Raw genomic sequence first — 72089 nt, 5'->3', positions numbered from 1 at the left:
CTAGCTGTATTTACAGAAGAGTCTTTTGTAACCTTGGCTTTTATTTCGGTAAACAATCCTAAAGGTATAAGAAATGGTGCCATAGAGGGCATAAATCTGAGAGGATATCTGAAAGTTTACAGGCCACTGTCTTCTCCAGCATTTATGATTATTTATTTAATTCTCCCCTGAGCCGAGCACCCCTTTAAATACTGCAGGCTTGACTGCTAGTCCAGCCCATTTTTCTTATTTCTGTTATTTCACCTCTTCCACTGGTAATGGTTGTTCTTGCAGCATGCTATGTAAGCTTCTCGCACCAGTATAAAAACATTTCAGTAATTTCTCTCCAGCCACACTCAAATTCTTCAATGAACTATATCCATCCCTTTGGCTGGTGCTTTTACCTGCAAGACTTCTGCTATGGTCCTTGATATTCTCCATTTTCCTTATCATCCTTCTTTCTCTTCTTCTTTTTCATCTCCTTGTCCGTGCTTTTATACCCAAGGGGTTTTTTATTAAAACTAGGTTTGGAAAATACAATACTGTTTCACATTGATTTAAAGTTCCTATCAGTCATGGTAGCATCCATTCTGAAGAGACAGTGCCTCAGGGCGCGACAGTCTGTCTGCCAAATAGGGGCACTTCCCTAGCAAGCAATCGTGCAGTTGACTTCCTTCCTCATTGTGTGGTCCTTTCCTCTAGAAGATGTATTTCGAGCATCTTTCCTTTTCATCCCATATCTTTTCCCACGGGATCTTGTACTGTCATTTGACCTGGTGGGAAAGCTAGCGTTAGATCAGGATTATCTTCTTATTTTATCAGTGCTCCTGCATCCCATTTGTGCTCCTGCTGGTCAGTGACTCTTACCTGGCACTTTCCAGGTGCCAGTCCAACCCTTTCTTCTGCTGAAGGAGACTGGTGCCTGCTGGTGCGGGGGTAGCGTTTCTGTTCCATCCTTGCAAAGCTTGTCACACCCAGAGACCAATGCTCTTCTCTTCACAGCATTAAACCCCTTGGCCATCGTTGTTGTCGTGCATTTCCCAGGTACAACAAAGGGTTACTCCATGTCCTGTCCTGTTCTCTTTTCCCGGGAGGCAGGAGCTCAGGAGCGCAGGCACCAAGCAGTCACACAGAGCAGGGCACAGCGGGCAGCTCCCACAGCGCAGTGCTATCTGTCTGTGGGCGTGAGCCGGGTACTTGTCAGACACTTCCTGAAAAGGTAAAATGAGCACAGCAAAATCTACACAGGAAGTTTGTGTGTTTCACCCCTAGAACAATCCTCAGATGTGCAGCACAGCAACTGGGCTGACATGGGTTTTATTTTTAAGAATTCCTTACAAGTCTCTGTTTAAAACACTATTCACTCTTCTGACAGCAGTGACTATGGTATCTGAGTAGAAGCATCTAACCTTTTATAATTCTATCTAGTTAGTTCAGTCAGCCAAATATAGTGATTTAATGACCAGCTTTAGTAATTTTTTATTTTTTAATAGCTCACATAGAGATTTTATTTTTATTATTTGCATGTTTATTGTTTCAGTATTCTTTTGAGAAGAAACTTACCCAGTAAGTAGAAAAAAAACCATTCTTAGGCAATATGCCCAAAACCCAAACAAAAAATAACTTTTTTGTAATGCTGAAAATACAAAACCCAAACCAACCAACCAAATAAACAAAAAGCAAACAAACAACAACAAAAAACCCCCCACCAGACAGGAATTTTATAAAGCCTTTATTTTAGTATTATCTACTTCCTGCCTGTTTCTGACATAATTTCATTCTGTCCTGTGTTATAACAAACTATTAATAACCAGGATGAGGTTAATTTTGCACAGGCTTACTTTGAAGATCTGTCCAGGCTGCAATGCCAAAAGGCAAATTGCTGCTTGAGCTTTTAGTTGCATCTATTAATTCCTCTTTCTTTTGTGTTAAGTCTTGTATATAGCATTATGTTAAAAATTTTTTTTTAGTAATAGACACCTATGCAGACAATACATTTTGTTAAGCATTGCTGTCCTCAGCATACAGCACTGACAGGAGACGGCAGAGAAGGTAAGTTGCCCTCTAACACCATATATCCTTATTCTGAGTGCATTATCCTAAATGCTGGAAAAGTCCGAACTGAGACCTCTTTGTCATCTGGCTGTCTTTCAAAGTTTTCTCCTACAACACCTATCTCACTTCTATTTATGGACAGAAGGGCATGTATGGAGCTGGCTCATCACTTCTCAAACTTTTCTTGTATCTGTGGAAATAGCAGTCTTCTGACCACAGACTTTGTGTACTTGCAACAGAAGTAATCCTAGCAATACATTTAATACATATTTACAAAGAAAAGTGAAATCCAGAGAGATCCCTTCAATCTAGGGTACCAGTTGTTCACAAATTCAGAAAAACACCTGCAGCAGAGAACAATTCAAACATGAGCCCAAACAGTAGAGCCATAAAATATCCTAGTGATTAGAGACAGATCAACCTAAGCTTCACACAATGGAGTTATTTCTACTTTTTTTTCCATTAGTAGTATGTTATCAATAAACCCACAAATAAAAGTGTATCAGATTGTCATCAGCCTTTTCTTAACTCACTTTGAAAATATTCATCATTGAAATCTGTTTCTCACTCAAGCCCAGCTCTGGAAGTGATTCAAAAAGATTAAACTGAGTTCTCCCAGGACAGGCTTTATCGTAGCAGACTGGCAGTGACACTCCCTGTTCTTCCTGTCTCTTGCTCTTAAATGTTTTCATAAATGAATTTACTGCTCTAAGTTCTCATTAGCATTGCCAATTTGGGGAAACACATTGCTTCTATTAAGGTGCAGGCTATACACATGTTCCTTTTGGGGGCTGGTGTAACAGCTTTTATAAGGATTGTGTCAGCAAAAGGAAAAGAGTTTTAACATTCCTCTTTTCTTAGCCAAGAGATTTCCTAAGATGTCTTCAGTGTGCTATTTGCAAAAAATGGCTCTAATGCAGCTGTTGCATCAGCCAAGCATTGTCTTCTTACAAGGGGTACACTTTGTCTAGATATTCTGTGCTTTGATCTTGGACCAGTCTAATCCCACATCATACAAATCCCAGCCAGTCTTCCAAGTGTCAAAAGTCTACAGGTACTCTCTGTGTTTGCCTTCTTGCATGCAATAATTTGTTCAGCACTGAACTGCTGCATAAAACTGCTGTGTATTGTCTGCATAAATTATTCCTTTGCCTGTGCAGAATACAACGTTATGGTTGAAAAACTATCACTTTCAAATTACTAATATTATGTTTCTTTCATCCACTTCCTGTCTTCTACTTAGAAAAATAATTTTTGAACAATTTTACTCTAGAGTGGGTTTTATTATTCTCAACATCTGTGTTTTCTGGCATTGTGTTATGTAAACTTCCCAGCATTACTACATAACATCATCCTCTGACAGAATCTTAATTATTTTCTCTCACTTATAAAGTAAGCTGATAATTAAAAGCTGCACTTCTCCCTTACTGAGCTTTTTCTGTTTTGTTTTTTTTTTAATTCATATGCAGCACTGAGGCATTAATTATGTTTCTTAAATAGAAGGAAGTTATAGCGCAAAACACTGATTTGCAACTTAAAGTTTTCTGATATTACTGGACAAGTGGGTCATTAAATACAAAAAAGAAAGAAAATTTCATGTCTTCAAAGGAACATTTTAAACAAGGACTTTAAAAAATTAACTGAGGGCTATTGGGAAAACATAGGGATTTTCAAAGTAGTTTTTTAATGGTGTGTCAGATACTTTTAACAATAATTGGACTCAATTAGATGGCAAGATAAATTATTATTATTTTACTCCTTTTAGTGTTCAACACGTAGACAATAGTTTACATCAGAGAATCTTTGCTTTACTCACAGCAGAGAGCTCATCATTCTGGATAAACATCCAATCCTTGTAAACAAGAAAATTCAGGCTTGGGACAGGGGCCCAAAACACCTTGCCTCTAGTCCCAGTATTGGCACTGGCCATTTTTCCACACACTCTCCAACATCAGAGGGGTGCGTAAGCCAGAGCACTTTGACACAGAAGTGACAGGCAGCTGGTATAGCCTGATGGGAAGATGGCACCACGATCCACACAGGAGACTAAGGAAGGTAGGAGTAAGCCTATATGTCCTGTGAATGGCAAATAAACAGACTGGAGAGCAAGCCAGCAGCATTAAGTGCTACCAGTTTGTAAAATGCAGAAGATGTACTGTTCTTGCTCGTGGAGTCGGGTACCTCTTAAATCCCCTCCTACTGCATTGGCATTTCCTAGTGAAGCAAACTGGTAACGAACATGATGAACTAGCACTGGAAAATACTAAATGAGTGAGATCCTTTGGTAAAATCTCATCACTGTGATTTAATTCCCTGGGTATGCCCAATGCTAGCATCATCTTTCGACCTAAAAACTGTTTTTTTCAGGACCTGCATTCCAGGAAGCTCTGAGTGGTTTCAGTTTGCCTTACTGACGAAATCAGGAATCCCATAGGGGAGTCTATGAAAAGAATGAGCTTCTATACTGAAAATGAAATTCAATTATAAATTATTATATTACATTACATTATATTGTACAATTTAGCAGTCATGAAAAATTGTGTACACTCTTAAAGGCCTAATCCCTCATTGCTCTGTACATATTTCACTTATGAAATTTCACCAGAACTCTCAAAACGTAAAATGCTACCTGACTTGTTTGCACTGTATTAAGGTAAAGACTGATCTCTTGGAAACCAAGTGATTTGTATGCCGTGTACACACATTTGAGATCTGACACTCAACTTCTTCCCTTGCAGTCATACCTGGCAGCTGAAATATCTTGCTGCCAGCCATGGGGAGTAAAAGCATTCCTTTTCCACTTTACACTGTTTTGTAATTACCACTGACTTTTTTTTTGGCTGTCCTTCCTTTTCCGTTTTCCTTTCCTGGAAATCAAAAAGGTATTTAGTTACCAAACCCTCTTCCTGCTTTCATGTAATCTAAGAGCTGCCCCTCTACGGATTTAAACCATACTTGTAGTTCCTGACTTAAGCAGACAGTAGCAGAGTTGAATCTGAAATCTGAAAAGCACAGTCCCTTCCCAGGTTTTTCTCCCTGTTTGAGTAATATCAAGAACTTTTCATTTTTTCTCTCTGTTGAGCGCTCTGAACGCCTGAAGAGCAAATTTCTCCATCCCCAATGCTGAAGTGAAGCTCTTATAAAGAGATACTGTAATATCAGCCCATGAAGATGATGAGAAGGCTGGCATCCTCAGTGCTTTTAACATCCCTGCTCTGACACGAGGTGATGTACTAGCCTGCAAGCCTTTGGCTGCTGGGGGAAAATGTGCAGACATCCTGAGAGATAAGATATGCCCATCTGAGCTTCAAAGAAATGGAAACTAAATGTGATTGAAACATGTCAAAGTCCTCAGCTTCTGTCCCTTTTCAGAAGACCTTGTCCTATACATGTGCACTGACATTTCAGCCAGCTCAGAACACGAGGATGGGACCAGAGGGAGCAGGCCCCAGCGCTCCTTCCCCCGCTCTCCCACATGGCACTGCCAGCCTGGAGCCCTGGCAGCATCGGCATCAACAGGGGCACGAGGCAGTGCTGGGCCTACAGGGAGATAAGGGCTGATGGATGGTGTGGATGGCCTGGGGGACGAGATAACCCTGGGACCTACCCAGCAAGTATGCAGTGGGAGGAGACGTTCCCTGCTACTGCCACAGCCCTATCTCCTGCTGCTGTTTGGGAAGAGGTGAGGGCCTGACCCTGTGTTTCTTGGCTTTTTACAAGAACATTTCCACCCTCCTGAAGAGAAAAATCCTACCTGGGAAAAAGGTTGGAAAGTGAGTTCATACCTTCAAAGGCCTTCCTGGCCTTCCTGACCCACACCTGTACACCTTCATCACGCTTCTGATTCCTTTGGTTCCTGCTTCCTCGAGCATAAGGTCCCCAATAACCACGAGTGTTTGGTAGGTTCAGTGACACTTCTGACACAATTTTACTTTTACTTGGTAATATGAAAATCTTCCATCCCTGGTCTGCTGTTCTAACATCTTCAAGAGAAGACATAGGCTCTCAGTGTTTTATATCTAAGTCATTGCTGCAACTGGTAAAATTTAGTATAACCCAGCAGAAGAAGAGATGCTCTGTACTTCTTTTGGAAAAACAGTGCAAAATGAGATTTTCGAAGTTGTATTTTCACCCTTTTTCCTCACACAATCCTGTTATATTAATAAAACCCCAAACAAAAGTGGTGAGTAATCCTTTGGATCTTACTAGTATGGCACTGATAATGCTGCTTCACAAAGATATCTGCAAAGATGGGTGTATTACTTTTTTTTTCAAATGAAGTCAAAAAAGAAGGCATTTTTAAAAATATGAGGGCATGGAATGTGGGAAATAAGAGTAGACCAAATTTATTGTCCTTTGAAGAGATTTTTAACATTATCAGCTAAAGACTGCTGATGATGTCTTTTTGGGAGCGAAGTCTCTTCAGCAAATGAGTGTTTAATAATCCTCATGCTCTCATTTTTGTAATAATTTCAGTCTGATATTAAATATGACTTGTTCAGATGTCTCTCTGATACAAGGTATGTGTGTCAGTGTTTGGACAGAGAAAAATTGGATTCATATCTCTGTTATGCTTCCAAATTGCTAGGTCAGATTTGGGTCTCTGGCTGTAAATTCTTCAATTCTATTCTAAGTCAAAGGAATGTGACAGATTTAATACCTAGAATAAGTTATTAACTGCAATGATGCATAAACCAGTGGCACTTTCCAAAAAAGTAGTCTTTACTGCTTCTGTTTTCTAAAGAAAAATTAAAATATAATCCTATTTCCTTGTTTCTTACAGTTCTTGCAAAAATTTTTCTTGATTAATCCATCAAGAACTTGAAACTGATGTGCCCATAAATACAATCTTCTGAGTTTTTTTATTGCAGTAATATTTCTGTCGGGATTAGTTACTCTTTCAAAATTTTAAAAGCGAGAGGAATTCATACATGCACAAAGCATTGAAGAATCACTAGCTATAAACAGAAAGTGCCTGTATCTACCACAAACTGTTTATAGAAGGCTAATATAGAATTACGGGCTGTGTGGAAAGAAATCAAGAAAGATTGGGCGGGTAGGGAACTTTGCCAGCCTGTGCATATGCTCAGCTGAAAAACAGATAGAGTGACCTGTTGACTTTGTAAGACTGAAAACACTTGGATTTGCTTCTCCTACAGGCTAGTGAGTTATGGTGGGCTCCATGCTTTCCACATCAGCCTGGTTTACCCCTGCTGTTGTAGGGACCCTCGTATGGGTCGTCAAGGTGGAAGCTGCAGTTCCTACACACAGTTTTGCACTTGAGGGATATATTTTTCTAATTTTGCTAACTAACTACACTGTTCACAAGGAGAGGCTGTTACATTTCCCTCTTTAGGTGTTGGATGATAATTTTTGGTGATTACCACGTGCTTGGAGAAGGCAACCTACTATGCTTGTCAAGAAATAAGTTTTGTTTCTAAGGTATTAGAGAACTTGTCCCTGAACAGCAGTCTAAAGAATCACTGGACTACTGTGAATGTCTGTTCTTGGAGAAAGGTCTGTGGGAAAAAAATATTAATTTTTATTACAAAAGCTAAACCAATAAGAAAAAAACCAAACAAACAAGGTAGAAGTCCAGCACACAAACCATATTTGGGAATTTTGATACATGAAATGAAGCCATATCTCTCCACAGTTGGTGTTTGGTTAATGCAAGCTAAAAAACAACTTCCATACCTCACATTTCACATCCTGATATCCTCAAAAATTGGCTAGAGCATTGTGCATATTATTATCGCCTGGTATGTTACTCTCTTCTCAGCTATTTGCATGACTAACTTCAGAAATGAGCACATTTTTAATTTTTTTAACAAATAATATGTTTTTTCAACCATTACATTACCTTCCTTTGTTGTTAAAAGGGTGGAACTGTGCTCCTAAGTTACTGAAACAGAAATCATGTAGCATGTGAATTTGAACTGAGGGCTCCTATGTCCCTGACGAGCAGCGTAGTTTCAGAATTTTATCTCTCATTTTGACTCCAAAAATCATCCTAAATCTGAAAAAAAAAAAAAAAAAAATCATGTTTTTGTAAAAAGGTTGCATCTCAGTATTTGCTTTCAGAAAAAACTTTGACAGAAATGTTGCCATTTAGCCCTAACTAGATACAGATTTTAGTACATAGCATTGAGCAATTCTACAAGAAATGAACTTTAATGAGTGTTATATCCTTCCTGCTACAACTGTGGTGTTTTGGGAAAACTACCTACTAGGCTAGAGCCAAGAGAATTTAAAAAGTTGTCATGAAAGCCTGTAAGAATTAGCCTGCCTTGCCTCCAAAGGACAATTTTGCTTTTTAAGCAGAAGAATAATCACAGGATGGGGTTACAATGTATTATCCTCCTAGGAGTACTCTCATGATAGGCTTCACTGTGTCCATTCAGAAGCCATGTTTAACAAGTATTAAATATTTACCCTGAGGTAAATATTCAATACTTATTAAGTAAGATTAGTACTGTAAGATCTAGCAGGTCTTAGCTGCTACCCCACTAAGCAGTAGTGATGAAGGCAAATAATTGGAAGATGCTATTTTATATTTTTATGGTCATCTTAATATACTTATATAATTTTAAACTTGCTTTTCAGGTTTTTTTTCAATATTATGCAAAGTAATTTAATACATATATATGTGACTTCATCATGGCTAAGTGCTTGGGCCAAAGTGATAAATTGTAGGAAATCTTGAAGCTGAGACTGCTGTGCTACCTTTAATTCACCATGTTGTGTCTAGTTGAAGCTGGGATCCTGAATCAGTGGGGAACATTCTGTACCTATAAATCACTACCAGTCATGTGCACACTTATGTCCTCACTCTTATTTTGTTATGAGAATCACTTTCTGTTGTTTTAGGTACCCTTGGCATTTCTGATGGTTTATGAATAGTTACTCTTATACCAAATTACATGTTCTCTGTGACAGAGTGATTAGACACGTTTTGTTTTTCACACACAATGCCAGGTTGTTGCACAGGGCACCACTGGTGTCAATAGCACCCTACCTCCAGCAGCCAGGATGAAAGTACGAAATACACAGGGTGGTGGAAACAATTGCAAAGGTGTTTATTAGCGTTGCTTTAATGTTTTTCATAACCAGGAATTGTAGCTGCTGTAAGGAGGTAATAGGTGGACTGCAGTTGTAAGGTGTGATAGAGGTCTATCAGGGAGTTGACTTAGATGTAAAAGTCCACGAAATCCAAGAATGACAGTCACCATCTGTTGTAACCACTGGACTCTGCCTAGCAGGCTGCAGCTCCCGAGAGCACAGCGGGGGTTACCTAGGGCTGTGTGACTGGTCGCATCCCGGAGTCCATTTCGGACAGCCCCGCCATCTGGCTCCAGCAGCCAGCGGTGTTACAACGCAGTGGTGATGAAGGAGGCAGAGAAGGGTCTCCCATGATGGTGGTAAGATGGCTTTACTCACACCTTGTCCCAGCGCTCTCCGAAGCAGAGAGAGAGACCTCCTGGTCTGGGTGTGGGGTGGTTTTGTCAGGGGCCCAGGGGCGGTCCCTGGGTGGGGTTGGGGTACAAGAGCCAATAGGGAGAGTCCGAGGGAGTGGCCAAGGCTAGGGCCGGGAACAGGGGGAGCTTGGCATCGCAGAATCATCCTGCTCATGGCAGCAGGGTTGGAACTAAATGATCTTCCAGGTGCCTTCCATCCCAGGAAATTCTGTGATTCTGTGATATAAAAGGGAGTGCACAGTTCAGAAAATTGCTGCTAGGATCCTTCAACTGCTATTTCACACTGTGTACAAAGCTACTGGGATGAACTTGATCATTTGAAAGTTGTGGTTAGTTTTTTAAAGAGTAGGGGAAAATCCAATTATTCGTGAAGTAGGGCCAACTGGATTGAAATTAATTCTGTAAACACTGAGGTTCCAAATTCTGGTTTTTAGAGAAAATGTAGCATAACACAAGTAATATCTTTGAAAAAATGTTAAAATATGCTTTCATTTCTTACTTTTTTTGATGTATTGAAGGTAGTTTTCATGATGTCATCCAGATAGTTTAAATAAACAGTTTGCATATAAGGTTAACAAGCTGCAGTGGTAGCAGTGTCTGCGTGGGATTATATTAGAATTAATTTGATCAATTACTTTTAGTTCCAGAGGTCTCCAGATGAGCCAGAAGCCAGCATATGCTGTTTGGCAGATGAAGAATCAGTGCAGTCAACACATGCCGGGAAGGTAATGAACATTCTTTCAAACTTCATTTTTCATCCTGAGCAGAGAAGACAAGTAAGCCAAGACACTGCTGCTCAGAGCAGCCAAAATGATAACCATAAATAATCATAATAGAAAGCCCATGGCTTAAATGAAATGGGGAAGGATAAAATAAGTATTTTGCCATTAAAATGATGGTTCTAAACCTACAATTTTCATTATGATTTGCCCTGGAGTACATGAAGTTTCCTCAACCTTGAGATGCAGCTTTTGAGTTAAAAGATTGCTGAGCATTTTGTTTTGATAAACTGCTCACAAGAAGAGGCTGGTATAAACAACATTTAGTCAAATCAGGAGAAATCTTTATAATAATGTATTTCATTTCCACTGCTAAACTGAAACCCAGGAGGATCGATTCTACTGGCCAGCTTTCATGGAAGAGAGTGGGAGGCACACCCGTGAAAGGATGCCATGGGCTTAGTGCTGTCTGGAGCTCATACTCCTATCCCCACAAAACTTCTGATGACTTATTAGACACTTTTAACCAGGCTCAATGTATAAAATAGGATCACAGATCTGAAGCGCTCAACAAGAGCAAGCTGCCGGCAGTCTATGTCCCTAATCTATTTCTTGCTGCTGAGAGAAATTTATTATTGGCTTGAAATTTATTAGTATCCACGCATAATTAAAATGACACCTTAGTGGAAATTGAAAAATTTGACAAGAAGTGCAAAAAAAGTAATCGTGTTGCATTATAAATATAGTCATGCTTTGCATTATACATGTACACTCTATTTTCTATCAGCTATATTTTCTTTCACTAATAAATTATCTGTATGAGCAAGCTTGATGTACTTAAAACAAATTATCCGTAGGCCCATGTATACCAAACATTTTGATTTTTTATTAACAAATATAATAATGTTGCTCTTCTAAAAGAAGACTTTTATATTTAAATGTCTATGTGTGGATTTAGAATGTTATGTTTTATTAATACAGTAACCTGCTATAAATTTTCATTTAACTTTAGGTGCACAGTTTCATGTTAAGTTGAAATTGTCAGGTGGTTTGTATGTGTTAAAAATACAAAGGTTAGGATTTGTGTTTCATATTATGGAAGATTAAGACAGAAGCTAATATAGTTTAAAAAATCTCTCTTCATCTGATGCATCTGTTGGAAAGAAGTGTTTAGTTTGACTATTTCCATACAACTTTTTAAAATTACAACCATTAAAAGTAAGATGATGCCGAAATGAAGCAGATTAGCTCTGGTAAAAATATTTTAATTAGAATTGCCTATACTTTCAGCTTCTTCTTTCAAAAAATCTGTCACAGTAGTGTTTGCAACTCAGTAATTTTTCTTTAACAGTGTTTTGGTAACTTTTCCTCTTATTGAAATAGCAGAGATAGTTAAAGTCACTGCATGCCACCCTGTTTTAATTTTTAAATTTTAGATTCACAGTGTTACAGTATTTTCAATTTGCATGCATAAAAGCAGATTTCAACCAACCAAGCTCTGATGGCCAGACGTCTGGTTTCTCTCACTTCTCAGAACAGTCTGTTATCCATATGCAGTGACAGCCAAGTGATTTGCTTCATGTTCATACCTTGGCATTTCTCAGTCATGCAGCCATTGCATTTTGTTACCTCTGAACAGAGATTCTGGGCAGAAATCCTGTAGTTCACTTAGCACATGGATTACTGTCGTGTAAGTTTAATCTGCACTGTAAAAGTAAAGATGGGGCCTATTAGAGACTGTATTACTCCTGTCTTCTTCCTTCACATCTCCTACTGTTTTTTCAATAGCTCAAATAAATGCTCTTTCAGGCTTTTCCATTTGCAGCTCCTGAAACAAGCAAGCTGTACATAGTACAGACACAGCTGGCAGCGGGTGGCCATCAGGTTTACAGCAAACCAGGTCATTAAGACTTGCAGTTTACAGGGAAAGCAGGAAATTGGCATGTGCAATCACCACCCACGGTTCATTAAATGCCTCTCAGTTGTCATAGGTGATGTTGCCTGACAAGGGGGAGCAACCCACTGCAGTCAATTTTGATAACACTATTTCCCTATCAAAAATTTGGCTATCACAACTATAATGAAATGTTGACAGTAGGCGATTTTAAATGTTTTCAGCATTCAGGTACCGGATCATACTGCTCAGAAGAGACAATTGCTTTCACCATGGCTTTTACTAGATAGGAAACTCTACCTTCACCCAGCATCTGCAGCACTATTGGCTGTCAGGACATGTTCCTTTAGGCTATCTTGCTTGCTCTGTTTTATCTGGATACGTAACAATGAACATATGAAGAAATGTTTATTGACTTTAGTGAGATTTAGAGTTTATATGTCTGGGAACACTCAAGAAAACTAATACAAATCAACTAAAGGTGTGAATTTAAAGTTGTGATTACTTTAACTGCATTATGTGCACATTCTCATTCAAAATTAAAGTGGCCCTAATTCAATTTAACTACATTTACTTCCAAAGTAAATTAATACATTCTAAATGAGAGCTGGCTACACAGAAATTTAAAGTGGTTTAGCCAATCTATTTTAAAAGTTAATTCAGATTGATTTTTCTGCATGTTCTAGACAAAACCATCAGGTCTTAAATGGAATGTGAAATCCTATTTCATTTAGGTGTGTAGCCGAAAATGTTACTTGCTGGTTCCTCTAAGGATTGTTCTGCATGTCTGCAGCCTATACATTATACCTAGAGATATTTTTTAAGGATCAAAATACTAGTTTTGTCATGAGTTTCTACATTACTATTCCTTTGCAACAGAGGATTCCTACAGGTATGTCACTCAACCTCTCTGGACCTTAGATCAGCAGTATCTGTTTTTAAAATAAATGCTTTTATGTCAGGCTTTGAAAGCTATTGCAAGTCTTCAGAAGGAAGAGAAATTAACATATTATTATTATATCTTGAACCAGCACAAAACAGAACTCAGGGCCATAAAGAATATATAAGTAAAAGAAGGCATACAGGGCTGGCTTAGAGAAGTTACTGTGAACTTAATGCAGTATACATACATACATACAGATCCAAGCTCCCCACAGATTAAAAAATAATGGCTATGGGCTATAATGTGTAACAGCAGAGATCCACGTTAACTGCTGGACTGCTGTTAATGTCACACACTTATTTACGGGCTCTTATAGCAGCAGAATAAAATGCAGCAAGGAAGATGATTGCAGAAGATTCTTGCTAACAACCACTCCTATCAATACAGAAGTAGTCGATGGTATTTTCTTAGAGCATGATATCATGTAGTATGTTTTGCCTACTTATCAAATTCAGAGCAAGAGAAGAACAATTATTTTTACAAAGCTGAAGCATGCTGTATTCTTTCAGAGAGAACCATTAGAATATCATTGGTTCACCATTAGCTCAAACAACCTCATTTGCTGATTGATTGATAGATGGACAGAAGAGCAATATTTATGGTATGTATAAGCTGCAAAGATAAGTTAGAGGAAGACTTATGAAGTGCCTCAATGAGTTAGTATAACAAATTTTACTGGTGGTCAATAAAGATTTGTGCTCCTAACCTTCTTGGTGGTTTTGATGAGAAAGGAAAGATATGCCTGCCTATTAAAGTGCAGCTGTACCATTTCCTAGTATACTGCTTTTAATTTAACTAAGGGTCCCTGGAGAGCTTCTTTTCTGATAGCACACACTAAGACTGCCATGATGCAATGACTGTTATTGTTATCAGCGTCTGTTCTATAAGGTTGGTGTGGAAAAACTACCACGTATTACAGCCATACCTTCATTTGATTGTGTAATTGTTCCTGAAGAGAACAGTGTCTTTGAAAAACAGATTACTATTTAAATTAGGTTAAAAAACATTTTGGGCTGTGAAAGTCAGGGGTAGGAAGAACTTTAGGATTTTCAAAATTTGAGTTGTGAAAGATTGGATAAGAATTCTTGACTTAATGGGCAACTGGAATAATTTTAATGCCTAAGTTCAGTCTACATGCATTAATTTATTCATGCTTAATATGTCACAATTTTAACATCTGTCCTTGAAATCTTATCTTTTTCTTTTGGATCAGTTGGTATTTCAAAGAACTAAATGTGCTAAGTCTTTCAAAATCAAATACAGAATGCCCAGCAAAGTGCCACATGTTTAGATCTAAAGCAAGCTAAATCTTATCTTTCAACACAAGCTTGTCTTGAGGCAGCACACAAATTTAAGCTCTCAGCGTATTCAAACTGCATTTTGAATCCAAAGCCAGTTCTTGTTGTTCAGAACTGCTTTTCATGCTTACTTGTGGCTATTTATGGATAGGATATTCAATATCTAAGGAACTTCCTACAACCCTTTTCAAAGTCTCATGAGAATGAGAAACTCTCTTTGGAAAAATGTAAAGGTGACAAAGCTGTTTTTCACATTCACGTCATATTTTGTGTGCTACCCCAAAGCACTTCATGTTATATGTGCCTTCTCCAGAATTTGTTCTTATGTTGATAAGGTGAGGATAATTTGATACACAATAAAACACACTGAACAAATAAATAGCTTTAATCAACTATGGAGTGAATTGATTCAATTTTCTGTTTGGTAAAGTCTATATAACATTTCTACCTGAATGTAAAAAGATTGCTCTGGGACTGCTGAATTGAAATAGTAATAAGAGGGGTATATTCACTGTAAATTTTAAACAGCAGTACCAACTCCATGACATAGAAAGTTTATTTAAAGTAATGTTGGTTACTTGATCTGCTGAGGGTACAGCTGGTCAGTGTGGTATTGAACATACACTGTATGTGTGCAAGCTGTAGTTAAGCTGGAATAAAGCTGTCCAGAAGGGCTAAGATTAGAGCTGTTTGTTAAACGAGCCTACAGCTCTGACTATGAGAGTGCAAACAGGTTGGGGCTGGCTAACCTCCAGCAGGCTGCAATCCCTTGCACAGGCACCTGGCAGTTCAGCAGTGGCAAAAAGGGCTCCCTGAGCTCTCCCTGAACAGTGCCTTCCTATCTTAATATAAGGACCCTGCTACAGTGCAAGGGTCTTAGTTTAAACCGCTGCCACATACAGTGATTTATCAGATAAGCATACCTCATGGGACTGGGAATGAGTTTATTTTGCAGCTGCACAGCTAGTGTTGTCCCTGAGGGACAGGAATGAACCTCTACTGCAGTGTCGGCGCAAAGTAATATTATCTGATGTCATGTGTGAAGTCCAGCTACAGAGCAAGTCATTAAAAACAGCTAAATTAAGAATGAAGAACTCATTCTGATTACGTGCAGGGAAAAAGCTGTAATGCTACTAAACTTTGAACATGTAGATTTTGCTGTTTATCCTACTATAACAAAGGGAATGAAGTTATTTTAATTCCACCTATCTCTGTCATCCATAAATAAAATTTAGGCCTAATTGCTATTATTCTATGACAAGAATTAATCACTGACATAGAGATTCCTTACATCAGTAGTGTGAGAGGAATCACTTGCTCCATTTGTGGCATATTTAACACTGAATTTCCTGCTTGAGTGAGTTTTGTAATTTTTTAATCATAAATGGATTTACTGAGAACTCCTTGAAACAAGCAGTTCTTTTAATGTCACTTAGTCATCTGGGAGGCATGCATGTACATTGCACCACCAAGGAGTGTGTCCTTGTTTTGGCTTGGATTAAGTTAATTTTCTTCCTAGTAGCTGGTACAGTGCTGTGTTTTGGATTTAGCATGAGAATAGTGTTAATAATGTCATTGGTAAGTAGGGCTTACCCTAAGTTAAGGACTTCTCAGTGTTCCCTGCTTTGGCACTGAGCTGGTGCATAAGAAGCTGCGAGAAAGCATAACCAGGACAGCTGATCTGAACTGGCCAAAAGGATATTCCATACCACAGAATGTTCTATCCAGTATATAAACTGGGGAGAATTGGCCAGGAGCTGCTGTATTTAAGCTCAGCAGTCTTAAGCTCTACCAGGGGAAGTTTAGGCTAGACTTTGGAATAAAATTCTCTACATAAAGTATAGTTAAGCACTGTAATGGGCTGCCCAGGGAAGTGGTGGAGTCACTGTCCCTAGAGGTGTTTAAAAGAAGACTGGATGTGGCACTCAGTGCCATGGTTTTGTTGATAAGGGAGTGTTAGGTCATAGGTTGGACTTGATGATCTCCAAGGTCTTTTCCAACCTAGTTGATTCTGCAATTCTATGGCTCAGGGCCAGTCAGAAAGTGGTGAGCATTTTATTGTACATCACTTCTTTCTCTTGAGTTTTATTCCTCTTTCTCTTTCCTTTTCTTTCCTACTATTACTACTACTATCATTAATATTAGTATTATATAGTATTTTAGTTCAGTAAACTGTTTTTATCTTAACATGCAATCAAAGTGCAAGTATAGCATGGTACGTTCTTCTTCTCCAGTAGAAATCACAACACCTGTTCAAGTTTTCATGCAGGGTTTCAAGCTTTTCTTTAAAGTTGGTGGCAGATTAGTTTTGATTATCCTTTCAAGAATTTTCAGAATGGAATGAGTCATTCCCACAGTGTGGTACAGAAGTCCTTCTGATAGCAGCTTCTGTAACAACCAGGTCTCTTCTCTATGGGTCACAGCAAATCTTCCATATAGGTACTTTTAGTACTTTGAGTGCCCAGTCATAGGTAACAACTCACAGCTCTTTTGGTCCTTGATGGGTACAGAACAGAGGGACATCCACTGCCTTAAGACATTTACAGTTCAGGACAGGAAACAATAGGCAATATAAACAAATGGAAGAGGCTGACAAAATAGTACAGTAGACCTGGTATACGTGAAACATTTAAACAGTAATAGAAACATTAAAAATCTGTATTTCTAAAGGACTTAGTGACTTCAAAAAAACTCTGGATGGTGTCAAGGCCCCAGTGGTGCAGTATACAGAATTCCTGGCCAAAAAAAAGGGTAAAGGGTTAGCTCTGAGAAAGACCGGACTTCATTAAACCTGCTTCTTTGTTTGAGGTATTGTAGCACCACTCTCCATCTTCCATTCTGTTAAAAATCCTGAATTATTCTTTACCTCCCTTCAGTCATTCACACACAGACAAAAGTTCTTACACATTGAGAACCAAAACTTCCCTGTATTAATTTTTAATATGATTCAAAACTCATTCAATGTATCTATACAAACAAGCACCACTAGAAAAACAGAATTAAATGATAGTCCCTAGCAGCTGTGTTTCACATATACACAGAATTGTTCAATATGACAACCCTATTGATCAAAACAGAATCTTATCTGAGCATTGAAAGTGACTACTGGAATTTCAAAGACATTCCTAATCCAGATGTACATTTTCTGACTTCTTAGGCTTCAGTATTAAAGATGGTAAGAAAGAACAATCCCCTGTTTTTTGTTTTTCTTTAGCAGCAGACATGAAATTTTATTTTATTCTTCTTAAAAAGCATGGTTTTGTTCAACTTTTAAAGAAAAATTGACTACTCCTAAGAAAACATATTCCAGCCTAAAAGGTAAGAATTTTATATTGTTACAGGTAAAAATACACCTCAAATTAAAGGCTGCTAAGTAATTCATTTGACCTAGAAGAATTCCCGCTTCAAGATGTTTGCAGGCAAGGGAATAGAAATTTGCATCTGCTAAATACAGAACAGGCTTGGAAGGTTACCCATGTTATTTCAAGGACTAGATAGTTCTAAATCCTTGACTATGTCTGAAGAACACCTTTGTGTTTCAAAGGAGCTGGTAGCCTCATTTTGGCATTTTGGATCAGGTATTTAACTGTCTTCTTTTCTGGTATTTTCTGAGGCTGACTTAGCTTTTAGCAGCTCTAAGGGATGAAGATGGTAGTCAAAGATTGTGGGCACTAACAATGGCCATCCTTGTGTACCATCAGCCAAACAGAGGCCGACACCAGAGTTACTCCACTGGCTCTCTGCTGCCAGATGCTGCTTATACTGAGGCACTCTGCCTGTGCCTTTAGGATGCTGTCTGCGCTGGGCTGGAGCAATAAAGACATCTGCTGTAAAGGAGACATGTCTTCTCAGGCTTAGTCTTGCTCACTTGACTGTAAGACCTTTTAGATGGAGCCAAAACAAATGGTGTTTATATATGACCTAACGCAGTGGGCTCCCAGTGGATGACATGGGCTCATATTTGTGTTACCAAATATCAAGAAGCTATTGCGCTATGTCATTATTATTCAGTGCACGACAGAAAATGCAAATGGTGTTTTTGAAAAGCCTCCAGAAAAAGTTAATCTAGGTCTGTAGTGTTGCAGTGTAATGAATAGTCACTTTCCAGCCAGTCAGAATTCTAATTACAGCTCACTGCAAAGAGACAAATGAATTTATCTGCAGTCTCAGTTTGCAGTGCAGGCACACGCATGCACAATGAAGTGCATGATGAATGATGATAAATCCATGATCCTTCTATATTCCTTTCTCAAAGTCTGAGATTTGATATCTGTTCAAAGCACAAAAGAAAGGATAAACAATCATCAGTCATTTTTAACAAGAGAGGTTTAGTAAACGGAAGCAAACAAAATCTGTCTTCAGTTTACTCTACCCACAAAAGAAACAAATTTCAGTGTTGAGCTTTTGAGGGAAAGCAGTGAGAAAAAACAACCCTTAGGTACAAAAAACCCAAACCAAAACATAACAAAAAATCACCCCCCTATGAAAAAAACCCAAACTAAAACATAACCAAAAAGAAGAGAGCCAAAACAAATAAACAATGCCCTCCACACCTTGACTGAGTGATTTTGGAGAGGGAAAAATGGAAAAATAGGTAAAAGAGACAATCACTTTGCTGCATTCTCCATGAACCAGAGACCTGGACAAAATAACCTGTTAGTTCCTAAACCACCACTCCCTGTGTTTGAGAAGGACGTCCTAAAGATAGCAGAATGACCCCTGTGAGAATGGGTGGAGCGACCTCTCTGCCCAGCGACTTCACTTCACTGTGAGCATTCCTGCAGTGGCTGCCTTCCACCAGGGTTACTCCTCACTCGGTAGCAGTCAGTGCATTCAGACTGAAGTATTTTGACAGGTAGGAGGATACCATGGCACAAAGCCATAGTACCAGTGTTAAGGAGAGAGGGGAGATGTTTTGCCAAAATATACTCCCTCAGAGGTAGCTGCTTGCTGTAATCGCACATCATTTATTGAGCATGAAAGACAGTCTGATACAGGCTGGGTGCAATGACCTTGCAATTCATTTCACTTTTCTTTGTCACAGACAAGACACAGCTGGGTCAGACTGAGGTTCTTACCCGCTATCTGACCAATATGTGCTTTTCCCCCCCCCTCGCCTAGCATTAGTTTTCCTTATACAAACCAATTAGGAGAAATTCCTCTTCAGAAGTTAGCAGGTCAGACAGAGTGCAGGTGTTTACACTGACCCAACTCAACTGCTCTCTGCTGAATCTGTCCAGAGCACTATCCAGCATGTCGGTGGTCTCCAGACACCATAGGCACCTTGCAGACCTTGCCTGTGTTTGCCCAGAGTGGAAGGGGAGACCACCAGGACTTCTCCCAGAGATGTTCCAAATACTGCTTGTCCTTGCATGATGCATCATGGCATTTATCAGCCTGGTCCAGCAGAAAAATAGTGTTGAGGGTTTTTTCGGATAGCATTTCAGGAGCATTTTAGTGCACCAGCCTGAGTTTCTCATTACTGGAATGTACAGGCCTTACTAAATATGTCTGTGAAATTCCATGTACCAGACGGTTTTCCTGAGTTTTAGCAGGTTCATTAGTTTTGTGACAAACAACATTACCACATATAAGATATTTATACAGAATAAGATGGAACACATATAAAAGTATTAACCTTATTAGGCAGCTCCATGTTTTAGATGCTGCCCAGTGACTGAGTTCTTCTCTTATCTGCAGGTCCTTTTGTTTAAGTAATTAGAGTATTTTGTTGACATTAAAAGGCTTGGAGGCTTGAATATCTTAAAAAGTTTTAAATTAAACATTCACCTCCTTCCACTGCACCCAAATTCCCTTTCAGTCTTCTCATAGCATACAAACTGTGCCATACTCCCTGGAAACTTGACTGATTTCATTGAACTCTAGACAACCGGGATAAGTATATTGTTGACACATAAGCAGATAAGATGATGTGGGCAAATTTTGGCAGGTGACCATCTAGTGACATGACAAATGCACTGCTTTCAAGCCATGTGCCATAAACCAGCATGAATGCACTGCCTTTTTTTTAATCCATAGCACACATTGCACAGATGGGACAGTTACGAGATCTATTCTTATAAAAAAATATGCTGTAGGTAGTAAGCATGGATTTCTTTTGTTAATGGGTTTACCTGCAGAAAGTCACTAAGTCTTAGTGCACATAGTTGCTGAGGATTGGAATGTATATTCGTTCAGTAGACTCTGAGTACTCCTGTGGTAAATATACCTTTGTTCTAGCTATACTGTAATTTTTTATTTTTGCTTTATTTCTCCTAATTGATATTCAGACAGTGCCCACTGTTATTTTCACAGGAAAGCAATGCATTATTTCATTTTAGCTAATCAGATCTTCTCCATTTGTTACTCTTTTCTCTTTGTTTTTTATAGAGCAACAATATGTTTTACATGTGCTTGCCTGACCTCTTGCTTTGAGATAAAAAAATTCATAGAGCAAAATGCAGACCAAGAATTTTTCCTCATAAATTAAATGAAAGCAAAATATTCACCGCTGTAGTACTTTTACAAATCAAAGGGTAGGAGAATGATTTAGGATTCTCTCTGATGAAAAAAAGAAAAAAAGGCTATAGAGTACTAAGAGTCCTGGATACAGACACAGAAAGCAAAGGCAAACAAGGTAAGAAAAATGTTGTGTATGCCCCCAGTCTTTGCAACACTTACTCCCAGGCACTTGGGATGCTGTTAAACAATAACACCTTTTAATGGGTTTACAAGAGCAAAAGGAGACAATCTTCAATACTAGTAGAGCCATCCAAGAACTTTTGAGTTCCCCACTGAGCTGGGATGCAGCCAGTTTAAGAAAGGGTTCCCACAGGCGCCACGTGGTGGATGTGGCAGAACTCAGCCTATAGGTTCCTACTGAGTCCCTTCTGTATTTCATAACACTTAAGGTCATGCAAAGAGATATCATGCTCAAGGAGCTGGGAAAACAAATTCAAATTGATATAATATGGCTCGGGAAAATCAGCTCATGAAACCCAAATCTGACATTAGTTTTTGGACTTCCCATTACTCTGGGAATTAGAATGTAACAGTTTTCTTCATAGCCTTTAGGCCATCAATTAAGGAAGTCTTTGAGATTTTTACTATTTGCACAACATAAAACATATAAAGTTTACCTTTTTTCCCATGGTGCCCAATGAGAAAATGATGGCACTGGTTTCCAAACTGAACTTTAATATCAACAAACTAAATACTGATTCACAGGCACTGCTGGTGTAAATGTCCTGAAGTTCAGTCCATGTCAACTCATAGTGCTTCTTAGAGAAAAACTCATTAAAAATTCTATTTCTAGCTGCTTTCTGGTGAGCAAGCTTATTAGTTTCATCAATGAAGCTTTAGACTCCAGTACTTCTCTTCATCTCTGTTTCAGCTCATACATCAATAGACCTTCTGGAATGTATGCTGTGAAGACATATAAGGCTGGTGAGAATCCTCTTCCAGCATCAAAGCTGGCTAACAGCTCTCAAACAAATGAGAGCCCCTGCACATAAATGGAATTCCTGTGAATTTTTTAAACATGGAAATACTTTTTTTTTTTTTTTTTGATTTGTCATCTTCAAGGAGCTATCTGCTTTCTTTCTCGTACTATTGGAGTTTCCTGTTGCTGCAGCTCACTTTTCTTGCCACAGAAGAGAAATGTACCTAGCATAACACCCAATATTTTGTGGGTATTTCTCAGATTCCACACTGAAATGGACAGTTGCCACCCAAACAATTGCTCAGTTAACAGCAAAAACTGCAAATCATCATAGTTCTTCCATTTGTACAAACAAAAGTCACATTATAAGACACTGTACGTGCATTAAGCTCTCTCTTCTTACATATTTTCAGGGCAAAGGGGTCTTTGCTATCAGGCATTCAGAAATTCAACAGGTTCTTCAACTTTTTTAATTCTTTTTCTTGCAAATACAGTATAAGATGACACAAAAAGTTTCAAGTCTAATGAGTTACATTATTAAAAACCCAGTGCTTAACATTCCCTCTTTGTGCACAAACTTTTTTAGTTCTTTTTCATTTTAATCATGATTTATAAACTGGAGTTTCACAATCCAGCTGGTAGCATTTGGTATCCATTCCAGGGCAGTACTTGAATGGAGAGCAGCCCAGCTGTAGCAGAAGATGTTATTGTTTTTTCCAGCTGGTCCCAAACTTGACAATGGCACTGGCTGCAGAATAATGCAGATATAGTGACAGTTACTGAAAGATCAGAAGAAAGGAGGGAAAAAAGAATCACAAAGGGGGTTCAAAATTGATTGCACAAAACTCTGTAAAAATTTATATTCTTGAAATCCAAATCTAGCATAACGAAACAGTTTTGATAAATCATGGGTGGCCCGTATTGCATCATCATGGAGTGTAGAATGTTATGATTCTATTCTCCAGGTATTTTTCATTAATTTTACAAACTGTTCTGTTTTGCAGAGTTATTTCCTGCCTTCAGGTTTACATTGCATATAAGAACCTTCTAAGAAACAGGCTGGATTTTTCCCTAGAATTTTCTAACTCATCAGATTCCCATAAGTAGATGGGTGGGAGGTCAGCCATCACTTTCGGCCTGGATTTCAGTCATGCTACTGGCATCAGATCCATCCTGAAAGAGTAGAGAAGGGAATCTGATGTCCAGAGGAAACCACAAGTATCTTCCAAAGAAGTGATGGAGGGAATGAGATGCTTGGATGCAACACTGGACACTCATTGTGTACTCACTGTAGTCACTGTACTCATTGTGATACACAGCATGTGCAGACCACAACATAAATTCAATCAGAGTAGGGAAAAATGGACTGGGAATGTATCGAGATGATTATCAACAATTACAAGCATAATTTCTGTGCTTACTGCATTTCCATTTTCTTCAGTGAAAAGATGCTCTACTTCTGATGGCTGTTCTATAGCAAGTCATTTCACTGAGTTCTCTTTGCACCATCATCTGTGAAGATAACAGAAAATAAGGGCAAAGGAAAGATGAAGCTAGAAAACAACAATTCTAGGAAAATAATCTGTAAAATAGTATAAAGAGTGAAAGGAAAACAAAATGCACATTTAACAGAGCAAAATGTTGGAAGGCAGGGGGGGAGGATCATCATATTGTCCCAGGTGCTGTTAAGGACTTTTCCCTCTGTCTTTAAATTTTCATATCAGTTTGCTTCAATAAATAGAATGAAAACCAAAAAATTTTAAGTTTTAAAAATTGACCTGTGCATATTGTCAGATAGGAGACAGATGAACATAAGGCAGTGCCATGAACCAGAAGTTTCTTGAGGTCCATTCCAACTCCATCTCCTACAATCCCATGATAAGGCAGAATGTTATCAGAGACAGATACCTAACTGACAAAAGTAACTGATCATGTAGAACAAATGTGAGAGACAAAATCATTTTTAAAAGAATTCTTAAGAAAATACTGTACAGGATTTATATTGTGACAGAATGATCTAAGTGATTTTGGTTTATGTTTCAGGATTACTATTTGCTTCACGTGAACTGGAACACTTGTTTCTGTTGGATGCTTCCCTTTTAAAAAAATCCCCTGCAGCTTCTTTTTCAGATATAAATAAAACTGAAAAAATATGTGAAGTGTGGGTGAAGGAGGAAAAACAACAGATCCAGACTCCCTGGTACCATTCAGCGGCAGAAGATGCCAAACACAACAAGTAAGTTTTACAAGCATTACCAAATAGTCACCTTTCTCATGAAAACTCTGAGGCAAGAAAAGATGACAGTTTAATTCTGTGTCTCTTGATAAGCACTTTTCAACAATCCATAAAATGTGGGTATCTCCAATGTAATGAGAGAAAATCAGTGCTTGCTCTTGCATTTATAGCTACAGTCTAAAACCGAGCATACCCAGCAGAAGTTATGTAGGTCTAGTATTAAGAGATGGTACCTTGCCACCTAGAATGAAGGAAGTCACCCAATCTGTTCCCTATTCTAAGGCCACATATACAGAGACCACTCATGAAAAACATTGTTCAAAATACTGTGCAGTGTCTCTTGAAAGAGTTGGTTCATATATCATCAACACTGCACATATTAGAAAGTTTTCTTATTATCTGCCCAAAACTTTCCCATATGCAAATTAAACTTTACTTCTTGCCACATTATGAGGGAGATGCAAGATTGCTCACCACTGCTTTTCTTTACACCATTCTTTAAAACATCTCATATATTAGATTAATATCACATCCTTCATTTCTTTCTCAGATTTTCCTCAGAGATCATGTTATTTAATTTTTTATCCTTTTTGTTGCTGTTCCTTGAAGTACTTTAAGTTAGTCTACATCTTTCTTGCTATCCTCTGCAGACACACAAGATTCTTGGCCTGGGGCCTAAACATTAAGTAAAAAAAAATCTTTTTCTCATGCCTTATGAAAATGCTGCTGTTAATAACCCCATAATGAAAGTCACCTATTTTGTGGACGATGTTTTGTTTTCTTACTGGTTAGTTCTTGTTTTGCTCTGTGTATTTCATATTTGCTTCCTGATTGATACATTTTTTTAAATTCTGGCAAACAATTTTCAAGTTCTTTAATTTAAGAATTTAATCCTTTTTCATAAGTGCAAAGTTATTAAGCCCGAATCTGTTTCATCAACTAAATCACATTTGAAGGACTGACCAAGACCTGTGCTATCACCTTTATATCATCTTGGCATTTTGGCTGTGAAGCATTGGCTATTCCTTTTTGATACAGCTTCTTGACTCCCTGTTGTGGTAGATGGATGAGACAACAACTTCCCACCAGTTTCAGATAGCTATTCTGGGAAGCAGATGTGTATTTGAAAAATGCGTATTATGGTAATTTCACAGCTATGAAGAGAAATTATGTTTCTAAAGACAAAAACTACTTAGGGTTTTGGTTCAGTACAATGCAATGGCTTGATCCAGTAGATTTGTATTTCTCAATATTGCAAGTCATTTCTAACTCCTTTTTCCATTTGTATATTCCTCATCTTCTTGGATGGACAACGCGAGATGTATTTTTCACCTGTCTAAGAGGTGCACGGATTTTATTACATTTTTCTGTAGTGCATCTTTGTGACTTTTGTAACCCACTTTGTAAGAAGGCCAAAGACAGGCTCCAGTCACGTTACTTTCACAGTAAATTTTGATGCACATAGTTCTCTGCCAGTGTAGCTATTTGATCAATACAGAGAAATGGTAATCCCTGTACAGTTGAGGTTGGAATTTACCACCAGAGGGAGTCTACCTAGCTCCACATGTAGAACAAAATACACTCTGATTTCACAACTTCAGGCCATAGATTTTACAAGAAAGTCTGAGAATACAGAATATAATAACGTGAGTAGCAACCTTGAAGTATGTTCTGAATATAAACTGTTACCAAGTGTAGTTTAAACACCTGTGTTAGAAAAGGAAGTTGACGTATCTTAAATTACTGAACTAATGAAGTAACCTGCAGCTTTGACATAAATGTCTAATAAAAATGAAAGCCAACACATTGTTTTTCTTTGAGAAAGAATAATATAAGATCCTTTGACTGGGACCAATGAATTTTTCCAGAAGTAACATGCTCATCTAAAATAATAGGTTCCATGTCAACATACAGACTTAGCAAAAAGAAATATATTGTGGGAAATAGCTTAGAGGTATTATAAGAGAACAAAAAGGTCACTAGCACAAAATAGAATTTTCTTCCCTTTTTTGTACTCTGGTTAAAACATAGTATGGGAATTTCCTAATGCTGATGGTTTATGTTCAGGATCTCTTAAGAGAAGTGGCTTTGAAACAACATTTGCTCTCTAAACCAGAAAACTCGTAATTCTCATCATTCTGAAGGCATAATTACAAATCCACTAATATTTTCCATTTGATTTTTTTTTAATATTCTAACACTTAGATCTAATAAGCAGCACAATGTCAGCATTTAAGTATTCTATCTATCAGAACATCAGAGATGACTATGATTTCCTGTTTAAAAGGCTGAAGTAAAAATGTATAAGCCTCTAAAAAAATTTAATGAATTTATCCTATGTAACATTCAAAGAGGTTACATTGACAATGACCTTAGCTCTGCATATATAAGTTGTTCAGATCATATCAAAAGATGTGTTACATATTTTTTAATTCTACCCTGAATCCCACACTGTATATGCAAAAACTAAGTGTAAATAATCATATCTTTATATGCCTCCCTGTGTTCTCATTGGGACCTTTCAAGGCACCTCCTGAATGCTCCAGCTGTACCCTCAGTATGCCATAAATACAGGTGTGAGAATTCATGGCGCCTCAAGATACACCACTCCTCCTCAATCCCCATCCACTCATCTCTGCTGGAGGATCTTGGGTATGTGAAGCAAATTTTCAGATAACAAAACATGAAACCAGTGTCACTGCATGTGTATGCAAAACAGAGTTGTATGCACTGCCTTTCTAAGTATGCTGCTGACAAAACTTAGACAAATGTAGGACCAGAGCAACAGCCACAACAAACAAAATTATGGTCTTATCCCAACCACTAAAAACATTTTTCTCTGAAATGAATATAGGGTAATTCTTCCAAATTTCAACAAATGGATCATTTATATTTTAAAACTTGAAGACTAATTAACCTTACAATTATTTAAGTTGGTTTTGCTGAGGCCGTGTCTCGGTTTTGAAAGACAGGTGTCTGCTAAGGAAGGCAGAGGCCCCCCTTGAAGTGGCAGATATAACCCCTTTTCCCTCCAAGTTATTATATTTTGAAATCAAGAGCCTTTAGGCGAAGATGTGGGAAATAGGAATAACAGTTCTTTACTATATATATATATGTATATAACCAGTCAAACAAAACAACAACAACTATGGCAGTAACAGCAATCACAAATCCAGTCCCAGCCTTCTCGGCTGTCAGGCCCTTTCCCCTCGGGTGCAGTTCCGCTCGCAGCCGGCAGGGGCGCTGGCGGCTCCCGGTGAGCAGGGCAGGTGCGATGGTTCCTCCGCGGCTGCAGGGGGCGCTCCGGAGCGAGCTCGGGAAACCCGCGGCTCTGGTGCCCTGGGATCCCGGGAAGGGATGGAACAAAGGCTTCACAAACCGCTGGGCAGTTGATCCCGGGCTCTCAGGGACAGCAGGCTGGAACGGCAGGGACGAACGCAAATCCCGGGTGGCAGACGAGATGTATCCAGATGGGAAAACCCCACGGAGGCCCAGGCAGGCAGGGCGAGCAGGGCTACAGCGTAGCGAAAGCTCGAAGCAGCAGCGGAGCAGGGCAGCCACAGCTCGGTCTCCAGCAGGGCAGGGAAAGCGGCTTTTGGGGTCCCGGCGTTGTTTCCAGCAGGAAGAAAGAACGGCCAAAAAGAAAGAAGCAGCAGCTCCTTTCTCTGCAGCTTCTCTCCCCGGACGCTCAGAGCGAACTGACCCCACACCCAGGTGTAGACAAAGGAGTAGCCAGGTCCGCCCCACTCCCCTTTTGTCTTTCTTAAGTACAGCTATTTGTCCCCTAGCAACATGCATATGGGAGAAAATTCCTTTAACAGAGAAAAAACAGACTAAACTAAAACCCCAACAGGCCGAAACTACACCATATGAATGTCTAAGCTTTTCTGAAAGTTTCAACTACTATGCCTAGATCCCGATTTTAGTACTGGGCCAGATCTATTTAAGTTTTAGAGATCTAAAGGTACTGTAACTGAACAACAGTTCAATCATGAGGTATGACCTAATAAATACTCTCTAAACACAAATCTTGATCCTTAACAATTGTTCCAAGATCATAATGTTTTGTTCACCTCTACTCATGTGTGCTATTCATTACTTTTTTGCCATACAAGAACTATATAATACTCTTAGTCTTGTGTCTGTCACCACGTACAAGTGGGAGTTGTTTTCACCTGAGACAAAATCAGTCAGGCTTTTTGGACTGCAAACCCAGCTGGATCCTGCCTGGGCTGCCAAAATCACTTCTGACTGTGACTCTCAACTGTCTGGTTCAGCCAACAATAACCTCCCATAGGACAGGGCAACAAAAACCAGAGCACAAGTGCATCCTCTGCTAACACAGTAGAAACTGGGCTGAGCCAGGTGACACATTTGCCCAAAGTAGGTACTGCTTCCAGCCCATGCCTTGAACTGCTGGTTGCCACCATGAGATCCCCAGCATGTGGATCTTATTTGTTTGACCATTCATGTGATGGCTTCCAACAGCGATCATGCCCACTGGCACAGCGGGCAGGTCCACTGAGACGAGTGGCCAGAGACAGCTCCCAGGCGAGCAGCTGGGGAAACAGCTTTGTAGCACCACAGACCTCAACACCTCTTGGAAAAAAAGGCTTCAAAACAGTACATATTTTGTAGTAACTCAGTTGGTCTATGAAGAGGAAGATGTATATGTTTCTTGGAAGAAGGTATTCAAAATACTTCAAGGATTTAAAATATATTAAAATAATTAATTTCATGGACTGGTTGTGTTTGCTGTTCTGGATAAATCTCCCTGTCAGCTGTTTCTGATCTATATTCCCAGAATCAGGCAGGAAGTGGGAGGCTGCTCTTCCTTCTTCCATTTTAATCTTAGAATGGCAAAAAAAGGAGGAACTGAGACATCAGTTCACTATCTTTATATTATTGTGCCAGTACACTAGCAACCACAGGAAGAGAACTTAGAGATCTCCTGGACAAACATTTTTTGTTTTAACAAATATTTTCATTTTTCTCAAATATTTACGTTTGTTTCTCTTTTGGCTTTGTATATATATATATATGTATATATACACACATACATATATATCTATATAGTATACACACTGATAGAGGTACATTGATAGACATATTTTGTATGCCAAAAGTATATACAGATATTTAGAGACTGAATATACTTAGTGTGTGCATACATATATATATATATATATACACTAAAATGAGAATATATATTTTCTCTATACACTACAAATATAGACTATACACTATATGCAAGTACTTTGCCTGTATGCAGTGATATGTATTTACCTCCCCACCCTTTCGCACTCTATGTATTGGTTTATAGTGGCTTTTTCCATTTGGATATGCATATTTTGTAAAAGACTTAAGATCAAAGCTGCAAAAGGTAAAATGTAGCTTGTGTCAAAGCAGACATCTACCTCAGTTACCCAAGGAAAGGATCACAGGTACGGGAAGATTTTCTATGAATTTTCTGTATGGTCAATACAAAGAGGTACAAGAGACTGGGGGGGTGATCTAGAGTAAATTGGAATTTCTCTCTGAAGGTGTGTATCTCCTAACTAAATGGGAAACATTAAAATGAGGACGCTTAAATTACAGGAAATTCAGCAAAACCTCTTTACTATCTGTCTTTATCTGAAAGGGAAAATGTACCTAGGATAGAATGAGTTTCCTTATGGTGGTGTTGGGTTTTTTAAGGAGGACTGGTTAGTTGAAATTAAAACAATCCCACTATGTGCTGCTCTGGAATATTCATGCTTAATTTTATTAGTATCACTTTCAGTTTACGCAAATATTATTCCTAAGCAGATGCAGAGATTTCATGAATTATCTTACTGGCGAATCATATTTGTAAACTCTATTATTGAAATGAGATGGTTGACACCCTGTTTTTTGATATATGCAACACTGAATTAATCAATGGAAATAAAATGCATTGTAGGATACAATGTAAAATAGATAAATAGATGATTAGAAAGGCACATGCACTTTTCTGTAGCTAAATTTGTAGGTTATGCAAGTCAAGCATTTTAAAAAGTCCCTTCTAAGATATCAATTTAATTTCAATGATCTGTTACAAAAGTTCCTGTCTCTTTATCAGTGGATTTCTCCTATCTTATGACTGCATTCTCCCCTGAGCTCTTGAAGCTATTTTGTTATGAAGGAATTTGAAAATGTGTTTATTAACTTTAGACACTATGTTTATTGCTTTCTCAACACTCTCGAGAGATTAATCTTTTGGGTTTTTTTTTACTCTCTCTTTAGCATCTGTTATCACTTGAAGTACGAGCTTGAAGGAAATAGATTTTTCAAAGCCCAAATTTACGCCTCCAGAGGATAAAATTAGCCAGAGCATAGTGAAATAAAATTCGTCAAAGGAGAGTTATGTTGCAAAGCCAGAGTTTTGCTTAACATGTCTGAAAATATCTTAAAGAAAAGTAAATATATGTATTAGATACTGTATCAGCTCTAGTGGCAACCCTGCCAGATTCTTCTGTGTTGCTGTTCACTGGATGTTTGCAAGCTTTCCTAATCCTCTTTGGGAAAGCCATAATCAACATTAAATTGATAAACTAATTGTTATAACAGCCAGCGACAGTGCTATTTGGTGGAAATCAATTATGTTAGAAGTTTTCCATTTTTCCTACTTATCTTTTCCCTGGTCTGGCTATAATGCAGACAGATGCCCCAAGTCAGTTTATGGCAAAATTGTAAATGATGCAAATTACAGCTGCATTTGGGCTGTGAAACTCTGAAATAAAGCAAATTCTCCTTCATGCATATCCACTGTGCAGTTTTCAATGAAAAATTGTTTTCACATGCCTTTATCTTATATGTCTACAAAGTGGAAATAAAGGTCTCTGTGGATTGGAGGCTATACTCTGAAAAAAATGACTGGAGATATTTGAAACAAATTTTTCTGGTGCCTAGCTCTCATAATCCATGCAAATGCAAACATTTTGAGAGATATTTGTAAGTTGGAGTGTGTTTTTTGTTTTCTTTCGTTTTAGGGCTCTGGTTCTTTTAAAGCAGCAGCAGACATGTACCAGTGTGTCTGCAGGGGAGCAAAGAAATTTTTTCTCAGGCTAATTTTGGACTGAGTATTATTAATAGTATTTTGTCTCAGTTTAATTCTACAGTCACTTTATAATTTTTATAATGATAAATACTATAATCAGCCAGAAAGCTACATTTAAGATTAAGGCTCATTAACTTAGAGAATTTATAATTTAGGATATGTGAATATGTTTTGCACAATGAGATTTTCTCACCTAATCACAGTTGTTCTCAAGTCAAGCATCTACCTAAGTATAAGCATCCTCTCCTGGCAATGGAAATAGGCACTCATCATTAAATCCCTCCTAATGTAAGAGTTAAAGATGGGTAGGATGCCCGAGAAATCATCTATTTGTTTTTATTATCTCCTGCCACAGTCCAAACGAAACTGAATAGCTTTCATTAGATTGCTGCCTTTTAGCCAGCTGAAATTATGAGGTGTAAGCTGTATCCAAAGTGCATATGAAAAACCTAAGGGAGAACTGAAGTGCAGGATTTTGGAAGGAAGTGTTGGATATGCATGTTCTTAAAATTCCAACAGTGGTTTCAGAGAGCAGATTTCCATTCTCTTAATTTCTGCTTTAAAATCTAGGTGAATTATCTCAAATCAGCCGCACTCAGCAAGCTGAGAGGGACAAGCTATTTAAAAGCACTAAACACCTATATAAAACCAGATGCAACACCTCCCTCATTTTGTACATGGGTAATTTCAGCAAGGGAACAGATGAAAGCCAAAAAGCTGACCTTCCACAATCTCTTTGGAGACCCTCTTGGCAACTCACTAGCAATGACTTCAAAGTCATGAGAACATGTAAAACACATTGTGTCCAGTGTCTGGAATATAAATAACAAATACTGTTCCTTATCTGTCCCAAAGAACTAGTTGCAATGTCACCCTTGCCTTCTATACACATTTTATAAATGAATGAATTAACCAGCACTATAATTTAATGTTTTGAGAATGCAGACCTTTTAGAAAAATACTGTGATCAGTAAAACTTGCATATGTTCCTATGGTAACAACTGAAAACTCTCAGTCACCTTGTGATAGATCAAGACCCCCATTACTGCGATCCCACACCACAGGAGTAGGCTGGTGTATATGATTATCACAGCCTCTGCTTTGTGTCAAGCAAGCAGGGAAATAAGCTTCCTTCTCACAGGCTGCCAACTTGATGGAACAATACAGTTCTCCCAAGGTTTATCATTATGAACTGGAGAGGTTATTACACTGTTTTTTTGCTGCATATTACTTTCATTTTCTTCCATGCTGCCACCTTCTCTACCCTTAGACTTCGGCCATGATTCTCCAATGAAGAAAAAATATGCAAAAAGCTTCCACTTCATTTACATTCTTCCCTACTCCCTCCTCAAATCTTCTAAATTAAGATTAGCTTAGGAATTGTAACACTTTGAAAGAGAAAGACAATGTAGACTTTCTTCATCTACCAAGTGATAACACAAAATAATTTTGAACTCTCATCTTAATAAGTCCTACACTAGATGGAGGTAGTACTGCTGGCTGATAGACATACAATGAGATGTAGATCTGGTTACAGGTACAAAGTGCATGCTTTCAGCAGGTGATTTTTAAAAAATTCTTCTAGAAATGGACACTTGGAAATGAATTGTTGGTTTGTTTGTTCTTGTCGGTTTTGGTTTGATTTGGGTTTTTTTTCCCCCGGAAGTGTTATCATTATGGTTCTGACCTCAAAGTTCTCACTAGAGTAAATTTTCCCTGGAAAAATTAGATGAAATGGAATGGCAATGTTATATTCATCACTGAAGCAGTGATGGTAAGAGTTAGGAAGCATTGAGCATTTCCTAATGTAGTACCGGAAACTAGCTGCAGAGAAAGAGGATTACCTCTAACCCTGTCTCCCATCTGAGGAAAAGAAAATGATCCACAATTTAAGAAACGTGGAATCCATTAAAGAAAAATTCCAAAGATCAAGAAAAATTGCACAGATCAAGGCCTTTCTTAAATTAAAACTTTTCTTTAACGGGAGGAATTTTCCAGTGGTAACTTTTGATGCACCACACAAGGATAGCGCCAACTGACTTGTCTCTGACACTGTATGGAAGGTCCAGCCTCCTTTCCTCACTGTTCTCTTTGTCTTGTGTCATCCAGTTTTGGATGAAAGAATTAAGACAACTCACAACATTAATATAAAGAGGTAGCTCTAAAAAAAGGTGTCAAAGAATATCCACTGAAATTAATTGATACAAGCATAATTTGAACAACAGCTAAGATTGCACAGGAATCTTTTAATAGATCAATAGCTTCTAATGTTCTTATCTCTAGCTGAAAGTTCTAGCAAGTCAGAGAATAGCAAAAGATGTATGTTGACTTCAGTGATTTAACATAAAAAACCTTGTAACAATTCACCCTGGATAAAATGAGTTAAAGCTGATTAATAAAATGCTTCAAATGCCTTACATGGGACAAGCTACACACCTTACATGATTTTGTTATATTCTCTGGAAGCAGAAAAGTGGGTCAAGGCAGTTTATAGTTATAGAAGTGTATGAAATTGACTTAGTCATGGACCACAGGCTTGAAATTACATGATACAAAAATTTTACTGAGCTGTAACTGAACAAACGAAATTAGGTCAGGGAGATGAGATTAGCTCAGTTGGTCAGAGCATGGTGCTAATAACACCCAGGCTATGGGTTCAATACCCATACAGGCCATTTACTTAGGAGTTGGACTTGATGATCCTTGTGGGCCTCTTCCAACTCAGAATATGTTGTGAATTTGCTGTGAAATAATTACTTGGCACTTAGGAACCCTTAGTTCCCTTTAATGAGATTAAGACTATGCTTCTCTCTGTGGACAAAAGCAGATGGTTGAAGAAGTGTTAGCTTCAGGCGAGTGCATATGATGCCTTTTCCAAGTATTGTCCCACCTTCGTCCATTCTGGGTCTCTTCTACTTTGGCAGGGGATGTCTCAGGTTTGCCACCTGCTAACAACATCCCGGTATTTGTTTCCAGCATGACTCCTGTATCAGAACACAACCAATGAGATTTGACAGACAGTTGTCAGGGAGCAAGCGTCTGAAGCCCAAATCAAGATCTCAGAGGCTACTGTGTCTTTTATCAAGCTGCAATGCCTGGATTATCTAATATCAGACGTGCAAAGTAAAACCAATGCTTTGCTGGAAGACATTCTCTCTCCTGTAAATCATAAACAGTGGAGGAAGCAGGTCAGTGTATATCACAGTAACCAAAGTTGCTTAGTTCTCACCTGCTGTTAGTGCTTATGAAGATGGAAAAAAGTACTTCAAATCATCTTACTGTTTTAGCAATGTAAACATACCCAGTTACTGCTAGTAGAGCTCTATATTTAGGTGTACAGGAATATTAGGTGAACTAGGGAACAGAAATTCCCATTCTGATATTTGCTAGAGAACAAGACTTGCCACTACTCCAAAAGCAAACAAAATATCTAAGTGATAGAAGAACGGTTTCTTTCACACGTTAAAAATATTTTTCTGTAATAAATGAGAGCACTGACAACTCACCAGCAAACAAAGGCAACAGAAAAAAATTTTTTTTTAAGATGTGCAATTAAATACTCAGATGGAAAGACAGAAAAAAAGAACAATCATCATGATCTGAAGTGTAAAGTTTATTTGTCTGAAAGGATGAGTGGGCACATGAATCAAATGCACAGATTCAGTAAATATTGGTGCTTTGTAATTTTTCTTAGGAAGGCGGACTCACTGAAAGTCCTTACTGATGTGAGCAAGTGCAGTCACCATAAAATAGCACTATATTCCTTTTTGAATATTTTATAAATTGGAAAAATAAAATCTCAAAAATGTATTTCATCTAATTCTAAGCACTCTGATGGTTGTTGCTCCCCCCCTGTATTTAGCCATTTTCTTGCAATACCTCTTAGTGAGGAAATATTCCTTTGGTATTTCTTGAACATTTATCTTTTATGACTGTTTCATATAAAGCTAATGAAATATTGTATGTTAATCTATTATAGAGTAGGAACTGGTTAGAAAACACAGTCAAAAGCTATTTTTCAGTGATTACAATTTTTATGGAAGGATGAATTGAATCAAAGTTGAATGAAGTGATCTGCCATAGGTCTAATATGATTTAATACTCTCACCAGTAATAGAAAGGGGAGAATGCATACCATAAGTGGTACTGAACAACTGTAGCTTAGTAAAAGAATTCAAACTCATCAAAACAAACTGAAGTAAATGTTGGTAAAAAGAAAGACAAAATTCAATAGTCTGACTAAATCACTTCACAGATACAAAATGAGGCCAATATCTGTCCTGAATATGATCACAAGCTGAACAAGCCCAGTGTCATGCTGCTGCAAAATCATACTTCATATGAGGATGTTTGACTAGTAGGATAATGACGGAATTTCTTTTCTGATCCTAGAGAGCAAAGCATTAAAGCAGTTTGTCTGCAGAAGTTTTGGGGTCTTCATCATTGGAGTTGTTGAAGAAAAGGTTTGACAAATATTTTCCAGCAAATGGACTAGATCATCTCCTGTGGCTCCTTGCAGATCCAAACCACAGGGGCTGACCTTGAGCTTGTATAATTCACTAACACTCTCTCTTCCAAAACAGCTACTTCTAAGTCATGAGTCATGATTTTCTTTCAGTTTCATTGATATTTCAGTCACTAAAATAACATGGTATTACAGTGGCTATTGCACTAGTACAATCCTAAAATAGAGTCAGTGAAGTAAGACTCTCTGAAAATCTGACATATTTGACTGTAAACCTTGATTCACATTGCTTAGAGCATATCCACCTTTATTTTGCATCTAATTTAATAGTTTTTTGACAGAGGGGAAGAAGGTAGAAAACGGTACCTTGCCTAAACCCAGATAACTTCTTGTAAATATTTCAAGGCTTCAGCACCTCTGTGACCTGAACCAGGGAAATGAGCCCTAATACTGTTGTACTGTTCATTTTAAAAGCAATTTAAAATCAACAAGATTATACTCCTGAGTGAAACCTGATTCTGCATGAAAAAAAAGGAAGCTTTTTATTGTGTAAGTATTCCCAAGAGTGTTTACATAGAACACATTTTTGATTTCCATCTCTCCTCTTAAGTGCTGGACTAGGAAAGCTTGCAGAGCCCACAGATGCTGGGGGCAGAAGCAGGAGTGATACAGTGACAGTGTCATGCAGCAGATATATTGACTTGGAGAAACTACCTGCTGGTAGGCCAAAACCAGAAATTACCATTTTTGAAGGGTTCTCAATGGCTCCAAGGCTAATCAAGAAAGTGTGGGACCTGACAAGGGTTGATAAAGGGAAAGCAAGTGACACAACAGAGAGGGAAAGAAGTAAAAGCCTACTCCAAAAAAAGGGTGAGGGTAAGGCTAGTACTGTGATATTGGGGCTTCCTGCCTAGGTGACAAAACTGTTGAAATGTTAGGTATTCTAGAAAAAAAACCCCAAATCCTAGTGATCTCAGTTAGGGCACTCAAATCAATAAGCACCTTAGGTTTAAATTTTTCCATCTCTGCTCAGTTCCTGTGTAATGGACATCACACCCTGAAGATGAAGTTCATCAGTGCTTGTGAAACACTTCAATCTGGCAGTGACAAACCTCAGAGAAATGCATGTGAGAAGACAAATCCTTTTGTCTTCATGTGGGAACCCAGAGTGCAGAGGATATTTCTCTGCCTGTTTTGAGGGGTTTCATGCCCCCACAGCTTTTGACCTCTGTCCGTGGAAAAAACTGCCTACTATTGGAAAAGAACTAGAAACTAAACTGGTGTGAATTAGGTGATAGACTACTATGTAAGATTGTCACAGGGTGAAAAATTTGGAGGTTTTGGGTTTGTTAATGTAGTAAATAGATAAAAGCAAAAAACATCAAAATGGAGGGATTGTTGTTCTCCAAACCTTCTTCTTCTACTACTCCATATTCTGCAGTAAAAGTAGTTTGGGGTGATTGGACAAAGAATTCTGCAGTTCCTGGCTGTGTTACTGAATAATTGGTAGGAAAGTAAAAATAATGTATGTTTTTAGTAACCATTGGTTGATTTACCTTTAAAAAGGCTGTTTAATCTTGATAATTTGGCTTTCTCCTGCATTCCTTGTTTTGTGCTATGTCTGGATCACGCTAGTGACTCTGGTAAGACTTAATAAACAACTATCAAGAAGCAGTGAAGGCTGAGAGTCCCGTTTGTCTCTAGAACTCCTAGCAAGGACTTTAAGAACTCTATCCCATCAGGAGAGATTTGATTATGGCACAATCAGTGTCATCTTCAGAGTAGACTTGAATATAATAAACAAAGTACAGAGCTGTTGGGAAACAAGGAAAAACCACAACTGTGTAGTAAATGCTCCTTGGGAAGAGGGCTCCCGTAGAATGTTATCATGTAACCAGGTAATTAAAGCAGATACATGGCATATACACAAGGTCCACATGTAAACCTAGCTTTGGTATTTTGACTTCTACTGTTCAGGTTCTTGACTTTGCAGCTTAATTCATATTCATCTCACACAGCATTACACAGGTGGATTTATTGGCTGCAAAGGAAGGGATGGGTGCAGTTTCCTTTAGGACACATGGGTAGCTTTCTCTTCCCATAGATTTTGACTTAGTAGCATGAGGTAGAGTTGACAGCTCCTATGTGTTTGTCGAATGACATACATGTTAATACACACACTGACAGGGACAAGGCTTGGCTTTAAATTGGGGTTTTGCTTTTTTCAGTAACACATAACAAACTCATATGTGATTGGCTTTTTGCAGTCACTCTAAATTTTCCTGCAGCATTAATTGTTTTCCAGTTTATTTCCTTGATTGCTTTTCTCTAATGTGAGTTATTTTTCCACATAGATTTACTAAACCAGTTTTTCGACCTTGAATCTAAATTAGTCAAAAATCCAGGACCTAGGGTTATCTTTGGGTTATTCCTCGACCTCTCTGACACATACACAAAAAAATACCTATAACAGATTTCTGTGGCCACAGATCTATTTAGACTCACTATAATTACAATATTACTTTGAATCAAAGAAGGTAAACTTCTCACATACGTTTCTTAACGAGCGACAAAAAGCGACCAAGCTAACTTAAGAGAGGGAATTGTGCGCATTTACTAGGGAAAGGGAAGGGGTTGAGGATGGGGATGGGGGACAGGACTGGGGAAGGGGTTTCTGAAGAGGCTGTGGAAGGGGCTGGGGATGTGGCAGGGGAAAGGCAGGAAGGGGTATGAGAAGGGGCTGAGGATGTGGCAGGGGCTGGGAAGGGGCTGCGGCAGGGGCTGTGGATGTGGCGGGGGAAGGGGTTTGGGAAGGGGCTGCGGCAGGGGCTGTGGATGTGGCGGGAGAAGGGGTTTGGGAAGGGGTTTGTGGCAGGGGCTGTGGATGTGGCGGGGGAAGGGGTTTGGGAAGGGGTTTGGGAAGGGGTTTGTGGCAGGGGCTGTGGATGTGGCGGGGGAAGGGGTTTGGGAAGGGGCTTGTGGCAGGGGCTGTGGATGTGGCGGGGGAAGGGGTTTGGGAAGGGGTTTGGGAAGGGGTTTGTGGCAGGGGCTGTGGATGTGGCGGGGGAAGGGGTTTGGGAAGGGGTTTGTGGCAGGGGCTGTGGATGTGGCGGGGGAAGGGGTTTGGGAAGGGGTTTGGGAAGGGGTTTGTGGCAGGGGCTGTGGATGTGGCGGGGGAAGGGGTTTGGGAAGGGGTTTGTGGCAGGGGCTGTGGATGTGGCGGGGGAAGGGCGGGAAGGGGTTTGGGAAGGGGTTTGTGGCAGGGGCTGTGGATGTGGCGGGGGAAGGGGTTTGGGAAGGGGTTTGTGGCAGGGGCTGTGGATGTGGCGGGGGAAGGGCGGGAAGGGGTTTGGGAAGGGGTTTGTGGCAGGGGCTGTGGATGTGGCGGGGGAAGGGGTTTGGGAAGGGGTTTGTGGCAGGGGCTGTGGATGTGGCGGGGGAAGGGCGGGAAGGGGACGCTGCCCCCGCCCCCGGCCCGGCCCGGCCGCCGCGGTCACGTGCAGGCGGGGCGGTGGAGCGGTCACGTGAGCGCGGGGCCGTGGCGGAGGGGAAGATGGCGGCGGAGCGGGAGCCGCCGCCGCTGGGGGAGACGCGGCCCGCCGACCTCGAGGAGCTGGAGGACGGCGAGGACCTCTTCACCAGTACCGTGTCCACCCTGGAGGTGAGGGTAGTCCGCCCTCCGCAGTAGGCTTCGCTCCCCGTGGTCGGCCTGCCGCCCGCCGGGCCCTTCCCTCCCCTACCGTCCTCCCCCTCCCCACTCCCCGTCAGGCCGCCGGTTCTTCGCTCCTGCCCGGCCCCCGAACTGCTGCCCGGGCCTCCGCCCCGCCGCAGCCTCTGCCGGCCCGGCCTTCGGCCGCGGCCCCACCGCCCACCTCTGCTTCGGCTCCTCGGTGCTTCCCCTCACGGCGGGCAGGGGGCTTCTGCTGCCAAGAGAAACTCAAAACTCTTTTCTCCAAGTACCGCCGTTATCCCTTCTCGTACCCTCTTCTTGTGCTGCCGGGGAAATATTCCCACCTTTCCTCTTTCCAGTTTCTCTGAGGGAGTGTGTGTGTGTGTCCGTCTTAGGCTTTGAGTGGATTAATAACGACCCATTTTCTTTGTTTGGCCTCTTTCCGAAGCTTCACCCCATTCCGGTTTGCAAATCTAGCAGAAACTTACTTCTCTCTGAGGTTTCTTCCAAGGGAGCCGACGCAGTGCTGGGCTGCGGCGGCTGCTGGGACCTGCTGGGAAAGAAGCACGAAGCGACATGAGAAATGCTCATGTGTTCATTCTTTATAGTGGGAGCCTTTTTGGCAAGTTGTTGTGGTCACGTTCCACCTATGTGTTTTGCCAGTATCTTTTGGAAGAACTTTATTCTTCCTGTACGCAGATGCCCATTTAAAAAGAAAATTGTTCTCTTCCTCTTTTCCTGAAGAGTCTTCTGTCCCTGACCTTTACAGAAATAGGATTGGTGCATGCTTCTTTGGTTTTGGTCTGGCAGTTGCCTGTCCTTAACAAAAAGCCCTGCAGTATACAAAGAGGCTTTTAAATGTATTTTAAAGTCACTTGCCTTTTCTCAAGCTACTTTCTTTTTTTCTTTCTTTTTATAGATGCATAATCTGTGCATTGGTAGAAAAAGATCAGTGGAAAAAATGCACTGAAGGAATAAGAAATGATGTGAACCTGCAGTTGACAAGAATTGCATGAGTAGACTTCTGTGCATCTCTGTGTGACACAGTGTGTATTACTGGAGTCTTGTTCAGTGCACTGAGAAAGACTGCAGTGTAACATAAACAATGTTTTTATTGATGTGGTCTAGAACTAAAACTGCAGGAGATAAGATAGATTTAGTGTCCAAATCACAGTTACCATGAGATAAAAAAGTTACTGAAACTCCTCTAACTGCAAACATTGGCAAAGAAATAGGCTTTGTATCAGTTGTTTTGGCTGACAATTCCACTTTGCTGCTTTGTTTATGTACACAGTCTGTTTGGAATGGAGTCTCTAAGTAGAAAGGGGAAGCCTCTTTGCTTAAAGAGAAGCTTTTAAAAGCTGTGTCAGTAAGCTTTTTTGACATTAGCATTTAGGGCAGTGCCTTAATCTTGTGATTTTCCTGCAAGCGTGGAAGGAAGAGGTCATGAAAGTTGACTTTGGACTTCTTACTAGCTTGAGCAAAGACTGATGGATTCAGTGTATAGGGTACTGTAGTCCAGAGAAGAATGATTATCTCATGATGTGGGCCTAGTTAAACTTTTGTCTTGAGTGTTAGTTTAATCTGTAAATGTTCATGGAGGAACTGATTATAAATGGTAGTGGGAGTTGTATAGTAACAACAGAATGGTGTCATGCTTTTTGTAGTTAAAAAAGTAGGTGAGAGTGTGGCAAAAGACACTGTGGTCCAAAGCCAACTTACATGAAGGCTTTGGTACTTTGAAAGGGTTCCCAACTGGTTTATCTTGGAGCTGTCCATTTGTGTTTAGCATGATTAATTTCAGTCCCTTCCTATTTTATCTTGCTTTCTCTTTGCAGTTCACAAAATGTGTGCTGAGCCTTTCCTGCCTATAATTTGATTGTGCAGTGGAAAATCTGTATGGTTTGTAATAGGTCTTTCAAATAGCTTCCATATTAACAAAGTCTCCATTTAGAAAACACACGCTAAGTTTCTTTTGGCAAAATATGCATTCAGTGTATGTTATAAATGGGAAGCATGTAGTGCATAAATACGGAAAGGCTTAGTTACTTCAGTGGCTTCAAATGGAGAACATTTTTTATTTCAAGTTGAATTCTCTGATGTGAAGAAAAAATAAGATGGAGTTTTAACTTTCTCTGTGCATGTTGTAAAAAAGTTAATGTCTTGAACTGAGCTCTCTTAATTGTAGAAAATAAAACATTAGAAAGAGCTCACTGAGCTGTAACACCTGGGATTTCTGGGGTACAGTGGAAACACATTTTAGGACTTGAAAATTTGCTGTGTGGCAGAGAATGAGAACTCTTCCTTTCTGTCATCTTAGAACACCTATGAACTGGGAATCAGGTTGGGCAGCAACTTGCCTCAGCTGATGGGATGCTCATTTCCTTGTCAGATATCCACAGTGCCTATGAGTAGTAGAATGAGAATGATTATTTTGTTTTCATTGTGCCAACTGTATTGTGAGTCTGGACAACTGCTTTTTAAATTCATGGTTGCTCAAGAGGTTTCTCTTTAGCTGCCAGAGTAGCTTTCATTAGTGAGAACAGCCAGGATGAATCATGTAGATAGTTTAAGCCAAAATTGCATTTACAGTGATATTCAGTGGTGAATTCCATGTGAATAATATTGCTGGTTGTTATGTATATCTGCTGATTGGCATATACAATGCTCTCCTAGGTATCAGGTTTTTGTAGCTCAAGGCCTTCCTGAGGCCTAGGTAGACTTATCTACTTGCTAAAATTTCAAGTGCATGGATATTAACAGGGTTTTGGTCGGTTGTTTCTTTGTTGTTGTTGTTGGGTTGTTTTTTTTAAAGAGTGTGCATGGTTTGCACAGCAAGAAGTTCTGGAAGTTAGCTGTGCATTATGAGAAGAATCACTCCCTGTTAAAAGTTTAATCAACAAACTGCTAATTTGCTCTCTGTGTCCTCTGCTCCCTTTAGAAGGGACCCCAAACAACTGTATGAAAGTCAAATTTGATGACATGTATGATAAGATATATGTTAGATTTTCTGAAAAAATGGTATTTTCACTGTTACTCTCTTTTCACTGTTTCTGCCTTCTTCCTCCTTCATGCACCAGTCTGGGTCTCTGTCACCTTCTTCATTTATGTTGTACCATTTCTAATTTCATTTTCCCTAAACTTCTCCCTTATTTCTATATTGCCAGTCTGTCTTTCGTGAAGCAGGTGCCATGTGACCACAGGAACCAAGGATGCCACCTACTCCTTCACACAGTATTTGTATTCCCTTACTCCTGTTTGTTGGCGTTTTGGTTTTGTTTTTTTTTTTTTTAATGGAAAAATACGTGGAGGAACTTGAAAACAATCAGTGAGCAGTAGATGTGGTAATTTATCAAGGACTTTATTTATTTATAATTTATTTAGGGCAGGGTGTGTAATAATTTCATTGCCAGTTGATCAGTTTATGTCAAAGATCTGCAATATGCATTTGGTTTTTGCACATAAGGCAAAACACTAGATAGCTACAGAAGTCCAGATGGCTTTAATGGTATCCATTCAGTTGAACAGTGGCCATTACAGAGAAAGCACTAAAGATCCCGCTGGAATATCTGAGAGGAAAACACTAAGTCCTTCACTACTGTACTATACCTTTGCAGAAAGCTAAGTCTGTATCCAAGATTAATTGATGTAATTCTACTGAAAATGTGCTTGATGTTAAATCCAGGCTGTAATGGAAGTATGTGGAAGTTCATTCCAGTGTGGCTGCTTGTGTCATCTTTCTTTCTGCTGCAAATGATACTGTCCTACCATTGAGTCTATTCTCTCTGCCCACGCTGTGATCTATGAGCTCCTGTAACCCCATTTCAGACAATGAGCTGGGTTAACCTGAACAACTAGAATATTATGATGGCCACCTTTGGTCAGCCCACTGTGTTTTGACTGAGGGAAGCTAGGAGGGGTTCATGCAAGCAGAACTAGTTTGGGGGGTACCCTACTATTAAGAGAAGGGAGGATGTCCAAATATCTGGAGCTATAATTTCAGCCAGCAGAAAGTGCAAGATCTTTTCCTTGTTTCTTCATCAGTCAGAGCCGTAAAATACTTGGTTATTTCCTTCAAATTTAATGAACAATAAAATAACAGAAAATTGAGCTTGTTATTGACATTGTAAGTTGGAATGGGCCCATGGGCGTCTTACCAGAAACTTGTTTTCAAGAAAGACGAGGCAGGATCCTGACTATCCTACATATCTGGATGTCCTGGCCCTTGACTATCTTGGTTATTGGAGGCTGCACCAAACTTTCAGCTCAGGACTTGTTCAGAAATTTCACAGCTGTGTACATTTCGGGAAATTGATGTGTTTGTGACATTTTGTGAATCCTTGACATCAAGTAAGTTTAAAGTTTCTGAACAGCTATGCTGTCTGTCTAGGCCATGAGGTTTTTGTTAGTTTCATCTCCATTTCTTGTCTGATACAGAGATTTTCACTGCACTAACTACTACCTCCTTTGACAGCCACTTTCACTGGCCATTTTAGCTGTACTTTGTAGAGATAAAACACAAAGTTGAGGTCCTGTCAGATCCATAGAAGACTGTAACTGAAATAGCTTAATATGTTGTGTTCATGCATGGGTGCTTTTTTGGTTTTTGAGAGGCTGAATAGCACTTTATGACCCACTGGCTGTGCAAAATAATCAGATTGTTAGAAATTATTGACTCTAGTTTTTGATACATCAGGGCTGTGCCTTGCTGGGTTTTCATAGTTCCCTTAGGACTATGTCCATTTCAAAGAGAAGAAACTATACTTCATTGCAAAACTCTTAAGCTGATGCAGTATTCAGACCGTGAACAGTTTTTAAGAAGCTTCTACACACTGTTCTTTTCTTATAAAGTCACAACCATTTGTGAATATATTTAACCCCATTCTTAATTTATCTTGTCTGAGAACACAGCTGTTTAACAGGACCAAAGAGCCACAGAGAGATTAATAGACCAGTAGATACCTTATTCACCTGTCAGCTTGTTGAAGTTTATTTCCATCTGACATTCATGGCTCACCTTGGCATGGTAGAGAAGAACTGGAAGGGTAAAAATTAGAGGACCAGTGGACAGAGATGAAGAGAATTTAATGGGTAGAGTAAAAGTTGCATATGCAAGCAATATAATGAATTTATTCACCCCTTCTGTGGGCAGGCCCATGCTTAGCCATCTTCAGGAAGACAGGAGTGTAATGGTGACTTAGACAAATGCTGTAACTCCAAACATCCTCTCTGTCCTTCTTCTTCCCCATAGCTTTGCTGAGCACATTTTTACAAGGTATGGGATATCCTCTCTGGTCAGCTTTGCTTTTCAGATTTCTGAGGTGCCCATAAGGTCTGAGTCCTTGCATTTTGCTTGTATTCTCATATGGAATTTGGAGAACACTGCTGGTAACTGCTCTGCTAACTACAGCTGTGAAGCCTGGTATCTAGTGCAGAAATACTGGCTTTCTTTAACAGTGCGATTGGACAGGATCTTTCCCAGCTCAGTAACAGAGACTTGGTGGCATGTATTTATAGCCAGTCCTAGAGGAATCTGTTTCTTTCTTCAAAGTGGATATAACTCTGTATTGACCTTTGGTTAACTTGTAACTTTAGGCATGCAGCTGTTTGTTGTGATTAGAAGCCAGGTACCACCAAAAATAACCATTAGTAACCAAAATAACTACCTCTGATAAAACTGAGAAGATAGACTGAAGGAATAGTTTGGAGGTGTGAGCATTCTCCAAGGGCTCTTTTCCACCATTCATTAATCAAGAGCATAATTAAGTGGTAAAGCAGAAAGCTCTCTGCTGATGTGCTACAAGGGTTCAGGAAGGCTTTTGTTCCCTGTTACTGGCTGTATTAGAGCTCTTTTTCGTGGCAGTGACTTGACAAACACAAACCTATGTGCATTCTGCATCTGTGGCAGCATGGGACTCCCACTGTGTCATGAACCTCCAGGCTGTCAAAATGTAAGTCGATTGCTGTTCAAAGCTGAATAGCAGCAAAACTGGTTTGGAATGAGTACCTATGATGTTTCAGTGAAGAACTACTTCTGCTGATAAAACTTTAAACTTCTTGAACCTCAAGCATTTGGAAATCAAGCATTTCCATGCTCTTCTGTTCTAGTTGGAGTACAAGGTCTTGAACTTGCATCTCTACACAGCATTGGCTGGAGAAACAGACCATTTCTTCTGAAATATGCTACTTCTGAATTCTGAAATGGCTTAAAACCTTTGGCTATTATGTGTAACACATATATACTGTCAGTTGTAAAATATTGAAGCATATCAGGTGCTGTGATTTTCTTGCATCTCCTAGCTCATTTAATGTAAATTATTGCAAGTCTTGTAATACAACTGAAAGGAGTGTTATCTCCTTATGATACTTCCCAGGGTCTTCACAGAGTGGACATACATACCTTTATTACTCCAGAGCACTCTGTTTCCTGTGGGGTCATTTTGGCATTTGTTTAATAGAAGATAAGAAGTGTTCATGTGACTAGTGAATTTGTTCCTTACAAGGTTAGAAACTACTTCCTATGTACAGTTTCTAAGCATTTCTTCTTTGATGTTCTTTGCAGGCTCTAGGGCAATATCCAACCAAGAGTTTCAGAGACTGCTCCTTTTGTTATTCATCACTTTGTTTTGTTTCTGGTTTCCCCATGTTGTATATGGGCTTTTCAGAGAGTGGCAGCTTTTGGCAAAAGGAAGGAGATACGATCTCTTCTGTCATTTGAATGGATCAGTTCCTTGTTGCAACCAAAGTCTGGTTCTGCTGATTTTGGCTGGGGTAGAGTTAATTTTCTTCACAGTTGTTAGCACGAGACTCTGTTTTGGATTTGTGCTGAACACAGGATTGATAACACAGAGATGTTTTTGTTTTGCTGAGCAGGGCTTACCAAGGCCTTTTCTGCTTTTTGTGCTGCCACACTGGTGAGGGAATTGAGGATGCATGGGAGGTTGGGAGGAGACGCAGCTGGGACAAGTGACCTGAGCTGACCAAAGGGATATTCCAGACCATCTGAATCATGCTCAGTACATAAAGTGAGGGGAAGAAGGCAAGAAAGCCAGTTATAAGGAGGCCTCTCTGTTAGGACTCTTGCCTCTGCTACATTTATGAATGTGAAAATACAATCTGGACAGACTTTTTCAGTGACTTTCCAGTAATTTTCAGTCTTTTTTAAAAATCTTTTCTAGCCTGCTGGTTTCTTTGAAGTATAGCCTTAAATATCTAGTATCTTTTTAATACATGCCTGCATCCATGAGTAAATATGCTGTTGTTGAAAACTCCTTAGCTAGCTGTCCTGGATGAAGTTGCAAGAAGTGAGTTTTGCAAATACCCTAGTACTACAGCAGTAAACAGAGTTGATACTTACTCAAGAAAGATTTTTCTGACTGAAGCACTGATCTTCAATTATGTGTGTATTTGTTTTGTAAGCAAGCTATTCATTTGGTGGTCCAGCTTCAATATTGCTTTAGTTTTCCTGAGTGTCTTCAACAGGGCAAGTTCAGTCTTCAGTGAATTAAAAAATTGTATCTGTGGCAAGCCTAGCTTCCGTACAGTACAGTCTGATCCTCTGTGGCAGTAATCCTGTTGCAAAGCTATCAAAATTTCTTACAGCTTCAAGCAGCCTTGAATTATTTGGATGGCATTAATGCATTCTTTTCAGTCATAGAGCACTTGGAGATTTCTTTATTGATTTTTGGCTATGTACAAATCCAGATTTAAATCCAAGCCCTTCCAGGAGGAACTTCATAATCAAATTACATTTGGCATTACTAATAAACTTATTCTAGATAATTCTATAGCAGCTTTTGTTTCATATTAATTAAACCTGAAGAAACTGTTGACTGTTTTTTCTCTTAAAGAAATTAAAAGAGCTGTTGACTAGGTCGTATCTTTTATTCATTGTTGCTGTGCTAGGAGTGGGAGATGGAAATAGCTGACAAGTTTCCTTTCTGTCCATGTTTTTTTGCTTCTTTGCAATGAAAGAATGTTGCAATAATTCTTATATACTGACACATGGTAACTGGTTCTCTTCCAATTATTTCACTTTTTTTTTTTTTTTAAACAGTCAAGTCCTTCATCTCCAGAGCCAGCAAGTCTTCCAGCAGAAGACCTCAGCACAAACTCCAATGGTCCAAAGCCAGCAGAAATTATGCTGGATGGTGACAGAGAAGACCTCTTTGCTGGTAATGGCCATTTTCTTCTAGCATGCCTGCACAAACCCTTTTGCCCTTGGACTGAAAGAAATGTGCTTTTCTGAGAGGGAGGGTTGAAACCTTATAAGTAGTTTGATAGTGTTGTACAGGTTTTTTTCTTGTGAAAAATGTTGTTAGTTAAGTTTGTTTATAAGTTTTTCAGTGGTGTGTACTGTCAGTGTATAATGTGGGAGTGTTTAGCTGGTCACTAACATGTTTTGCTGATAGTAATAGTCTTTACCATTTTGTGACTCAAAATGTTCATATCTGTTTGTGTGGAAATGCATGACTTAAGTTACTTTCTTGTTTTCTACTTAATAATCATGCATAAGCTGTCCCAGTCTTTTTTTCAGTTATAAAGAGATAATTCAGATTTTATTGCAAATATTTCCTTCTTCATACTTTTGTTTTAATGAAAAAGTAATAAACTGGCACATGGGACCAGTCCTATGATTTCACTGGTGCATGGTTGTATCTCTGACAGTATTGCATGCTTTAGAAAAAGATATGTGAAAGTTTTGATAAGTAATCTGTTAGTAGACAGAAGGTTTCTAAAGCTTCATAAATCAGTGGCTACTTTGGTGTTGGTTTTCAACTATCCTAACATGGGTTATTGTAGCTGTCAATTACAGGTGTAGGAACATTAACTATTCAGGAAAGGAGGTGTAATATTTGGAATATATTATGTGTATAAGATGGTTCTGAATGTTACATCTCAATTCTAGCATTTTCCCTATTACTACATGTTGAGTGAGTCAGCTGACAGTCTGCTTTGAATACAGTCATCTCCTCTTCATTGATTACCTGATGTAATCATTCCAACAGAAGCTTTATAGCCTTTAGTTCTGGGTTATTTTGTATAAATACATATATACACATGCCCATTACATTTGTTTTTAACCTTCTTAATTTGTATTTCCATATTTTTGAACTTGTTCAAGACACTGTTGGAATGTATTGGCTAGTTTAGTACCTCTCTGAAAGTGTTTTAAGAGAAAAAAGGAATAAAGAATAGAGGGCTAATTGTACTTTTTTCTGCATTTGTTTTGCCTTATAACTTACAAAGACCATCAGTGCTTTAGCCATGAAGCTTTCCAGTACTAGTCAGTAATTTGGTTATTTAGCTTCAGTATATAATGCCAGCTTTTTATAAACATAGAGCCATCTGGAGTGGATATTTTAGGAAAGCCAATTCTCCTTTGAATAATATTAAGGAAAAAAAAAAAAAAGGCTGGAGTAAATATTGAGGAGAGTCAGACAGAAGGAACAAATGTTTGCAGCCAGATTGTTTTAACTGAAATGAATGCTGTGAGAATAACACACAGAACTGATTTAATGAGTTTGGGTTTTGCCATGTAGGACATTCTCCTAAATGCTTGCAGCATTGAACTGAAGGCATCTAACACTGCATGTCTACCTCAGCTGAGACTGGTCTTTGAAAGTTCAATTTACAATACAGAATGAGTCTAATACTCTCAAACAGAGGAAAAAACAAATGTGATTTATCGAGCATGAGATAAAATATGACATTGTTCACAGTTTCCTGTTCTAAGCAAGAAGTCTGTATAATGCAGTTGGACCCAAGTCTTGAACTTCTGTCTTTGTATCACTGTTGTTCTGAAATGACATTCTGAAAAACTGCGTTGAATTTGTGTTCCAGTGCTATGCGCTCACAAGTATAACTGTTTTTTTCTTTCTTAGGACTGTTTTGCTAGGCAATATAGAAACAGTGTGAGAAAGGCAAGATGAGATACCTATTTTCTTGCTTCCAGCATGATTGCATAAGTCTGGCTTTCTAGGAAAGCAGAACTGAATTTAAAAGTGAGTGTGACAGGGGTTTTCTTTGATGTGTTGAAATTCCAAAGAATCTTAACTTGGCACAGCTTATAGGAACACTTAAATGGAGAGGAAAAAAAATGAAGCTCTGTCAGCGATTGAATCTCAGACCCAGACCGGCAGGGAATCTGAATTGTTTATTCAAAGGAGTGAGTTGGTTTTATACACTTTTCTTTCCTTATGTGGCGTGACCTATCCCGTGTTGCCACATCAGCGGCACACTTCCTTGGATGGGAAGATCACTCGCCATTCACTCGTCCTTCAGCTCAGCTCTCGGCAGGCTCCTCTCCGTAGGGCTCTGCAGTGTGACACTTTCTCCCCCCAGGGTCCAGTGGAGACAAGCCTCTGTGTGCTGCCATGTGCCTCTGCAGGCAGGTTTTACAGCTCACAACCTAATTCTCTCTTATAATTCCCCATAAAACTCCACAGCTTTGTAACTTCTGTTGTTCCTTCATATTGAATTACTAGACACTTTAAAATCCAGGTAAAGGAAATCCCGTGTGTGGCTCCTGAAAGGAGAGGTTGCCATTCTTCAGGGTCAGAAATAATTCTTGTTTTTCAGACTTGCAAAAAATGTGATGGTATGCTTCTCTAGCTATTGTAGACTTATAAGTCTTTTCCATTATTCTACCTAATATTGCAACCTAATGGAAAAGGAGGTGAAGCAGTACAAATTTTCTCTACTGCTTTAATGCAGGACAGAACCTGGGAAATTTTTTAGGCTTTTTTGATTATGCTTAAAACCTCTTTGCTATTATGTTTCTGTGGCAGCTACAGGATAATATGTGCAGTATAGATACTCATAATCTTGTCTCTGGCAACGGAGCTATTAAAACTGGGTTTCAAAAAATGGAAGAAATTAGTTTTCCTGCTGTCATTGGAGACCAGTAAATTTTGCTGCTTCATTGTGGTTCTTGGTTCTGTAAAAGCAAACTGTCTGACTAAACCCACTAAAGAACTTTCACCCTTAGAATAAAAGTAACTATATTGATTATTTGGCCAGAAGAACTACTTTATCTTAGTTTGTAGAGCTCTTACGTGCAGAGACCATAATGGTCAGTGCTCCAAATGAGGCAGTATTAGGTGTGTCTTGAGGAATTTGGAGATATATCTTAAAGCTTTGTTGTCAGTAGCCTGCTATTGTACAGTGAAGAGCTAGGTATTGAAATGGTCTTCCAAAATGTTGACCCAAAGTTCAGTGTATAACTGCACAAATACGCCATGGATTGCCCATGAAGGGCATAGCCGTCTGTGCCTTCTGCCTCTAGTGCTCACAGATGAGCATTAGATGGTGAACTGATCTGTGAAGTTTTATCAGTGTTCTGTCACCTTCTTCAAAAAAGTGGAAAACTAGAATTTTTCCTCTCCTCTGTCTGGTAAAAGAATACTATTATTTTGTTTTTTCAGCTCTGAAATGTGTTTGGGAATGGATCATGTTGTGGAAGTGTCTAGCTATGTGTCCTGGGGAAAAGTCAGTGTGTTGGAGGCTGGGGTGATGTTTGTTTTTATTGGGTTTTTTTGTTTGTTTATTTGGTGGGGTTTTGTGTTGTTTGATTTTGTGGGGGTTTTTTCCCTTTAGGCTTTTTTCTTGGTATTTGAGACAGAAAAGGAGATGATAATTCTCTGACCCAGACAAGGTGTTTAGGCCCATCTGAACAGAAAAGCTTCTAGCTGATGGTGTCTGTCAGGCTGTTGTGTAATGTGTCTGATATGAAGAGTTTGTGCAAATACCTTGCTGCTTTTTAGAAGCTGGTTGTTCAGTTCTAGCTTTATTTTGCAAGAAATAAATGCACAAAGGCATGTGAACCTACAGTTTTGAAGTCAGAAGTGGTCAGAAGGTGACTGTTGTGTTAAAACCATTTGTGTTCTCATTAAGGTTGTCCTTAGTATTTCTGATATAACGATAAGGAGCACGGGCCGTGACTCAGGTGTAGCAGTTCTTACAGTGAATTCAGTTCAGTTTAATCTCTGAAATAATTGCTATGCCTAGAGAAGTCTTTTTAAATAGCTTGTCCTCTGTTCTGCATAACAGCTGCTGCTTAAGTTTACTTCCAAATTTTTATGTTCACATGGGCAAATTTTCAAAGATAATAAGCCAATTTAATCATTCAGGCTATGTCAGAATGCTAGAGGTCTGACATTTAGAAGTGTGACTAGTAAAAATAACTTGTGGCTGAAGTGAGCTGCTAGTGAGGAATTGCAAACTTGCATTTTCTAAGATGATATTTGACAAAAAGTGCTGGTGAAAAATAAATAAACAAACTCTGTCTAATGCTGAGATTAAGCTCCAGGCTTGAGTGTTGATAGGAACTTAGTGTGGTTGGCTATAGAATGTTAATTAAGCATATGTAGTTGTCTCCTACAGCAGAATGACATGTCTTCATGTTCTTTTGGAGCTAAGCAACTTGACAGTGATCCCTAACAAAGACTGTTAATGAATTGTAAAGTATGTATTTATGTGTAGCAGTCTAAAGCACTAGATTGTTGGGAGTTCTTAATATGTTTTGGTAACTCTCATAGCTGATGTAAGTGTTGGATCTCAGTGTTTTCCTCCCAAAAGTTGGACAGAGCAGTTGCTTGCCTCTTTAAGCAAGAACTTAAGCTCTTGGGAACTACCCTGGAAAACAAGACATCTAGATTTCACTTTTCATGCTAACAATGATACTGAATATTTTAAAAACCAAACAAAACCCACACAAGCACACAAAACACCTCAAACCCAAAACCAACAAAAAAACGCACCACAAAACCACAACTTCATGCGAAGTTTTCAGGTGAAGATCTAAAATGAATAGATCAAGCAAATGTTTCTGAAGTGCCATAGTTTCTACTCTGAAACCTACCAGATTAATGTTTCCATGGGGAAAGAAACACACCTGCAACACAAGCAGAAAAATTATCAATAAAGCTTTTTAATCCAGACCATGTCATCTGAGTACTCAAAGTAAAGGGGTGTGTGTAAGAAGCATAAATGCCAGAGTTCATTAGAAGAAACCTATTTTGTGAGAAATAGATCTTCAGCTCATGTACTACTTGAAGACTGCTTTTCTGAGGGGGAAAAAAATAGCTAGAAGTAAGAGTTTGCTGTTTTATATACAGCTAATGCTTCTTTTTCCTTTCAGGATCCTTGCATATTTTTGTTTTTAAAAAAAAAGTGCAATAACCTCCTCCCTGTCCAGCTCAGTCCCATCATCCCCTTTCGCATCTTTTCCATTTCATGCTTCTAGATTTGCATAATGCCTGGATGAATGCAAACCTGGGGTGAGAGGTAACAAGAGGGAGGATGGCATAAATTCTCATTTCTTCCTAAAATAACTGACTTACTGCTATCAAACAAACAGATACTATTTTCTCTGGGTAAGTTCCTTCAGGGAAATAAAAAAGAAAGACCAGTAGGCAGCAGCTTTAAAAATTTGCTAATCCTTCTTGGAGTTCATTTGATGCACAACCTAGATCACTTTATGATACTAATGGGTATGTGAATACAAGTCTGAAAAAGAGGAGTCCTTGAGAAGATGAGTGCTTCTGTTTCATCTGATGGCTGTGCTGCTTTGTTACATTAAATTCACATTTTTTCATGAGGTTATACTTTACAATAAGAGGATTGTGTTCTCAGTTAATGAAAGTAGAGAAATCTATGTGCTTTGAATTGTTTAATGACTTGTTTTATAAACCTGTCTAAAATTTGAAGATAAAGAGAGAGAAGTATATAGTGGTGGTTAATAATTTGTTTCCTGAATGTGCTGGAATACAGCTAGTGATAGAAAAAAGGAAGAACTGAAGTGCAATTGCTTTATTTCATAAATATTTTATATTTTATGTTTTATCATGTATATAGTACTGTGTTACATATGTATATGCATATTTTTCTGAGAAATGTTTCTGTGAAATATTCATTTGTATAGCGTATATGTTGAATGCTGTTAGCCACCAAAGGAGAGAACTGCTGCTTCTTGTTGAAATGTTGCTGTTCTGCCAATCTAAAAGCTCTTTTGCAACTGCCTCAGCAGTTGCCCCACCTAATCTTAGGTTTTGAATTAAAATTCTGTATTGATTTAAGATGCAGTGTCCTTCCTGTCACATTTGAGGAAAGGAAGCATGAGCAGATGCTTATGTTCTGTAAGATTTAGCAGTAAGAATAAAGCAGTGCTACGACAATAAGTATTTTCAAAGAAAGGCTATAGATTCTCAGTTCATATTAAAAACGGAGAATATAAAGAGGTGGTTGCTTTTAACTTTAGTTTGAAAGTACTATGAAAATCTGTAATTTGAAATTAGGAAAAGCAATGCCAGCAGGTTGAGGGAATTGATATTTCCCTTGGCTCAGCCCTGCGGAAGCCACACCTCGTGTGCCGAGTCCAGGTCTGAGCTATCCAACACAAGGGAGACATGGACAGATGGGAGTGACTTGAGTGCAGGGCCGTGAAGATGATTGAGGCCATAACGTGTATGGCTTAAGAGCTGAGACTGAGAAAGCTAGTGCTGGATTCATTCTTTACTGGGGCTTGGGGTGGAGGGGATCCTATAGTGTATATATGGTAGGGATATGGTAGTGTTTATTATGGTAGGGAATGGGGAAAAGGGAGCCTGACTTCTCAGTAGTGCCCGCTGACAGAACAGGAGGCAATGGCTACACACTGAAAACCAGATAATACGCAAGAAAAATCTTACCTTTTTGTTTGTCTTCGGTGAGGGTGAGGGGGTGGTGTTGGGTTTTGGTTCTTTTTTCTTGTTGGTGAGGGTGGTCAAGCACTGGCACAGGTTATCCAAGGAGGAGGTGGATTCTCCTCCTTGGAGATGCTCAAAATTCATCTGGATGTGGTCCAGTTTAGCCTGCTCTAGCTAGAGCTCTACTTGAGCAGAGAGATTAGATTAGATGATTTCAGAAGTCCTTTCCATATTCAGCAGTTCTGTGACATACTCCAGAATAAAATGATGGCAGTAAACTTTTGTCACCCTCAAGCCAGAATGAGTGTCTGCTTTGGTTTAGTGCCTTTTTACCTGCTTGGTAAGTACTTCCCACAGAAGTCTAGTTTGTGAAAGGACTTGAGGTCTATTGGGAAGTCAATTTTGGTATCAGATGACTGTTCTCTAGTCCATATTATCTTTTAAGAAACTGGAATTCTTGAAAATTCAGGTTGAGTGAGAACCACTGCATTGTTCACTTATTTGGACTAGAGCAGAAACTTCTGTATACCCAGGAAATTTTTGCCAGTGGTCAAAACCAGTTAGTGAGATTTGTAGAGCCGGGGTTTGCATTGTCTTTAAACGTAGGGGGACTGTCCATAGTCTGAAGGAAGTAGTCAGTTTCTAGTGAGCTGTTTTAAGCCCCAAAGAGAAGGGAAATAGAGACTGAAGATAATCTTAATGTCTCGCATGCTAATATTGCTACTTTACAGTTTGTGGGGTTTTTGGCTGGGGGGGGGGTGTTGTATTAAAGGTTGTGTAACTTCATTTGATAGATGGCTTAGTCTGCTTAGTTACCAGCCTATATGGCTAAATCAGCTGTTGTTCAGAGTGTGAAACAGGTGATGAAGAAGAGCTGCTTCTGTGGTAAAAAAAATTAATTAGTGTTCACAATATGTCATTGTAGTGGTTTGGTCCAAAATACTCATTATTGTTTATCTTCTGTGAGATAAGAATTAGAAGAAACGCAAAGCAGGCACCAAACTTGAAAGAAATATAAAGAAGTTTATTAACAGACCTAAAAGAGGGGAAAAAAATTATACCACCTTCAGAACTCTCCTCCTCCCCCCACCTTCCTCCCTTCTCCCACTGACAATGTGAAAAGACAACCCTCAAGATGTTCAGTCTGTTTACCACTTCCATAATAACCTTGTTCAGTCCATTTAGAAAGAGAAGTCTCTTCTTGCTCATGCTATGAAAACAGTATCACAACGAGACAGCCGCCCACTTCCAAATATTGTTCAGTCCATTTAGGAAGAGGAGTCTCTCTGCTCGCATGTGAGTCCCTTCCCCCGACTTGCAGCTTTTCCCGCAACTGCTTTTGAGGGTCCACTCTTGAAGTTTTTTGGGGTACAATTTTAAGGTTGAGCCGTTCAGAAACAAAAACAGAGGCCCTTCTCCTTCCCTGGGAGCAAAGGGTCTTCCTCATCTTCATTGTTAGGACTATCTCTGGGAGCATCTCTAGGAACTGAGGTTTCTCCTTTCCCGTTTGGAGCAAAAGTCCTCATCAGGTTCATCTCTCCCTGTCCAAACTTCTCATGAAATTACAGCTGCGTCAGCATCTGCCTATCTCAGCGCAGGTGCTTTTGCTCACGAGTTGAACACTCCACCCCCCATATCTTCATGAAATTACAACAGGATACTCTGATATATCATAGCTTCACAACAGAATTTCAGCTTTAAGCATCTCCTCTCTCTCTTCCCTCAGGGTTTCAGCTCTTCACAGCAATAAAAGGGTTACTCTCACCTCGGCCTTGCAGCTTTGCAGCTGGAATGTTGAATTTTTCTTATCGCAGTGGAGAGGGGGGAGAGCCGAGCCGCTCCGGCTGCCCACGGCAAGGCAGTGGGGGGGGTTCCACGGCTGGAACAGGTCCATCGGCTCCAGGATGGCCGTGGCCCGGCCTGACCCAAGCAGGGCCTGGGCTGGGCCCACTGGGCCCCGCTCGGGGCCCGCAGCCACCTGTGCCAGCGCCGGAAACGAGAGAGAGCTTGGGGGTGTTTGTGTATTCTTAAGTGTGGTCACAGAGGCGGTCACAATTCTAAGTGGCTTAGAGAATTGTCCATATTCAAACTGGCCAGCTGATAGGTTCTATCAGGTCCCAGAGGAAACTGTAAGCACCCCTTAGCAAGGACATCCCTTCCGGGACTGTGCTTGCTAACCTATGACAGTCATGCAGAAGTAAATTAATTGTGGATTGTGACTACTTTAAAAGACTCTTTACTGAACAGTATACCAAAAAAAAAAAAAAAAAGGCAATATTGATCTTAATTTAACTCACTCTGCGCTACAAGCCCAAAAGTCATATCTGGCTTTAGCTATATGTTGAAAAAATTTTCCTACACAAATGGGTGCTATTTATTTTATCGTTACTGTTTATCGTGCGTGTTTGTTATCTTTGTGATGCATATCCATCCGTGTTGCACAGGAAATTTATTGCTAACTCAAAATGTTTATCTAGAAGCAACAGAAGAAGTTTCGTTGGACAGTCCGGAGAGAGATCCCATACTTTCACCAGAACCTACTCCTGCAATCACTCCTGTAACACCTACTACATTAGTAGCTCCCAGAATGGAATCGAAAAGCATAACAGCCCCCGTGATTTTTGATAGATCCAGAGAAGAGGTATGCTGTAAACCTCTAAACTATGGAAATGTCTTATTTGGATTTTTAAGTTTTATTTTATTTTAAAATGCCAATTCCTAAATGTTGTTGCATGGCATCATTCCTTGATGTTTATTTTGCAAAAGAAGTTTAGTGTGAATTTGACTCATGAAAATACTGTAAGAATTCACTACTGAGGTGATTATATTAGAGATATGTAGTGTGGGGATTCTATTCTTTCAGAATAGATACTTTAAAAGTGTATGTAGGAGTAGGCTGTGAGCTTGATACATGAGAAATGTTATTAATGTAAAATCACTCTTACTAAAGCCTGTTACAATTTCAACTTGTATTTCTGAAGCTGTTCCAGTTTTTAGCATTATCCTGCATGCTAACAAACAGTTAAGGGTAATCGTAGAGTTAACATTGCTATTTACATTTGATGTTCCAGTCAAAGCGTGGACATTACTGAATGCCATTCATTCTGGAGAGTTCTCTTACTAGACAGTGACTTTACAAACAAGATCTACCTGTGACTTGATACCTGCCACGTGATGGCATTCGATTCTGATTTTGCCCCCTTCAGCCCTGGTACTGTCCCTTTTGCCATGGCGTTTCTTAAGATCTCTCTTTCTATCAAAGTTACGTATAGTACATGAAAGATTATGAAATTCTGGAAGAATAGAACTCAGACAAGTATCAGAAAATTTTTGATCTGTTGCTTTTCCCTTCCCAAGCTCTTCTGCTACAGATACCGTTAACGAAAAGGAATGTCTGTCCTCTGATTAGAGACACATAGAAACATTGCAAATGAGAGTGGTTGTGAACCACTGTGTCTGCTGGTATTGTAGGTGAACAATGAACAGACTCCTAAATCTTCTATACTAAAAGCTTTTGCAGTAGGGCTTAAAACTGAGCTCACAGGACCATTTAGTTTGGAAAATTAGTTAGGATCATTGAGGCCAACTGTAACTTAGCACTATCAAGTTTACCACATGAACTTTGCTGCAGTCACAGTCAGTGTTAGAAAGTATATTGACATTGGAGACTGGAAATGTTTCATAATTAGACAAGCATACTGACTTTTTCTCCTCCTTCCTCTATATCCTTATCCTATAATGTGGATGTCTGTTACCTTGTTAAATATGGTGTATCTTTGTCCTAGATTGAAGAGGAAGCAAATGGAGATTTGTTTGATATAGAAATCAATGTATCAGACCCCGAGAAAGTTGGTAAGTTCCTTGAGCCTAGAAATTCAGACGGTAGACTGTCTTATTCCTTGATGACTATTCTAAGATTTTAGCATGATTTCCTCTTCAGTTTTCCTTTGGCAATTTTTACTATATAAATGGAAATCTATTGAATGTATATTTTGGACTAAAAAGTGTATGACAGGATTACAGTACCTTGTCCTGGGATAAGTATTTTGATTTTCTTACAGGAGATGGCATGAATGCTTATATGGCATACAGAGTAACAACAAAGGTAAGTAGTGCAACAAAAATTTGTGAATACTTTGTCTCATAACTGAGATGGATCAGTAATTCACAACAATTTTGGATTTTTTTTAAAGACATCACTTTCAATATTCCACAAAAATGAATTCTCTGTTAAAAGAAGATTCAGTGATTTTCTTGGCTTGCACAGCAAATTAGCAACAAAATACATGCATATTGGTTATATTGTGCCTCCAGCTCCAGAAAAAAGTATTGTAGGTAAGTGCAGTTCCGGTAAGGTGACTTTTAATTACTGTAATACAAATTACTTTTCTGCATAAGTACTGCTTGCTTCTTCTCAGGTGGTCCAAATATTCTTCATGTCCTGTATTTTCAAAAAGTTCAGGAAAGATACCTAATGGCCTCTTCCTAGCTCAGACTAGTGTTAATAATGAGAAGGATGTCTCTAGTGCATGGCCTTGTGTTTCTTATCTATGATTCTTTCTTTGCTGTTGCCCTTCAAGAGCTGATTAGTCTACCAAAGCAAGGATATTAAAAGAAAGTTTATTTTTAAATTGAGCTGTTATCAATTGCCTGCAATATATAGAGCTTCATACATACTCCACATCTCTAATACTTTTGTTTGTTTCTTTTGATCATGGTGAATGCAAAACCTCTCATAAATTTTGCAAAGTTTTAATGCAAAAAATGACTTTTCAATAATGCTAGTCTTCATGAATGCCTTAAAGGATCAGACCCTTTCTCTGTGAGCTAAGAAGCATGCCTGATGCATTAAAACAACTTCAGTTTTGTGATCTCTAAGTAGTAGAAGTTCCTTCAAAATAGCTAAACATTTAAAACAGTAAAGCTTGTTGAAGACTTTTGTGTTACTCTTATAAATACGTGATTTGAATCTAGAATGTTGTTTGATATGTAAGCAATGGCGGGACTTCCTTTTCAGTAGTTTAGTCTGTAAAGATAATCAGAGCAGCAGCTTTTCATGTAAGTAGGAGTAGGTAGACTTGAGTAGATGTAAGCAGCAGAAGGCTTGGAAAATTCATGATTTTTCTTCTGTGGAAAAGCACTGTGTTTTTAAGCCTGTGAGACTGAAAATTTGACCTGAATTTTTGGTAGTTCTTGAAAGTAGTTCTGTAATTCTTTAATAATCAGTTTTTTGTGTAACAAAAATAAGTTTAATTCCAAATGCTCACAGCATTTATAGAAATGGAATGAGGCTTCTGATCATGTCCTTTGGATGATACAACATTTAAGGCTTTTATGACAGTGTGCATTTACATGAAAATGTAGTGCTTGCATCACAGTCAAAATCAGCTTAGAATAGATTCCAGCTACCACTTGACCAAAACCAGCATAAACATTGATACACGGTAAAACGGTGGGACTTACTGCAGTGCGAGCAAGCACTGGCTGTCGCTTCAAAGCCCTGTATAGAGATTTTAAGCTACAGGTAGGTTGGGAAAACTCAGACTCTGTAGAAGAGAGCATTAAACTCCCTCTTTAAACTTGAAGTTCACAGATCTTACTTACATTCAAGAGCATGTAGTCAGTACATTTCTAATTCTGGAGAAAAGAAGGAATTGATTCTAGGCTGTTTTAAAATAATGCATCCTAAAGCAGAGAGCTGACAAAACAGCAAAAAGTAAGATGACATAGTCTTTACATTATGCATTTATATGTTTAAAGTATTAACACATGATGTCATACATTCAGTGTTACGCAGTGTGTGTTGTAAAAAAGTCTCTGGTCTGTTCATTCTGTTACACTGTTGGTAACACCCGGAGTTTTAAGCTCCAGTTTTATTGTGGTGATGAGTGGTAGGGGCTGGAATTTTAGATCTTAGCTACAAATTCAAGTCATCAGTTACTGACTGTGGAACAAAAGGATAAAAATGAATCAGTGGTGAACTAGAATTGGACATTCATCCAAAGTACCTCACTACTTACATAAGCATGTATGAAAATCATGTTTTTATTTTTGAAGAAAAGAATTTGTTATTTCATGGATCTTTTCCTGTGAAGGGTTAGAAGAGTGCTTGGTCTACAGAAACAGTCTTTAGACTTACATTTGAATAGGCTTGTATTAGCAGAGAAAGAAATCTGGCAAGATACTCAGAAATAACTGTCATTATCACAGGTTAGGAAGTCCTCATATGGGTTATTTGATTGTGAATTCAGTTTTTGCCTATGAACTTTTGTTCAAATTTCAAATACAAAGGCTCTTTTTTATTAAACTACAGGATTTCCTGCTTCCTGCAGTGAAATATTGATGTATAGTAATACTGTAATGTAAAAAGATGAGGCATGTGAATTACCTCAACTTTCCTTGAATACTTGAATCCTTGTATTTGAAGAAATACTCAGTTTTATAGACAAATTTATGGATTTAGTTACATTATGCTGTGTAGAATACTTTTGAAAAAAATGTTTATCCGATTTATTTTCATCATGTTGCAGAGAAGGGAAAAACTAAGGCTTCACTGAGAGATTAAGGGTTCCTTCTTGTTCCTGTAAGGCTTTGCTGCTTGTTTCCTCCAGGAGTTACTGTGTGAAACTTCTAAGGCCAAAAGGGAGATTGGGTGAGGAACTTGGGGAACTGTTGACCTGACAGATCAGTGGTACATAGTCAGAAACTCAGAACTTTTAGCTGAAGAAACACACAAGTAACAGAAAAGAAATCAGCTAGAAATCAGATGTCTGGACTGTATAATAAAGTATGTTTCCTGTTTTCTAGGAAATAAAAATAGTTATTAATGTTCAGTGTTTCATGGTGTTTTTGATGGGACTCAGGTTGCTAAACTCCCTGCATTTAGGTCTTTAGCATGAAAAATAGTGACTTCAGTCTTGACTATTTTGGAGTTCTGCTGTTGCTGAGGTTGAATGTATTTCCCAAGACACAGCACATCAATAACTGGGTGCCACTCTTGTCGTGGTCAGAGGAAGCACTGTAAGGCTGCATACATTTTATTCTGCTGATTTTATTCTCCATTCGTTCCGTTCAGAATTTTCAGAACTTGCTGGTTTACCTTAGTTAATTAAAAAACTATTAGTTTTAGAACTTAAAAGAAAAAATAGTAGAATGGAAATAATGCTATTAAGCTTACCAATGAATAGGATTATAACCTGAGGACATGTTTCTATTCGGCTTTATATGGCTAACTGTTTTCTTTTTCTGAACATGAGTTGCCAGTAGGTCGCTGATTGTCATTTAGACAGTTTTCATAAATACAAACTAACCTACTTTTACTTAACTGCTAGTCACAAATAATATGTTACAGGAAATTGAGTATTTCACAGAGTTGCTTCCACAAAACCATGCAGCATGTAGTGTTGATATTTTTTTATGTTCCTATGTTGTGTTTTTTATTGTAATTTGATTTGAATATGTAAACTTAGGTGAGCCTTATATTCTAATCACATCAGTTATGTTAATGATTTATCTGTGATAAAATCAATATGATGCCATTTCCTTCAAGGCATGACCAAGGTTAAAGTAGGCAAAGAAGATTCTTCATCCACTGAATTTGTAGAGAAAAGAAGAGCAGCTCTAGAAAGGTAATGTGTGTATCTAACTAAAATTTATTTAGGCTCAGAATTACTTGTAATATACTGTATGGGTTCTGCAATTGGAACACTGGTGATCTGTACTTAAATGAATTCTGGAAACTGTATACAGCTGTCAAATTTTTGTGTAGAAATTGAATAATTCCCATTAATAACAGGAAGTGTAGCCATATTCATGACAGTTCCTATAGCTAACTTGTTTCAGACTTAAAATGAAGATTGCAGAGATTCAGTAAGTAAAACTACCGTTTTCAGCTTGTGTAGACATTTTGGGTTAAAGGAATTAAGGCACTTACAGCAATATATTTGTTCCATAGCAAATCAACTGTTGGGCAGGAAGCGGGGTGAAGAGACCTTCAGCCACTTGAAAGTAAAATGGGCTTCTGATGGTGTGCATTGATGACATTGATGTGACTTACTGAATTTTGGCATAAGAGATATTGGATCTCTGTCACCCAGCGCTGATACACAGCTGATACTGTTCGGAAAGGGTCCTATCCCTGGTATAGCCACGTTAACCTTAACTTGTACTTCATATGGAGTATGGGACAAGGAAAAAAGTTGAGCAATCTAATGTGTAAAATAGTTTTACTGCAATCCTTACCTTCTTTAGGAAAAAAAGTATGGATCTGGTGGTCATACCTAGTAGAGATGGATAAAAATTATGCTTGAGAATGAAGCAGAAGTGAGGAAAAAGAAAGGGAAGGAGTTGCTTTGAATTTTACTTGTGGGTTTATGAATCTTTTAGAACTAAATGGGTTGAGGACTGTAGTCTATCCAGCATATAAATAGTTTATACCTAGATCATGATCAACTCACTTCTCCAAGATTTCGTATAATTCTAAAATAAATCAGCCAGAATTACCTGTAACAAAAAGCCTGTCCACTGCGCTGTACAAAAATGTTTTAACAAGCTCATTTTTTTTTTTCTGGCATAAACTGGCTATTAAAGGAGTAGGTCTTCACTCAGCTGTTGAAAATAAGAAGTATATTATTTTACCACTGTGCAACATACAGTTGCAGGCCCCACCTTAAGGACTTTCTGGTGTAAAGACTGTCCAGTGTTTAGTATGTTACGTTGTGGTATGGAGTGCATGGCCCTGTGTTATGTTCAGTCAGGCACATTAAATCTGTTCTGTTACCTGATATTTTAATTTTTAAAATCATAGGTATCTACAACGAACAGTAAAGCACCCAACCTTGCTACAGGATCCAGATTTGAGACAATTCTTGGAAAGTTCTGAGGTATTTACGTTCTTTTAACTTCTCTTACTTGTTTCTAGATATAGTAACCTACCAAGAAATATATTCACTTTGTTTTGAGATCTAATCCCCTAAATAAATATGAAATCCAATTGGACTGTACCCTTCACGGGACAGAAAGGCAGAGGCTACTTAGGTAATGGTGTGCCTCTGGCTCTGGTACAACTTAGAATGGTAGTGACAAAAAGCTATTTGCTGTATAGTGACTTCTCAAGCGAGTTGGTCTTTTCAGTTCTGATGTTACTGATTGTTAAGTAAGATGTAAAATCAAACTGGCTTGGAAGTGTCTTTCTTGCCTCCAGGAGTTCAGCTTGAGGTGTATTGGTAGGAGAATGTGAAGATGGTGGCTGTACTGCTGGCCACGCTAGGTATTTTGTGAATAAGGACTTCAGTCACCTGTACCTTTCACAATAGTAAATATATTGTTAAAGATACATAATATCTCTTCATAAATGTGCGTAGTGGTTTCACTCTAATACTGAACTGTGTTTTGGCAATGTCAGTATCTTAGTTATACTACTAAGTCACAGAGGCCTCCCTACTGACAAAAGCATCAATAGATAACTTACAGTGGGTTTGTCAATGCTGCTGACAGACGAAACATCACATGAAGGGTAAATGGTCTGACACAGGGGCCACCTTGTATAGCATATTCAATCTAGCCCGAATACTAATATCAATTAAATTTAAAGTTTGTTAACTTAACTCTGAGGATTTCTCAGTACCTAAACAGATAACATGTTCTCTTAATACTTGAGGTATGTTCATGGCCTTATGTTGCAAAGCAAAAAGTCATCAACCTTTTATTATCAACATGCAGTGCATGTTTTGCATTACAATTAAACGTGTCACAGAATTTCCTTTGTCTAATTTGTTGTAAATCTATGCTTTTCTCTTCCTGTAGTGGCAGTTTGTTCATTGTAGCATATAGGTGGCCATTTAGGACATTTGGCTAGTTCATAACAGCTTTGGACAAGTGGTTTGTTTGTTCCATTTAAATGTAAAGATGTAGAAGAAAAGTAAATAGTCTATATTTTTAAGTTTTCCTCTTGAGAATGTAAAAGTAGTAAATTTGAGAAATTAGATTCCACTATATTGAAACACATAGGAGTAAAGAAAACACTATATCCTTTTCTTTCCCCCTTGTGCCCAGTTAAACCTCCATCCTTTTAACCAGTCTCTTTGCCCTTATTTGTCATTCAATTCCAGCTGCCGAGAGCGGTTAACACCCAGGCTCTGAGTGGAGCAGGAATATTGAGGATGGTGAACAAGGCTGCCGACGCTGTCAACAAAATGACAATCAAGATGAATGAATCGGATGCAGTAAGAGCTGATTTTTCGGCTTGAATAATGAGATGAATTAATGAGCCTCAACAATTGCATTTTAAAGCTGTAGAAGTAGAAAATGGGTTATTAATTTGCTTATTGGCTGGAATTCTTAGCTGTATCAGTTGACCACCCTGGCAGTACCTGGATAATTTGCTTCTTTAGAACCAGAAATGTTCTTGGTAATCTAATTTGTAATGCTTGACTCTTTCATCTTTTGTCAGTGGTTTGAAGAAAAACAGCAACAATTCGAGAATCTGGATCAGCAACTTAGGAAGCTTCATGCCAGCGTTGAAGCATTAGTCTGCCACAGAAAAGGTAACTTTACTTTTATGTAACTGCATGAACCTTAGGAAATGGTGATGAGAAACAAGAGCTCAGCATGTCAGAACTCTTAACTAAAGTAGTTGCACAACATATTTTAGTGCAAAAATCTTCTAATTGTATCTTTTATTTTAAACCACTCTAGTATTTTTGTATACCTGTCTTTAATTTTAAATTTAACCGGAGTATCTGTCATTCCTAGAGTCACTGTAATGATTTAGAATTTTTTTTCCCCTTGCACAGTTTCATTACCACACCTAGCAAGTGATACTACTACAGTAGACATCCATAAATTTATCTTCAGGTCTCATGGCAAGAGTAATTTCTTTCCGAACAAAAAGTGGCTGCATAAATCCATTTAAACATCTTTTGTTTCAGTATTGCTCTGTTAACCGAGTTTAAGTGCTTACACAGGAATTTGTTATTCCTTATTTAGTCTGCATAATGGTATACCCTCAAACTACTGTTAAGGTAAACTTTTCTGGGAAGATAAGTATTCACAGAATATCAGCTTTTTGTTTGCTTATTTTAGATACAAGCAAAGCCTGCAAGTTTATATTGTAATAACCTGTGCTGCTTTTTGTCAAAGATGGATTTCCATCAGATTATTAAAAAAACCAACAAAACAAAATAGAAACCAAATCTAACAAAATCCCAAACAAACCACAATTTTGAATTTCTAGCTTGAGGAAGACCATAAGTGTGCTTTCTGACAATATTGTATTATATAATGTGGTGTCGCCTTTGACCTCCTCCAAAAGCACTTGAAAATGCCGTGAGCTACTTTCTCACAATTCTAATCAAGAATTATTCTCTGTAGTAAAAATATCTTTAGCCACCTATCCTCGAAGTAATGGAAAATGAAAATCCTTATTTACAGTTGATTTCACACCTTACAGATTTGAAGAAGTGTTGGTTTGTTGTTTTTTTTTAAGAGTTGCGTTTAAATTGTAAATGTTTTAAATATCTGAAGACAGTTTTCTTCTGCAATCACTTCTGGTATTCTGATGGTTCTGCAGGAGTAGCAGAGTTACAAACTAGCCTGTAGTAGTTTGGACTAAACGTTTGTTCAAAGGTACATGGGATTTGGGACAATTGCACCAGTATTTTTTAAGAAATAAGCTCAAAACTTCACTTTCACAGGTGCTGATATGTGAGGTTTTCTTTTTTTTTTTTTTTTTTTTTTAATTTTAAGGCATATCAGAATGTGACAATACACTACAGTATGCACACATATAAGTTACTTAAAGTCCATAAAACAGTCCAACAGAAATAAATTCCACTCATGGGAGTGGTGGTTTTGTGAAAGGGTTCGGGTTTTTTTCCACTCTGAACTAAATGGAAAAACTGTGCTGTAAACCTGTTAAAATTGTTCTGAATTTGCTCTGTAGATGACTTTGCTTTTGTTTTGTGGGTTTGCAGTTTCTTTGAAGTAGGCGATTGGATAATAATGAAGTGACTTTTTTTTCATGTCTTTTGCTAGACAAAATAAGCATGACATTAGTAGACTTCGCAAAGCATTTACTGATCGAGAGTTTTTTGTGCAGGAGTCCTCCTCCTAAATGTGGTTTCATTGTGATGTCCTTGTGTATCTTATCATGATCTTTAGCTTCTTTTTTCAGTTGGTGAGGTTAAACCTCTGCTCGATTTCAAACCTCTGCTCCACTGATTTATGCTGCAGAGTAATATAACAAATTAAATCGTGCTGAACATTACTCCTGTGTTTCAGAGCTTTCAGCCAACACCGCTGCCTTTGCTAAAAGTGCTGCCATGTTAGGTAACTCTGAGGACCATACTGCTCTATCTAGAGCTTTGTCTCAGCTTGCAGAGGTTGAGGAGAAGATAGATCAATTGCATCAAGAACAAGCTTTTGCTGATTTCTATGTGTTCTCAGAACTTCTTGGTGATTACATTCGTCTGATTGCTGCAGTAAAAGTGAGTACTAGGAGGAAAAATACCGATTTCGTGTTTAAAATTGCATTCCTCAGCTTACAGATTTAGGGTAAATGAATGTGTGTATTTGCTCATGTAACACAATTAAGTTTCTGCCTCATGTTCTAGCTGAATAAAGTGAAAGCGTTCATGAATTATTCCAATGATAAAAATGTGATCAAAGAATAAAAGTGATCAAAAATGTGAATGGAGTGGTAAGATCTAGAGAAAATGCAAATCTACTTTGAGCAGTACTGATTGTGTACAGTACTTGGGGATACTGTACTGTGTCTAAGCATACTATACATGTTTATTTCAGATTACTTACTGTTACAGTAAGCATACATAAATGTTGAAGAACATAATTTGGTATTCTATATTTGGTAGATAGCCAGTAATGTCTTTAAATAAGAAAAAAAAGCAATTTGTGGATCTACATCTCATTAAAGAAAATATTCAATTTAGGTGTAAGCTATGCTATACAGCATGATTAGGTTTAGACATGAGAACAGGTATCTGTGAATTATGTCCAGAAATACCTTTGAACTTGCCAGGTTGTTGGAAGTATTTTTTTTTTTTTACTTTGTTTCTCTTTTTTCTAGTTTTTTTTTAATGTGTACTTTACTTCTACTGCCTTAGTACATTGCTAACAAAAATGTCTTGCTGAAAATGCATGTAATCCATATGCATGAACAGTTTGCTAGCATCTGCATTTAGAGAATTGTCTGCACAATAGAGCACTACATAGTGGTTGTTTAGGTTGTGTTTTGATAGAATGAGGGGCATAAAATGATTTGGAGCACTGAAGTGTCTGCTCTGAAAAGGGTTCTTGAATAGCCTGTTATTTGTGGAAGGTTTTGAGCTGTGCAAGCATGATGTCAAGTGGATACAATACATGGTAGACACACTAAGGTTTCTTGGAGTATACTACTCTTTCCACCTTTATGCTGGAATTATTTTTTCCTACTGGGAATTAAGATAGCTCTAGCACTTCCAGTTTAATAAATTTGTCTGTTCTCGCAGGGTGTGTTTGACCATCGAATGAAATGCTGGCAGAAGTGGCAAGATGCTCAGGTCACTTTACAAAAAAAACGTGAAGCTGAAGCAAAGCTCCAACTTGCCAACAAACCTGATAAATTACAGCAAGCTAAAGATGAGATAAAAGAGGTAATGTTATCAAACATTATTTTGGAGGTCAGACTTTGTGCATTGGCTCATTCATTCTGCATTAATGCTGCTTTATACCATTTTTACAAATCATTTACTTGCTGTTTCCTGTATTTACTGAAATTGTTAAAAGAAATTTACTTAAAACACTGAATATGTGCAATTTTTACTTACTGTAAGATCTGTAAGACAGTTAATACTGTCTCTACAGAGTGTGGGAGATAGGAGGGTGGGAACATGGACACGTTAATGCTTTTAACTGTTAACAGCTCACTTGAGTAGGCAGAGGAACATCTCTTGGTCTCTAAAGCTAAGATGACTTGGGTAAATCCAGAAAAGACAACTAATAGAGAACTATTCCCATGTTTTGCTTAAATATGCAGCTTTTCTACCCATATATATGTGCATGTATATATGGTGTAATTTCAGTAAAAATAAATCTAACATGTTGAAGTGTCATAATTTATACACTTTTTCTATCATGCTTCACTAAGGAAATTGAAGAGGTAGGACAACTTAATTATTTGATGCTTATGCATTCTAAGTATGCTCTAGTACTCTCCCATTAAATAATGGAAGAACATTTATTGCAAATTTCAAGCTCTTTTACACAGTTGCTTTGTTTGGCTTCCTCATTGGTCACTAACCACATGCTCCTTTGTTCTTTTTGCCCCTTGGTATATTTCACATACAGTATTGAAATTACTCATTAACTTGATTTTCTTTTCCTTAAAAAAGTCTATTGTTTACTGAGAAATCCTAATGTTACTCTTGTGTGGCCACGTTCTTATTGATTGCCTCTCCTGATGTCATCCATCCATTAACAATAAATTTCCTGATTACTGGTAGTAGTGGGAAATAGAGATCCTTTCCCAGTCCCAATATTAAATAACTGGGTTTTTTGGGAAGGTATTACTTTTCCTGCTTTATTAGAGAAGGCTTTTAGTAAACCCACAGTTTAAATGTGCCAGTTGAAAGTTCTTACTGCTACTGAAATGTGTTCAGAGTTGTTGAATTCTGTAATAGTGGACCCTCTGGCAGAGGAATTGCGAAGTGAAAACCTGAGCAGCTCGAGCATCATGCATGACTCGGTTGTTTTTTGTGCATAAAGGGACAAAGGACACTCCTATAAATACCTTCTTGAATGATGAACTTCTCCTTGTCAGACACTATAAAATGGCAAACTATTATCCAGTGGTAATTCACATAGGACCTGGGATTTGGGCATGATGAAACTGAAATGCTGAATACATTAGGCCAGTATAAGCTTTCACAGAAATCTCAGGCACCTCTGTTTGATGGGCGGTAGGAAAGCATGGGCAATCTTAATCTACTTTTCTTTACCTGTGTCTTATACTATTTCAGTTATGTGATAACTCTTCAGGCTGATCTTCCATGAAGGAGATGCTATTATGACTTACTAAATAGCTTCATAATGTATATCTAAAAGGTCAGTCAGGGGACTGTGAATAAATATAAACTAAAAATATAAATATGGAGATGTTTATTGGAACACAGATGATGTTTATCTCATATCACAGTAGAAACTTGACGCCAGATCACAAAATGTTTTTGTGAATAAGTAGCACCACTGGATTGGTAACAGGAAGATGCTGCATTGAAGCCTGTTGCTTCCCTGGTGCCTTTTTCTGAGGAAGATAAATGTTACTGAATGTATTTGTTCTCTTGACTCAGTTAATATGTTGAGATGAACAGATACAATTGCTAAGTATTTTCAAAGCACTGCTCGCTTCTCTGTGGGGCTCGCCCTTTATCTACACAACTATCTTAATTTAACAATGTAATAGGTATGTAAAAGCAGTTACAGGGCAATGTGAATGGTGAGGATCCCTTCTTGTCTAGCTGGATGTCTTTTTACAGAAACTAAGGAGAAATAACCTAGTGTCATATATTGTTACATGAATGCCATGCTCCCAATATGGCAAAACCCCATAAGAAACATCTCTTCCTCTGAATTTTCCTCTAATGATCTTCTTACCTGCAGTAACTTTTCTACTCCTGCTTTCTATGAAAACAGATAAACACATCCTCAGTAGTTCATTCGCAACAGAAATACGGTAGAGATAATCATATACTTGACAAGAGGCAGAGATGAAGATTTACTCATCTCTTCTGGAATTAGAAAAATACAGAGAACTAACTTGAGACTCTTCCAAGCTTGATTGGACAGGTTTAGGTTCCTTTGTATGACGTGTGTAAAGGGAATAGCAGATAAAGCCTTAGAGATGCATTTTATTTTCTAAAGAACATTTTTTAAATGTTATCAAGTGTTTGTAACAGCAGTACTAAGCTATATTTACATTTTGTCTACAGATAGCATTACCTTAGAGATACCTTTGTTGTAACTGATCTGATGGCATCCTGTAACACAAATTTGAAATTGTTATTGTAAGATTTTCTTTTAAATAGGCCAAAAAAATCAAATAGGTCCTTAAGTAAATATCAATATGCTAAAAAAATTCAGATACTGGTAGACTGAATGGACAACACAAAATCTTACCTCTGTATGTCTTTCCTTTGCCAGTGGGAGACAAAAGTTCAGCAAGGGGAAAAAGATTTTGAACAGATCTCCAAAACCATTCGCAAGGAAGTTGGAAGATTTGAGGCATGTATAATTTTGTCCAAATAAATAACAGTTCTACTGTAGACAATACTGACATTTCAAGTAAAATTTATAAAGAGGTTAATATGCCATAATTTATTTATTAACAGAAGGAACGAGTGAAAGACTTTAAAACTGTTATTATCGAGTACTTAGAGTCGTTAGTGCAAACACAACAGCAGGTAAGATAAATTTTAAGTTTTGTACAAGTTAATATTTAATACATTCCATATTAGGTTAGTTAGAAAAATATGGGATTTAAGCACAGCAGTTCCTAAAACATTAAGAGCTACTGGTCTGTACTGTGTTGGTGAATGATTGCGGTTTCCCAGCCCTTGCACAGCTGTAATTCAGGGAAGTAAGGGAGAAGCTCTCCTATGGATATGGGCAAGCAGAGGGTCTTGTCATCTTCTCAAACTGAATTAGTACTTTCACTTAGAGATTGGAATAAATTGTAATCAGTATGTATTTACACTTATTGAAGAGACTTGGATTCTTAAATGTTTATTGCTCTTTTTTAAAAGTACAAAATATTATTGAATATTGGAAAGCATTGAAACAGTTTCCAGTGTCTGAGAAGTAGGCCTTGTTATCAGAAAAAGTCTGGACTCTTTCTTCTGTTCATTGCAGGAATATAACCCTTCAGCTTTGTTTAATTAAAAAAACCCAAAAAACAGTATCCTTAGAGATAAGAGTAAGTGACTGATCTTTAATAAAAATCTGTATGATTGTATTCTGTAGCATTGTGTTTAACATGTGACAACATATCTACAGCTATGAGCAGATTTGCGTATTTATTACTTGGTTTTTTTGCACTATGTAAATACATGAATGAATAAGTACCTATGTTCTTACTTTATCTCACAGAGGCAAGTTTACTGCCAGAGGAGGTAGGTATGTGTTGTATTTTCCAATATTTAGTACTTAATGAGTGATTTTTCCCTTTTCTTCAAGCTAATAAAATACTGGGAGGCATTCCTACCTGAAGCCAAAGCCATTGCCTAAAAGAAGAATATTCCAAGTGACAAGATACTCGGGATGTTTGTCCTGGATAAAACTAAATTCCACAGTGAAATCACTTTAAATCATCTAAATAAACCACTATATATTTTATGAATTAACATGTGGCTTTTTTTATATACCACAGCATTTTATTAACAAGCTGCATGTCCTGACCCTCTTTGAAGTGGACTGTGGCATGATGTTCTGCAATACATTGCTGAATTGAACACTATTGTGTCTTAATACTTGCACTAAAATGTGCACTGCAAGGCCAGAAAGCTGATATTTTTGTTCTTTACAACACAATGTTCTGTAGTATGTTTACCTGATCTTTATGAAACAAATTTAATTGCATTGATTAATGTTCACTTAAACATTCCTGTACAAAATCATGTTTTTGTGATTACAATAATAAAGGGATGTATCTTGTGAAACATTAAACGCTCTGGGTTTGTATCTATAGATACTTACTGGTGTTCTTGAGAGTACGGTTTAGAACAAATTGAGATGTATCCAGGGCAAACCCAATATTTAGTAAAGAATGGTGGAGAAGGTATTAAAGATTCACAAACAATTATCTGTGCTAAACTGTTCTGTGTTTAATTCTGAATCTCTTCAGTGTGGGTGTTCTTTTCACTTGAAGTTATCACTGCCTTGGCAAAGTCTACTGTGTTAGTACTCATAGGGTCAAAAGACTGATGCTTGGGCAACAGACGGATGTAAACTGAAATCTCTTTCAAGTGTTTACAGAGCTTCTGCAGAGTTAAAATCACCTGCATGGTCAAATACTGATGTCCTATGGGACTGGTACATTGCGTCAATTGTATTCAGTGGTCTTAGGATACAAAAATATAAAAAAGTCTTGCAGTAAT

General features: G+C 38.4%; 1 protein-coding gene and 1 long non-coding RNA gene across 4 annotated transcripts; one reads left to right on the top strand and one right to left on the bottom strand.

Moving 5' to 3' along the window:
- Positions 1 to 19340: 19340 nt before the first annotated feature.
- On the bottom strand, positions 19341 to 39917 carry LOC116437734. 2 transcript variants are annotated; one of them, XR_004237433.1, is made up of 3 exons: positions 39459 to 39917; positions 23229 to 23319; positions 19341 to 22586 (listed from the first exon to the last, which is right to left on the bottom strand). It is a non-coding gene; the product is annotated as an uncharacterized LOC116437734 (long non-coding RNA). The 2 variants fall into 2 exon arrangements; XR_004237432.1 differs by having other exon boundaries at positions 19341 to 22555.
- On the top strand, positions 39106 to 71671 carry SNX2 (sorting nexin 2). Of its 2 annotated transcripts, XM_032095793.1 has the most exons (16): positions 39106 to 39247; positions 47313 to 47430; positions 56421 to 56584; positions 57729 to 57795; positions 58005 to 58048; positions 58137 to 58278; positions 61493 to 61571; positions 62750 to 62825; positions 64053 to 64166; positions 64394 to 64487; positions 66223 to 66428; positions 67449 to 67592; positions 68087 to 68098; positions 70138 to 70218; positions 70326 to 70397; positions 71170 to 71671. In XM_032095793.1, the coding sequence occupies exons 1-16, from the start codon at positions 39140 to 39142 to the stop codon at positions 71218 to 71220; spliced, it is 1572 nt and encodes a 523-aa protein (XP_031951684.1). In that variant the 5' UTR covers positions 39106 to 39139; the 3' UTR covers positions 71221 to 71671. The 2 variants fall into 2 exon arrangements, with proteins under 2 accessions (XP_031951684.1, XP_031951685.1); XM_032095794.1 differs by lacking the exon at positions 68087 to 68098 and having other exon boundaries at positions 39115 to 39247; positions 71170 to 71647.
- Positions 71672 to 72089: the final 418 nt, after the last annotated feature.

Source organism: Corvus moneduloides, chromosome Z, assembly GCF_009650955.1.
Source record: "Corvus moneduloides isolate bCorMon1 chromosome Z, bCorMon1.pri, whole genome shotgun sequence".
NCBI lineage: Eukaryota > Metazoa > Chordata > Aves > Passeriformes > Corvidae > Corvus > Corvus moneduloides.
Note: the sequence above shows the minus strand (reverse complement) of the source record. Positions and strands in the feature narration are given on the sequence as shown.

What these genes read in the sequence shown, in the direction of transcription:
- SNX2 (XM_032095793.1), top strand. Translation starts at nt 39,140, where the DNA reads ATGGCGGCGGAGCGGGAGCCGCCGCCGCTGGGGGAGACGCGGCCCGCC. An exon ending in AGAAGAGCAGCTCTAGAAAG is followed by an intron (nt 61,572 to 62,749) that starts GTAATGTGTGTA and finishes TTAAAATCATAG; the next exon opens with GTATCTACAACGAACAGTAA. An exon ending in ATTAGTCTGCCACAGAAAAG is followed by an intron (nt 64,488 to 66,222) that starts GTAACTTTACTT and finishes CCTGTGTTTCAG; the next exon opens with AGCTTTCAGCCAACACCGCT.